The 72,089-nt window shown below is 38.4% G+C and overlaps 2 protein-coding genes and 2 long non-coding RNA genes across 8 annotated transcripts; 3 read left to right on the top strand and 1 right to left on the bottom strand.

The window, feature by feature from the left end:
* Positions 1 to 30,531: 30,531 nt before the first annotated feature.
* Positions 30,532 to 38,210, top strand: LOC107809677 (uncharacterized). 2 transcript variants are annotated; one of them, XR_012705563.1, is made up of 3 exons: positions 30,532 to 31,553; positions 31,642 to 35,958; positions 36,192 to 38,210. It is a non-coding gene; the product is annotated as an uncharacterized LOC107809677 (long non-coding RNA). The 2 variants fall into 2 exon arrangements; XR_012705564.1 differs by having other exon boundaries at positions 30,532 to 30,685; positions 31,410 to 35,958; positions 36,192 to 38,197.
* Positions 38,211 to 39,441: 1,231 nt separating this feature from the next.
* On the top strand, positions 39,442 to 44,255 carry LOC107764685 (YTH domain-containing protein ECT4-like). The gene is made up of 9 exons (XM_016583290.2): positions 39,442 to 39,739; positions 40,436 to 40,512; positions 40,603 to 40,744; positions 41,041 to 41,111; positions 41,275 to 41,865; positions 42,048 to 42,644; positions 42,740 to 42,952; positions 43,130 to 43,276; positions 43,451 to 44,255. Exons 1-9 carry the CDS (start codon positions 39,712 to 39,714, stop codon positions 43,712 to 43,714), a joined length of 2,130 nt encoding a protein of 709 aa, XP_016438776.2. The 5' UTR covers positions 39,442 to 39,711; the 3' UTR covers positions 43,715 to 44,255.
* A 765-nt stretch (positions 44,256 to 45,020) lies between these two features.
* Positions 45,021 to 45,986, top strand: LOC142175685 (uncharacterized). The gene is made up of 2 exons (XR_012704767.1): positions 45,021 to 45,148; positions 45,248 to 45,986. It is a non-coding gene; the product is annotated as an uncharacterized LOC142175685 (long non-coding RNA).
* A 6,342-nt stretch (positions 45,987 to 52,328) lies between these two features.
* LOC107764684 (YTH domain-containing protein ECT4) lies at positions 52,329 to 56,918 on the bottom strand. 4 transcript variants are annotated; one of them, XM_016583286.2, is made up of 9 exons: positions 56,684 to 56,918; positions 55,925 to 56,001; positions 55,707 to 55,836; positions 55,436 to 55,506; positions 54,720 to 55,304; positions 54,004 to 54,597; positions 53,651 to 53,863; positions 53,327 to 53,473; positions 52,329 to 53,137 (listed from the first exon to the last, which is right to left on the bottom strand). In XM_016583286.2, the coding sequence occupies exons 1-9, from the start codon at positions 56,709 to 56,711 to the stop codon at positions 52,877 to 52,879; spliced, it is 2,106 nt and encodes a 701-aa protein (XP_016438772.2). In that variant the 5' UTR covers positions 56,712 to 56,918; the 3' UTR covers positions 52,329 to 52,876. The 4 variants fall into 4 exon arrangements, with proteins under 4 accessions (XP_016438772.2, XP_016438773.2, XP_016438774.2 ...); XM_016583287.2 differs by having other exon boundaries at positions 52,329 to 53,131; positions 56,684 to 56,914; XM_016583288.2 differs by having other exon boundaries at positions 55,787 to 55,836; positions 56,684 to 56,876.
* Between the last annotated feature and the right edge of the window lie 15,171 nt (positions 56,919 to 72,089).

Here is a 72,089-nt window from a genome sequence, read left to right as displayed (position 1 = left end):
TAGAATTTCACAAGGAATCTATTGGAAGCATTAAAAATGACTTTTGAGATCGTTTAACATAAGAAACAGGGCAGAACAGTGTTAAAACGAGGATTTTGTTCATTTAACATATTTTGAGTTTGAGAGCTTGGAATTGGGAAATTTTTTAGGCAATTTTCACCATATAAATTGGGGTAAGTATTGTCTACTCAGTTTTGGTTATATTCCATGAATCTATCTTCGATTTTAGCTTTTTGTTGATGAATTTTAAAGAGGAAATTGGGGGTTTTGGCATAAAGTTTCATAATATGAATTTTTTAGTTTTGACCATCGATTTGGAGTTGGAATTGAGTGAAACTAGTATGGTTGGACTCGTAATTGAATTGGTTTTCGGATTTTGTGAGTTTTATCGGGTTCCGAGGCGTGGGCCTGGATGTGATTTTTGCCTGGATTTGGGATTTGATTTAGGATTCGATCTTTATCATTTAGAATTATTTTCTTGGGCTTTATTTGATGTATTTGAGTTACTTTTGGCTAGTTTTGAGCCGTTCGTAGGTCACTACGTGCGTGATAGCATTTTTGGAGCATCATTTGGCTTGCTCGGTATTATTATTGGCTTGTTCGAGGTCACTACGCGCATGATTAGTAATGCATGTGTTAATAATGCAAGCATTAGTTGTGCATATATTATTTCTTATCTACTGTTTGGTGTGGTGTATTAAAATTATAATGCATTGCATAATTTTTAAGAAAAATATTTGTTTACAAAAATACCCTCCATATTCTCTAGCTTTAAAGGACTTTAAAGACAATTTTGTCTTTAATCATACTAATGCATGCCTTAATAGCCTTGGTATTACTAATGCCATGGTTTTCTATGCATTACTAATGCATAGAATAATACCAAGTATGATGTATAACTAATACAAGTATTAGTTATACACATGTTGAAAAAATGTACCAAGCAAGGTATTAGTAATGCATAGAGCTAATGCTTGCATTATTTTTACTAATACCTCCTACCAAACGACCCCTTAGGGCTATTAATTGGCAGAAGCAAGATTTGTGTAAGGCTTAGCCGCTTCCTAAGGGATCGTTTGGTTTGAAGACAAGTTATATTGGGATTAGTTATACTGAAATTAGTTATTTTAATATTATTTTTTATTCATTATTTGGTATGTTGCATTAATCTAGGGATTGTCAATTTTATTGTTTTATCTTGGGATTACTATTTCACCATCTGTCATAATCTATATCAATACTATTTTTAATCTTGGAATAACTTATCTCAAAATTATTAACCAAACAAGAGATAAGACGATACTGAATTTTTATACCAAAATTATTTTTGCTTAACCATCTACCAAACGACCCTAAGAGTTCAATCTATCCCAAAATCTCCCAAACTAGCGCACGTGGAAAAATATTTCACTTTGACTAATCATGGTGGTTGCCCAGTAAAGTAATCTTTTCATCAATCACTAATAATTATGACTATTAAATCATTGTGATCACTAAAACAGACACGATCATATACTACTAGAAAAATATGACTAGCTTTACATTATCACACAAGATATATATCCAAACTGTCGTCCCAATTGTCATCAATATTACACCAAAAAGTTTAATTCTCCTCATTTGATGGTCCCAAGTGATATGAGATTATTCGTAACTAGTGTCGACTTACTGCTTACTAATTTTCACCCTTGGCGTAAGAGAGCAAATTACTCGGCGATATTTCCTTGCAGACGTTTCTTACCCGGAGTTAAAATTAAAAATTAAATTCAATAAATTACTTGCAAAGGTCTAATTGATCTCAACCCATCTGCAGGTGAGGATCAGCTTCAGTACAATTAGCTCCAGTATTTTTCAAAGGAGCTGTGGATAACTGTCATATGCCAAAAAGAACTTTTGTCACGATCCGAAATTCACACCTTCGGGATCGTAATGACGCCTAACATTTCACTTGCTAGACAAGCCAGCGTTAGAGAATCTTTAAGCTCATTTTCATTCAATTTTAATAAATAAAGTCAATTAAGCCAAAATGAACTAGAACTGAGTGAGGAATAACATAAATGCCCATAATATCTACTACAATACGGATTTGGAGTCACAACTCACAAGCTTCTAGAATTTTCTACAAACAAAGTCTGAAAGAAATATAACTGTTTTGAACAAAAGGAAATAGTAAAATAGGGGAAATGGAAGGGGACTTCAGGGTCTGCGGACGCCAGCAGATCTACCTCTGTTTTGAACCAATACGAGATGCATCACAATATACCGTGTAAGATCCTGAACCTGTGGGCAACACCAACACTGCTGCCGTAGTCAAAGCAGTCTTGAACTTCTGAAAGATCGCCTCAAACTCGTCTGACCATCTGAACGGGGCACCCTTCTGGGTCAACCTGGTCAACGGGGCTGCTATAGATGAAAACCCCTTCACAAATCGACAGTAATAATCCGCCAAACCCAGAAAACTCCAGATCTCTGTAGCTGAAGTGTGTCTAGGTGTGATGATCCAAAATATCATCTTTAAATTAAATGATTATCTCGGTATTTTAAGACCTTGAAAAGCGCTATTAATTATTTCTCGACTTGCGTGCGTAGTCCGTATAATTTTCTGGAAGGCTTTTATGTGAAAAAATGGATTAAAATGTGAATTAGAGCTTTAAAACTCAACTGAGTTGACTTCGGTTAACATTTTGAGCAAACGAACCCGGATTCGAGTTTTAACCATTCCGTTAGAACCGTATCGTGATTTAGTACTTGGTCATATGCCCGAAATCGAATTCGGAGGTCCCTAGATCAAATTATCGTCATTTAACGGAATCTAGAAATCTAAGGCTAAAGATTTTTTTAAATTTGACCGAAGATTTGACTTTTGAGCAAACGACTCTGGAATAGATTTTTGATAATTCCAATATCTCTATATGGTGATTTTAGGCTTAGAAGTGTGTCCGGATATTTATTTCGAGGTCCAGAGCTAAAATAGACTTGAAATGGCGAAAATAAGAAATTTAAGTTTGGAAGTTTGACCGGGGGTTGACTTTTTGATATCGGGGTCGAAATCCAGTTATGAAAATTTTCATAGCTTCGTTACGTCATTTATGACTTGAATGCAAAATTGGAAGTAATTCAAACTTGATTTGATAGGTTTTTGCATCGAATATAGAAGTTGGATGTTCTTAGATTCATTAGGCTTGAATTGGGGTGTGATGCACGGTTTTAGCATTTTACGATGTGATTTGAGGTTTCGACTAAGTTTGTATGATGTTTTAGGACTTGTTGGTATATTTTGTTGAGGTCCCGAGGGCCTCGAGTGGATTTCGGAAGGTTAACGGATCAATTCGGACTTGTATTCATCTGTTGAAATTTTCTGGGCAGTTTCTGCATTTTTCGCACGTGTGAACAGTGATTGCACCTATGTGAACAGTATCTGTAAACAGTATCCGTGAACAGTAGCATGCATGAACAGTACCGCAAAAAATTCTGGACAGTGCATAACGAGCAGTCCGAGTTTTCTTTCATTTTTGGACTCCCAAGCTCGGTTGGGGTAAGTGTTCTTTACTCCCTTATGATTATATTTCATGAATAAATCTTCAGTTTTGGTGTTAGATTATTGATATTTGAAGAGAAATTGAGGAATTTTCTAAAATTCCATAAAGATGAATTTTTAAGATTTGAAAGCCAATCCGATGTCGGATTTTGGTAAAATTTGTATGGTTGGACTCGTGGTTAGATGGGAGTTCATATTCCGTAACTTTTGTCATATTCCGAGATGCGGGCCCCACGGGCAATTTTTGGGTTAATTTCAGATTTTGTTGGAAAATTAGTATTTTCATATGGAATTAATTCCTATAATATGTATTGAATGAATCGAGTTAATTGTGACTAGATTCGGGATGGTTGGAGGCCGATTGGAGCGGCAAAGGCATTGCGGAGTAGGATTTGCTCGGATTGAGGTAAGTAACGGTTATAAATCTGGTCTTGAGGGTATGAAACCCCGAGCATTGTGTCGTATGACTATTTTGGAGGTAACGCACATGCTAGGTGACGACGCGTGTGGGCGTGCACCGTAGGAATTGTGACTTGGTCCATCCCGCGAGATTGTGGAATGAATTGGCCTAATGTTTAATACATGTTCCCTCTGTTTTCATAGAAATTGACTGTACTTCATGTTAGAAATCATGTTTAGGCCTTATGTGATCACTGTTGAGACCTGAGAGGTCGTGTACTTGCTGAATTAGCTGCTAAATTACTGTTTTTACTCAGTCATAGCTTTTCTTGCTTATTATGCATTTGTCTCTTACTGTTTATTGTTGATACATGATATTACTTTTGTTTGGGCTGTTTATATGATTTCTGAGAGTTCGAGAGACTGGAGAGATTGATGATTGAGTAAGGCTGAGGGGCTAGTTGTGAGATATTGATACTATAGCACGTGAGTTGTCCGTGCAGCACATGAGTTGCCCGTGCAGATCCAGATATTGATACTATAGCACGTGAGTTGTTCGTGCAGCACGTGAGTTGTTCGTGCAGCAAGTGAGTTGTCCATGTGGATTCAGATATTGATACTATAGCACGTGAGTTGTCCGTGCAGCACGTGAGTTGTCCGTGTGGATCCAGATATTGATACTATAGCACGTGAGTTGTCCGTGTCGCACGCGATGCTAAGGGTCTGATTGTGAGATATTATATTATAGCACGTGAGTTGTCCGTGCAGCACATGAGTTGTCCGTGCAGCACGTGAGTTGTCCGTGCAGATTATAGCGCTTGGGCTGAAGGAGCCCCTCCAGGAGTCTGCACACCCCCAGTGAGCGCAGGTATATGATAGCATGTGAGTTGTCCGTGCAGCACGAGAGTTGTCCATGTAGTTTATAGCGCTTGGGCTGAAGGAGCTCCTCCGGAGTCTGCACACCCCCAATGAGTCAGGTACCTATTGAGTATGATTATTGAGGGCTAAAAGCCGAGTGATTGAGTTGTTGAGATGAGCTGAGTGACTGTTGCCTTGAGAGGCCATATTTGTTTTCAGTTAATTGCTACACTTAGTTGCTATTTGTCCTTGTCGTACATATTTATGGAATATTTGATATTTGGTTTATTTGAGTACGCACTGATGAGACTTAAACTGTTAAATTGAAAGTATGACTACTCTTATTTGAAAGTTATTGAGATAACTGTATTTGCATAGCTCTTCACTACTTCTCAGTTCCTTATTTATTTATGTTACTTATTGAGTTGGTGTACTCACGTTACCCCATGTACCTCGTGTACAGATCTAGACACTTCTGGTCACGGCGGTTACTGATTGAGGAGTCAGACTCAGGAGACTATTGAGGTAGTTGCATGGTGTTCGCTGACCTTGACTCTCCTTTCCTTTCACGTTGTACTGTTCTATATTTCCAAACAGTGTTTTATCAGTCGGATGTTGTTATCATTTAGATGCTCATGCACTCAATGACACCGGGTTTTTGGGATGGATTGTTAGTACTTTTGGAGTTATATTCTGATCTAAAAGGTTTTACATAATATTAATTGCTTCCGCCTTTATTTAAAAGTTCTACTGTGTTGAGATGTTGAGTTGAGGCTTGCTTTGTACCACGATAGGCGCCATCACGACAGGTGAGATTTTGGATCGTGATAAGTTGGTATTAGAGCACTAGGTTACATAGGTCTCACGAGTCATGAACAAGTCTAGTAGAGTCTTGCGAATCGGTATGGAGACGTCTGTACTTATCTTCGAGAGGCTGCAGAACCTTTTGGAAAAAAAACTTCACATTCTTCAATTCTCATCGTGCGACATTGATTCATCTTGAAGCGCAACTCCTTGAATTTCACGCATTCGTGTGGGCACATGAGCGCTCGGTATCTGCTGTGCATCGACAGTTTGTGATTTCTTGGATGAGGTGCGAGATGTGATTTCTGTGTGTGATGTTGAGCCAGTTTGGAGAATTTGAGGTCGGGTTTTGTTTGTGGCTTGAGTACTGAGATTTCGATTGTGTGATCATGTGCATTTGGGACTTATATGTCCGTTTGTGTCCTTACTGGTGGGATTTGTGACTGGATGACTAGGGGTGAGTATGATTTGATTGAGAGATGTGTTCAACTTGTTCAAATGTGACGGGAAGAGTTTGTTGAGGATGTAGCAAGGATTATTGGATGTTTGACTTCTGTCTTGAGTTGGCATATGGCCTCGAGCTATGGGTGTATCGAAGGACCTCTCGTGTAGTTTAGTTGTGGAGCGGAGTAAATCTTCATGTTGTGTTATGAGTTCAGACTCAGATGGGGGTTAAATGATTGTGTAATAGTTATGATTATGGAAGAGTATAGAGAGATACCAGTTTGAGGCTAAGCAAGTGGATTATCTCCTGCGGGATATTCTGAAGTTTGTGTGACCCTTATGTTGTTGGTTGGCAATCCTCTTTTACCAGTGAAATATACGTGTTGCAATTTGAGTTTGGATCGCTTATGAGAGTGGGCTTGACTGTTACGAGGGTAAATGCAAGATTTGTAAATGGTTTGAGGAATTAGATGGGTTGTGTTGCATTAGCTTATGAAGGATTTGGCTTAATCTCATCTTGTTGGGGCAGCTCAACCAGTTATTGCGGCACGGGCCGATGATAGGCCTACCTTGTCTTTTGAGGCTTTGCTGAGATTGGATAAGTTTACCTAGCTATTTCCAGTCCATTTCAGTGGTACACCTTCTGAGGACCCACATGATTTTCTGAACCACTGCCATGAGTATTGCAGAATATGGGAATAGTTGAAAGCAATAGAGGTTGATTTTACTGTGTTTCAGATGACGGGTTCCGCCAAGAGGTGATGGAAAGATTAAGTATTTATTAGACCCGTTATAGTTCCATCTGAAGATGCGGACGTATAGAGAAGATCACCCAGTGAATCATGTAGGGGTGCAATGGACCTTGACGTCTGGTTGATTTATATGAGTTACAAATGTCAACATTGTGGATTATCGGACGTTGTGACCCATGACTTCGCGCTAAATGGGGATGTCTACTATCAATGAATGGATCAAATGGTTATGTGTTATATCAGTTTTGACATGAAATGTATATATATATATATATATATGGTACTAAAAGGCTCCCCAATAATTTATACATATTTAAGGCCTGGACATGCAGGGGATAAGGTTGGGACTTGCGGTATGTATGCCTCTTTAATTATCCAATACTTCAGTATCAAAGGAGTTAAAAAAACAACCTTAAATTTATTAAAGGTCTGCTTAGTGTAGAAGTCAAGGTTGCAGATTTTTGGGTATTTCAGAGGAAGTACAGTGGTTGACGATCTTCTGGACTATGTAGTTCGTGCCAAGATTTATCTTGATGGAGCTATACTTTTGTGATTATTGTGCATAATTAGGGGAAATAGTTACCCCAAAGAAGAATCTAAGAGTATATGAATAAATAGGTTAGCTCAGCAGTGTTGAGTCAACATAGCAAAAGAAGAAATTAGCCGCCGGTGTTTGTGGCAAGCCTATGAAGAGGGCAAACTAGCCAATGCAACACCACCTACATGGATTAGTTCTCAGAAATGTTTTTGAAGGTGTTTGTCTCCTAGATTCTTTGTAATATGTGGTATATGTGGTCTGAACGGTTGTTTCAGGTCACTATGACAGTGTCAGAATATGTCATCAGGTTCAATAAGTTAGCCATCATACTCCTACTTTGGTTCCTAAGCTAGAGAGCGAGTCCACAGACTCATTAAAGGATTCAATTATGATCTTGAAATTTAGTAAAACCCGAGAAGCTACAGGTTGATACTTCATTTCGGCTAGTGGTAGAAATGCCAAAATGTTAGAATGTGTTCTGGATGAGGAAAGGTGGAAGCTAAGAAGACCAAGAGGTTTCGAGGTTTCAAAGGATTCAGCGGATTCTACTCTACAACTACAAGTCATTATGACAGGGGCTCAGGCAGCCGGCCAGCCCAGTCAATATATCTGATTACTCGGGGTGCTCCAGTAAGTTTTTTTAATGCACTACTGAAACGAGTTTCATATAATGTTTATTCCAGTTATTTATCATAGACTCAATATGAGCAACCGAAACCTTAAAGGGATTGTTATGAATGTGATAGTACTAGGCACATCATGGGGAAATTGTCCTAGACTTGGGAGAAACATATTTATTAAAAGCACTCAGGCTACGTGCCCCATTGCAGTTACTACTCCACTTACATGACCAGTCAGAGGTAGGGGTCAAGATGTTAGAGGTGGAAGTGAGACTCCTAGAGGTGGAGACCCAGCCGTTGATATATTTTCTATGGTATGGATGAGGTCGCAACACCAAATGGTGCCGTTACAAGTACGGTCCTGAATTATTATAAAGTAACAATTTTCTTAACTTGATTCAGTTCTGAGTATCGAGGCAAGTCCTCCTATTGTGCTCCACTTATGAGTGGGCTTCTTAATTCTGAAATCTGCTTATGTGAATACTCTTGTTGGGAGATTCGATGGAGATAGTTATGTCTAGCATTATGTGTTGGGATTTTGTTAAACGGAAAATATTTTGAAAGAAGAAAATGAAATATTTTGATTGGCACGAGGTGCATAATACTTGTGATTCAGAACTGAGGACGAGATCCTCGCATTTTAATGTAATGAGAAATATTTAAATCGGGCTACAAGCTGCGGTAGATGTTATATAAGGACGAGGTCCTTGTGGTGAAAAATATTATGTGTTTAAATGCTCCCTTTATGAAATTAAAATTTGTACGATAGTACTTATAGGGAGTCATGCCTATTAGACTTATCTGGAAAAAAAATTCTTGTATGAATATCTTTGTGCATAATTTGCCAGATTTGTATTGTAATTATTGAGTTTTAGGCTACGAGGTGAGTGCCCGGGGGATGGAAATTGTTACTCGTTAATTCCGGTAAGTAATTATGAGATCTCCATGCCTTGTTGTTAGTAAACTGGAGGTTTGAAATGAGATTTTATTAACATGAGGTTAATTGGTGATGTTGTAATCTATTATGAACAACTATTAAGACCAAAGATGTGGTTATGGTCATACATATGATGAGTTTTATGTCAAGATATCATTGTGATAATGTCGTGCTTATAATGCGGAGATTAGTGTTATTGATATATACTCTATGGTGCTTTGTTGGGTTGTGGACATGTTATTAGGAGTTGTTTTAGTGTTACTCTGACAGGTGGATAGGCCCAATTATAGGGGAGATTCTGCCGAAATTTCTGAAAAATTTGGGAGTTAGAAAAAATTTGGGATATTGAGATGTGCAAAGAAAGATATAAGTTACATTATGTGTTTGAGGACGGACTCTACTTCTCATTTGAGGACGAATGACCCTAAGTGGGGGAGAATGTAATACCCCGTATTTGATGGGTGCATAGGCACGAGTTGCTATAGCCAATCGGGAGTAATATCGTGTGTTGACGTGAAAATCCGACCTTTCTGGAAATGATTGAAGTGTAAGAAATTTGGTCTTAAAGTTTACAAATATGGATAAAGGAAATGATCTCAATTGAAATGGTGTTGTCGGACTTATATCGAATGCGGTAATATGGGATCAACCACGAGTATATGTGTAAAAGTAAAATCATCAATTTGGAAACCTCAGAATAATTCTTAGTACGTTCGAGGACGAAAGTTTGTTTTAGAGGTGGAGAATGTGATGACCCAAAATGTCATCTTTAAATTAAATAATTATCTCGGTATTTTAAGACCTTGAAAAGCGCTATTAATTATTTCTCGACTTGCGTGCGCAGTCCGTATAATTTTTTGGAAGGCTTTTATGTGAAAAAAATGGATTAAAATGTGAATTAGGGCTTTAAAACTCAACTGAGTTGACTTCGGTAACATTTTGAGCAAACGAACTCGGATTCGAGTTTTGACCATTTTGGTAGCACCGTATCGTGATATAGGACTTGATCATATGCCCGAAATCGAATTCGGAGCTCCCTAGATCAAATTATCGTCATTTAACGGAATCTAAAAATCTAAGGCTAAAGATTTTTTAAGTTTGACCGAAGATTTGACCGGGGGTTGACTTTTTGATATAGGGGTCGGAATCCAGTTATGAAAATTTTCATAGCTTCGTTAGTCATTTATGACTTGTATGCAAAATTGAAAGTCATTCGGACTTGATTTGATAGGTTTTTGCATTGAATATAGAAGTTGGACGTTCTTAGATTCATTAGGCTTGAATTGGGGTGTGATGCACGGTTTTAGCATTTTATGATATGATTTGAGGTTTCGACTAAGTTCGTATGATATTTTAGGACTTGTTGGTGTATTTTGTTGAGGTCCCAAGGGCCTCGGGTGGATTTCGGAAGGTTAACGGATCAATTCGGACTTGTATTTATCTGCTAAAATTTTCTGGGCAGTTCCTGCATTTTTCGCACGTGTGAACAATGACTGCACCTGGAACAATATCCGTGAACAGTAACACGCATGAACAGTACCACAAAAAATTCTGGATAGTGCATAACGAGCAGTTCGAGTTTTCTTTCATTTTTGGACTCCCAAGCTCGGTTTGGGCAATTTTCAGAGGCAAATTTCACCACAAAACTTGGGGTAAGTTCTTTACTCCCTTGTGATTATATTTCATGAATAAATCTTCATTTTTGGCGTTAGATTATTGATATTTGAAGAGAAATTGAGGAATTTTCTAAAATTCCATAAAGATGAATTTTTAAGATTTGAAAGTCAATCCGATGTCAGATTTTGGTAAAATTTATATGGTTGGACTCGTGGTTAGATGGGGGTTCATATTTCGTAACTTTTGTCGTATTCCGAGATGCGGGCCCCATGGACGATTTTTGGGTTAATTTTGGATTTTATTGAAAAATTAGTATTTTCATATGGAATTAATTCCTATAATATGTATTGAATGAATCGAGTTAATTGTGACTAGATTCGGGACGGTTGGAGGCCTATTTGAGCGGCAAAGGCATTGCGGAGTAGGATTTTGCTCAGATTATGGTAAGTAACGGTTATAAATCTTGTCATGAGGGTATGAAACCCCGGACATTGTGTCGTATGACTATTTTGGAGGTGACTCACATGCTAGGTAACGGGTGTGTGGGCATGCACCGTAGGGATTGTGACTTGGTCCGTCCTGCGAGACTGTGGAATCAATTGGCCTACTGTTTAATACATGTTCCCTCTGTTTTCATAGAAATTAACTGTACTTCATGTTAGAAATCATGTTTAGGCCTTGTGATCACTGTTGAGACCTGAGAGGTCGTGTACTTGCTGAATTAGCTGCTAAAGTACTGTTTGTACTCAGTCATAGCTTTTCTTGCTTATTATGCCTTTGTCTCTTACTGTTTATTGTTGATACATGATATTACTTCTGTTTGGGTTGTTTATATGATTTCTGAGAGTCCGATAAACTGGAGAGATTGATGATTGAGTAAGGTCGAGGGCCTAGTTGTGAGATATTGATACTATAGCACGTGAGTTGTCTGTGCAGCACGTGAGTTGTCCGTGCTGATCCAAATATTGTTACTTTAGCACGTGAGTTGTCCGTGCAGCACATGAGTTGTCCGTGCGGATCCAGATATTGATACTATAGCACATGAGTTGTCCGTGCATCACGTGAGTCGTCCGTGCGGATCCAGATATTATATTATAGCACGTGAGTTGTCCGTGCAGTACGTGAGTTGTCCGTGCAGATTATAGCGCTTGGGCTGAAGGAGCCCCTCCAGGAGTCTACACACCCCCAGTGAGCGCAGGTATATGATAGCATATGAGTTCTCCATGCAACACGTGAGTTGTCCGTGCAGTTTATAGCGCTTGGACTGAAGGAGCTCCTCCGGAGTCTGCATACCCCCAGTGAGCGCAGGTACCTATTGAGTATAATTATTGAGGGTTGAGAGCCGAGTGATTGAGTTGTTGAGATGAGCTGAGTGATTGTTGCCTTGAGAGGCCATAATTGTTTTCAGTTAATTGCTACACTTAGTTGCTATTTGTCCTTGTCGTACATATTTCTGGAATATTTGATATCTGGTTTATTTGAGTACGCACTGATGAGACTTAAACTGTTAAATTGAAAGTATGACTACTTTTATTTGAAAGTTATTGAGATAATTGTATTTGCATAGCTCGTCACTACTTCTCAGTTCCTTATTTATTTCTGTTACTTACTGAGTTTGTGTACTCACGTTACCCCCTATACCTCATGTACAGATCTAGACGCTTCTGGTCACGGATGTTTCTGATTGAGGAGTTAGACTTAGGAGATTATTGAGGTAGCTGCATGGCATTCGCTGACCTTGACTCTCCTTTCCTTTCATGTTGTACTGTTCTATATTTCCAGATAGTGTTTTATCAGTCGAATGTTGTTATCATTTAGATGCTCATGCACTCAGTGACACCGGGTTTTGGGGATGGATTGTTTAGTACTTTTGGAGTTATATTCTGTTCTAAAAGGTTTTATTTAATATTAACTACTTCCGCCTTTATTTAAAAGTTCTACTATGTTGAGATGTTGAGTTGAGGCTTGCCTTATACCATGATAGATGCCATCACGACAGGTAAGATTTTGGGTCATGACAGTAGGCCAGTTTTGAACTGCCTCAATCTTCTTAGGATCCACCTGAATGCCCTCTTCTGATACAACGTGCCCCAAGAAAGCGACTGAGTCCAACAAAAACTCGCATTTTGAAAACTTAGCATATAAATGGCTGTCTCTCAAAGTCTGAAGTAGAATCCGAAGATGTTGCTCATGTTTCTCTCAGCTACAGGTGTAGATCAAGATATCATCAATAAACACAATCACAATGGAATCCAAATAGTGTTTGAACACCCGGTTGCCCTAATCCTCAACTGATGATAGCCAGACCTCAAATCAATCTTTGAGAACACCTTGGCACCCTGAAGTTGGTCAAATAAGTCATCAATCCTCGGCACGGATACTTGTTCTTGATAGTGACTTTGTTCCACTGCCGGTAATTTATGCACATCCTCATCGATCCATCTTTCTTCTTCACAAACAATATGGGTGCACCCCAAGGCGAGACACTAGGTCTATTGAAACCCTTATCAAGCAAATCTTTCAATTTCTCCTTCAATTCATTCAACTATGGCGGGGCCATACGGTATGCGGAATAGAAATGGGTTAAGTGCCCGGAGACAAATCAATACAGAAGTCAATATCCCTGTCGGGTGGCATCCCCGGCAGGTCTGTAAGAAATACTCTGGAAACCCATGAACAACTATTACTGAATCAATAGAAGGAACCTCCGCTCTAGAATCGCGAACATAAGCCAAATAAGCTAGACACCCCTTCTCAACCACATGTCGGGACTTCAAATAAGAGATAACCCTACTGGTATAATGGCTAAGAGTCCCTATCCACTCCAATCTAGGCACCCTCGTCAAGGCTAAGGTCACCATCTTGGCGTGACAATCCAATATAGTGTGATAAGGTGATAGTTAGTCCATACCCAAGATAACATCAAAGTCTACCATATCGAGAAGTAAAAGATATACGCTAGTCTCAAGACTCCCAATGGTAACCACACACGAATGATAAACACGATCTACAATAATAGCATCTCCCACAGGTGTGGACACATACACATGAGCACTCAAAGAATCACGAGGCACAATCAAATATGAAGCAAAATAGGATCACATATAGGAATAAGTAGAACCTGGATCAAATAGAACTGAAGCATCTCTACTATAAACTGAAACAGTACTTGTGATAATAACGTCATATGACTCAGCATCAGGCCTGGTTGGAAAAGCATAGCATCGGGGCTGGGCCCCACCACTTTGAACTACATATCTAGAACGATCCTTAGTTGGATGGCCTCCATCTCTAGCAGCCTGACCTCCATCTCAAATGGCCTGACCTCCACCTATAGCTGTCTGACCCCTACCTCTAGCTGGCTGGGCAAGCGGTGAAGCACCCCGTGCCGGGACCATGGCACGAGAACCCTGATGCTGTGAACTGCTCGATGCCCGAGGGCAGAATCTAGCAATGTGCCTCGGATCACCACAAGTATAACAAGACCTCGGCTGCTGTGACTGCTGACCATGTCGATCTGAGTAACCACCCTGAAAACTCTAGAGTGAATGTGCACTAATAGGAGTTGGTAGTGCACTGTAGGCTAGTTGGTCGGAATAAGGCATATGGGGGCCACGACCACCTAAAACACCGTAAGATGTCTGGAGTGCTGAATAAAACGGCATGGGAGGATGGCCTCTAAAAGTACCCCTGCATCCAGAAGAGGAACACTAAACCCATCGGAATCTTGCCAAACCCCTGACCTCCCCCCTATGCAAGATTCATCTCGACTCGCCTGGCGATATTAGCAGTTGTTTGAAAAGAAATCTTACTCCCGATCTCCTTGGCCATCTACAACTTGATAGGCTGAGCGAGTCCCTCAATAAACCTCCTCACCCTCTCTCTTTCGGTAGGAAGCAGAAGAATAGCATGACAGGCCACATCCACAAAATGGGTCTCATACTAAGTGACAAACATACTACCCTGCTGAAGATGCTCAAACTGCCTACGATAATTCTCTCTCAGTATGACAGGAAGGAACTTCTCAACAAATATCTGAAAGAACTGGTCCTAAGTAAGAGCAGGCGACCCAGCTGGTCTAGTCGATAAAAAGTCCTTCCACCATCTCTTTACGAAACCCGTCATCTGAAACACAGCAAAATCGACCCCATTGATCTCAACTATCCTCATGTTCCGCAGCGCCTCATGGCAGCGGTCAAGATAATCTTGTGGGTCCTCAGAAGATGCACCATTGAAGTGAACTAGAAAGAGCTTAGTGAACTTGTCTTATCACAATAACCCCTCAGAAGACATAGCTGGTCCATCACCGGCCTATGCCGCAACAACCAACTGAACTACCCCAACTGGCTGAGCTGCTGGAGTTTAATACTGGGGAGCCATCTGTTCCGGGGTATGAGTAGCGGGAGTCTGTGCTCCTCCCCCAGCCCGAGAGGTGGCTGGGGCCACCGGAAAGGTACCGGTTTGGGCCACACTCTCCATAAGGCCTACTAAATGGACTAGAGCGTCCTGAAGCATTGAGGTGGCGATGAACCCCTCCGAGATCTGAGTTAGTCCAACATGCACAGTCTGAGCTGGAACCTCCTCATCAAACTCCACCTGAGGCTTCACTGCTGGTGCTACTGCTCGAACTCTAGGTTGAGCTCTGCCCCTACCTCGGCCTCTAGCACGACCTCGGCCTCGACCTCTGCCCCTCGTAGGAGCTGCCACTGGGGGCTCTAGCTGCTGCTCAACTGAAGATGCAGTATGTGTTCTCATCATCTGCGAGAGAACAAGAGTACGAGAGTTCAATTAGCAATGAGAGAATAAAATCGCACGACAGAGAAAAATAGAAGTGAAATTTATTCCTAAACTTCATAGCCTCTGGAAGATAAGTACAGACGTCTCCGTACCGATCCTCCAGACTCTACTAAGCCGCTCGTGACTTGTGAGACCTAAGCAACCTGGATCTGACACCAACTTGTCATGACCCAGAATTTCTACCTTCGGGACCGTGATGGCGTCTAACATTTCACTTGCTAGGCAAGCCAACGTTAGAGAATCTTTAAGCCCGTTTTAATTCAATTTCAATAAATAAAGTCAATTAACCAAAAATAAACTGAAATAGTGCGGAATAACAATGCCTATAATATATACTACAATACGTATCTAGTCACAACTCACGAGCTTCTGGAATTTCTACAAATAGAGTAAAAGAAATACAATTGTTTTGAACGAAAGAAAATAGTAAAATAGGGGAATGGAAGGGGACTTCAAGGTTTGCGAACGCCAGCAGATCTACCTCGAGTGTCCAATGAGCAAATCTGAGCTACTATGTCTCACGAACAGCTGGGGCCAGTACCAAAGTCTGCACAAGAAGTGTAGACTGTAGTATGAATACAACCGACCACATGTACTCCGTAAGTGTCGAGTCTAACATCGACAAAGTAGTGACGAGGCTATGACAAGGCACCCACGTAATAAACCTATGCAGAATATAGTATACGTACAAGATAGCAACAAATAAAAGCTAAAAATGTACTATTGGGAGGGGGACATGCTAAATGTGGGTACAAGATACGAGTAATACAGCGGAAATGATAACCAGGACAGTCAATATGCCTTTAACCATTAAAAATAATTAAAAACAATGAAGAAAATTGTACGGCATCACCCTTCGTGCTTTTACTCTCAACCTCACAATGAAACAAGAAAACTGCACGGCATCACCCTTCGTGCATTAACACTCTCCCTTACCATATAAAAATGAATAAGTAACAACAAAGAGATAGAATAACAAGAACATGCCTTACGTCAACAATGGTTCCTCAATACCAATCTCAACTTTAGAAACAATACTCAATTATCACAAAAGCCCATAAACGCGGTAGAACGATCAATATAATAAGTAACTAATCTAAGCATGGATAACATGATCAAAGTAAACAATAAATTATAAGGAACAATCACATCTTCATGCTTTAACCCAATAACAACGCATAAGTACTCGTCATCCCACATATACGTTGTACCCAACATCTAAACATGTAGCAATTAGACAAACAAGTCCTAATCCCTCAAGTCAAGGTTAATCATGACACTTACCTCGCTCCAAGGATCAACTCAAAGCTCAACCATAGCTTTGCCTTTCAAACAAGCCTCCGAACAAATAGAATCTAGCAAATTACCAACCAAACGATTCAAATTAAGCATTAGGAACTACCCACAATTGCAAAGGATTCAATTTAGGTTATTATTGAAAAAGTCAACATAAGTCAACTCCCAAGCCCGCTTGGTCCAAACCCAAAATTCGGATCAAAACCCGATTACACATTCACCCCGAGCCCGGTTATGTGATTTTTTTTAAAATTCGACCTCAATTTGAGGTCTAAATCCCAATTTTACAAAAATCTCTAACTCTACCCAAACCCCCAATTTCTACCATTAAAACACTAGATGTTAGGTTAAAAACTTATGAAATGTAATGAAAGATTGAAATATAATAGGTTAGAATCACTTACCAATGGATTGGGAAAGAGGAGTTCTTTAAAAATCGCCTCTAGGGCTTTCTAGTTTTGAAACTTTGAAGAATAAACAAAAATCTCGTCTAACTCCTATTTGTTCAGTTGCAGATGTTACATTTGCGATCAAGGTTTTGCAACTGAGAACCCCCACAAATGCGAAGAACACTTCGCAAATGCAAAGTTTGCGCACCTCTGCTTACATCGCATTTGCAATGAAATGTTCGCAAATGGGAACTCTTTCCTCCCCGCAATTGCGACCTCCTAATCGCAAATGCGAACTCTTGCTGAACTCTTCGCAAATGCAAAGCATTTGCTCGCAAATGAAAGCCTGGAAGGATTTGGGATGTTCGCAAATGCAAACACTGATCTCGCAATTGCGAGATTAGAGACCACTACTAGAAATTACAAAACACCAGCAGAATTCTAAGTTTAAACCACTCCTTAGCATATCCAAAACTCACCCGAGCCCTCAGGGCTCTAAACTAAATACGCACACAAGTCTAAAAATATCATACGAACTTGCTCGCATGATCAAATCGCCAAAATAACACCTATAACTACGAATTGAGTATCAAATCAAAGGAAATTTTCAAGAAAATTCATGAACTTCTTTTTCACAACCGGACGTCCGAATCACGTCAAACCAACTCCGTTTCTCACCAAATTTGACGTACAAGTCATAAATATAGTAATGGACCTATATCGAATTCCGGAATCAAAATACGAACCCGATATTAATAAAGTCAAATATTGGTCAAACTTTCAAAGTCATTAAGCTTTTAAACTTTCAAATTTCAACAAAGTGCGATAAATCGGGATACGGACTTACGAATTCGGTCCTGGGCATACGTCCAAAGTCCCAAATTACGATACGGATCCATCGGGAACGTCAAAATACAAATTCGGGTTCGTTTGCTCAAAACGTTGACCAAAGTCAACTCAAATGGATTTTAAGGCAAAAATTTCATATTTTCTCTGTTTTTAACATAAAAGCTTTCTGAAAAAATATCCAGATTGTGCACGCAAATCGAGAAGGCTAAGATGAGGCATTTAAGGCTTCAAAGTACATAATTAGGTTCTAAAATATAAGATGACCTATCTGGTCATCACAACTTTAAAAGGTTAAGATCTTGCTTTATATTTTTCCAATATAAATATTTATTTAATGTTAACTGAATCGTAAAAAATATAAAAAAATATCTTGGCGTTTCCACAACGCCATTGAGAAATACTGGAGCTAATTGTACTGTAGCGGATCCTCAATCTTTATAGTTCTAAAATTCTAATAAAATCTCAAAATCAAGTGCATAAGGTTGCAACATAGTAATTGTAGTTATCTTGAATTTTAGAAGCTGTATTAATCTAGTGTTGGTATTATTTAAACTTGATAATGCAAATTCAAAGATCTCTTTGTGATCACTTTTTTATTTTTTACTTATTTATTTTTTGTGAAAGACAAAGTGTCTTTCATTGATTGTGGAAAGTCATTTCCTTCTCTTTATATTGAATTGCTCTTTGTTGGGCTTGTAAAAAGCTAGTAAAAGAGAGTAGTCTCGCGCACATGAAAAATTGGTCTTGAAGGCAAAACGGGTCGATTTGTCCCCCCCCCCCCACATGCGCGATATATACGTGAAGCCAATTCCAAATCTGGTTTTGCTAAAATTACTTCTCTATTTTTTGAGCTTACCAGAATATGTCCAAATTCACTCTCTTTGACTTGAATTTTGTAACGTTCCATTTATTTCTTTGTAACTGCCATGCTTTAATTTCTGTAACAATTGTGCTTATTTTTTGTAATAGTTGTGGTTAATTTTTGTAATAGCTCTATCTTTATTTTCTGTAATAGCTACAGATTAATTTCTTCATTTGTAACTGTCCAACAACTTTGCCTATAAAAGGCAGTCTTCTTTGTGAATTATCTAACATAAAAAATACCTTCGTCTCTCTTCTTTCTGGGCAACTGGTTTGTGTAAATTCTAAACTTTCAGCCACGAGTCCACGTATTTAGAGGTAATGTGGAACCTTGGTGAACAACCGGTCTTAACGATTTTCACCATTCGGGCCGAAATCGCTTTCAAGGCAGTGGCTTGCCACGACACAGTATTTTTGATAAGTTGTAGTTATTTCCTTCTTGTTTATAGTCAATATTATCTACTCATTTTTTTACATCTAGTTTCTTAGCATTACTGGCAGCATCATTTTCATTTTTGAAAAGATTATTAGTTCTAAATTCATCATCGAACTAGAAAGACAGGGCTGGAAACAATAGCCTCAACATAAGAGATATCATAGTACCATTTAAACCTAAAAAAAATTAAGAAGCCAAAATTGCCCTTGGTAAATTTTAGTATAAGAATACTTAATTATTAGGTCAGAGAAAAAAAATTTAAGCTGTTTTGAGATGATATATAATCATCCATATGTTAGAATAGGATTGCCATTATACTTTTACGCTGGTATTTATTTACGTTGTATTATAGAGTTGTACAAATATGCTTGTATTCTTGTGCAGAGGACAATTATAACTACAAAACCCTTACCCTGTGTCACGACCCGGATTTCCCACTCTCGGGAGTCATGATGGCGCCTACTAATAAGAGCTAATGAGGCAAGCCAACCCTTAACTATCTAATTCCCTACCAAATTACTTCCTTGTAACAATTACGAGCAATAACATAAAAACAGCAGAACTTAAATAATCAAGCGGAAGATAACCATAAAATATCTGAAGGCTACATCTATTACAACTTTTTAAACCTCAAATACCTCAAAACCTGGTGTCACAGACTGTCTAAGAGTCACTACACACAAAGTCTGAAGAAAATACATAGTACTGTTCCTGAGCAAGAGATAAAGGAAACAGGAAATAGAGATTGAGGGAGATACCAGGGTCCGCGGACGTCTGCAGGTCTACCTCAGGATCTTTATCTGGACTGAAGGCAGCCTCCCCAAGTGCTACTGTCCAAAAGCTGCTCCGGGATCTGCACATGGTGCAGAGTGTAGCATCAGCACAACCGACCCCATGTGCTGGTAAGTGCCTAGCCTAACCCCGACGAAGTAGTGACGAGGCTAGGACCAGACTCCAGATAAACCTGTGCAGTTATATAATATACGGCGGAAAAGTAAACAGATAATAAGCAATTAAAGCTGGGGAAGGGGAACATGCTTTGGGGGTAGCTGACTAAGCAAAATAACAAGGAAGCAAGCAATATAACTTCTAACACAGATAAAGAGAAGTAAAGACAGCTTTCACTTTCAGTTTTCCATCTTGTTACAGGCGTGCAACCCGATCCCATTTCTTATATCTTGTGGTAGGCGTACCACCCGCTCCCATTTCATCATATCTTGTGGTAGGCATACCACCCGCTCCCATTTCATAATATCTTGTGGTAGGCGTACCCCCCGCTCCCATTTCATAATGTCTTGTGGTAGGCGTACCACTCGCTCCCATTTCATTATCTTGTGGTAGGTGTACCACCCGCTCCCATTTCATTATCTTGTGGCAGGCGTACCACCTGCTCCCATTTATAATCTTGTGGTAGGCGTACCACCCGCTCTTATTTCATAATATCTTGTGGTAGGCGTACCACCCGTTCCCATTTACAGTTCATCACACAATCACAAGAAATCTCGGCAAGGGGACATAAGTGGTATAATAACTTCCCGGCAAGGGAACAAAAACAATATAAAAATTTCCCGGCAGGGAACAACGATATCAAAGTAGTCACCCCGACAAGGGAGAATCAACTATGACCAATCTCACTTAGCTGGTACTCAGTTCAATTAATGGAAATGCTCAATCATAGAAGATCTTTAATTAAAGCATACAAAGTGTCATTCAAGAACACAACAACTTTTAGTTTAAGACCCACGGTCATGCTTGACACCAACATATAGATACTCATCACCACGCCCATACGTCGTACTCAACAAGAAGCAAGTAGCAAGTATGACTCAACTCTTAATCTCTCAAGCTAGGGTTAGACCAAACACTTACCTCTATGCCTTAAACACCACTCAAGTCTCAATTATAGCTTTACCCCTCGATTCCACCACCAATCCGCTCGAATCTAGTCACAAGTTACTTAATTACTTCAATAAGTGCTAAATGAATCAACCCCAATGCATGAAAATGGGGTTTTCCCTAAGTTTAACCCAAAAAGTCAAAATCACCCCCGAGCCAACGTGGTCGAAACTCGAGGTTCGGACCAAAACCTGATTACCCATTCCCCCACGAACCCAAATATATTATTTATTTTGAAATCGGACCTCAAATTGAGGTCCAAATCCCCAATTTTAGAAAAACCTAGGTTCTACCCAAAACACCCAATTTCCCTCATGAAAATCTTTGATTTGAAGTTGAAATCATGTTAAAAGATATTAAGGAGTGAAAAAAATGAGTTAGAAATCACTTACCAACGTTTTGGAGAAGAAAGGTTATTTCAAAAATCGCCTCTTATGTTTTTTGGGGGGGTTTTGAAAAGTGAAAAATAACTGAAATTCCCGTTTATTTATATCCCTCTCAGACCCCCTGTGCGGACCGCACCAAATGGACCGCGGCCGCACAGGCCTCCCTGAAGACCTGCAGTTCAGCACTCTGTGCGGACCGCACAAAGGCGACTGCGGCCACAAAGCCTCCACCGCGGACCGCACAAAGGCGACTGCGGTCGCACTGGCCCCTCCGCGGTCGCACGCGTTTTCACGCGGACTGCACTAGAGGGTTCAGAGACTGCAACTTCCTGAACCTGCAACATCTGACTTTCTAAGCCTAAGGCATCCCGGGACCTACTCAAAACTCACCCGAGCTCTCGAAACTCCAACCCAAGTATACACACAACCTCAAAAATATCCTACGGACATATTTGTGTAATCAAATTACCAAAATAACATCACGAGCATTGAATTAAACCTAAGATCAATAAAATTTCTCAAAACTCTTTTAAACATCAAATTTCTCAATTAAGGTCTGGATTGCATCAAACGACATCCGTTTTTTAACCAAATTTCACAGGAATGACTCAAGTCATATATAAGACCTGTACCGGGCGCCAGAACCAAAATACGGGCCTGATACCATTGCTTTCTAATCAGTTTTCATTTCAAATTTCCTTAAATATTTCACTTAAAAAATTCATTTCTCGGGCTTGGGACCTCGGAATTCGATTCCGGGCATATTCCCAAGTCCCATATTTTCTTATGGACCCTCCGGGACCGTCGAATCACAGATCCGGGTCCGTTTACCCAAAATGTTGACCGAAGTCAGATTTTTTCAATTTAACATTGAAACTTGGCATTTTTCACAAAGTTTCATATTTAAGCTTTCTGGCTATGCACCCAAAATGCGCACGCAAATCGAGGCGACTCTAATGAGGTTTTCAAGGCCTCAGAGACACAGAAATCAACTGAAAGCAAGTGATGACCCTTTTTGGGTCGTCACTTCTCCACCTCTAAAACAACCGTTCATCCTCGAACGGACAGAAGAAGGAAGTACCTGGCTCGGGGAAAAGATGAGGATAATGGCTACGTATATCGGACTTGGACTCCCATGTCGATGCCTTAGGAGGCTGACCTCTCCACTGAACACGAACCAAAGGAAAACTCTTCGACCTCAATTGTCGAACCTGCTGGTCTAGAATAGCCACCGGCTCCTCCTCATAAGACAAGTCCTTGTCCAACTAGACAGTGCTGAAATCTAACACGTGGGATGGATTACCGTGATACTTCCGAAGCATGGACACATGAAATACTGGATGCACAATTGATAAGCTAGGCAGCAATATGAGTCTATAAGCCACCTCTCCCACTCGATCAAGAATCTTAAATGGACCAATGAACCTAGGGCTAAGCTTGCCCTTCTTCCCGAATCTCATAACGCCCTTCATAGGCGACACTTAGAGCAATACCCGCTCACCAATCATAAAAGCCACATCTCGAACCTTGCGGTCTGCATAACTCTTCTGCCTAGATTGAGCTGTACGAAGCCTATCCTGAATGATCCTGACCTTGTCCAAGGCCTCCTGAACCAGATCTGTACCCAACAACCAAGCCTCCCCCGGCTCAAACCATCTAACCAGAGATCGACATCGCCTACCATACAAAGCCTCATAAGGAGCCATCTGGATACTCGACTGGTAGCTGTTGTTGTAGGCAAACTCTGCTAAAGGTGATCCCACGAGCCTCCAAAGTCAATGACACATGCTCGAAGCATATCTTCCAAAATCTGAATAGTTCGCTCGAACTGCCCGTCCATCTGAGGATGAAATACTGTACTCAACTCAATCTGGGTGTCCAACTCTCGCTGAACTACTCTCCAGAAATGCAAGGTAAACTGCGTACCTCGGTCCGAAATGATAGATATAGGCACGCCATGAAGACGAACAATCTCTCGGATATAGATCTCAGTTAACCTCTCGGATGAATAGGAGACTGCCACATGAATGAAATGTGCTGACTTGGTCAGCCTATCAACAATGACCCAAACTACGTCGAACTTCTTCCGAGTCTACGGGAGTCCAACAACGAAGTCCGTAGTAATCCGCACCCACTTCCAATCGGGAAGCTCAATCCTCTGAAATAACCCACCAGGCCTCTGATGCTCGTACTTAACCCGCTGACAATTTAAACATCGAGCCACATATGCAACAATATCCTTCTTCATTCTACGCCACCAATAATGCTGCCGCAAATCCTGATATATCTTCGCGGCGCCCGGATGAACAGAGTACCAGGAACTATGGGCCTCCTCTAAAATCAACTCTCGAAGCCCATCCACATTAGGCACACAAACTCACCCCTACAATCTCAAAACTCCATCATCACCTAAGGTAACCTGCTTGGTACCTCCACGCTGCACCGTGTCTCTAAGGACACACAAATGGGGATTATCAAATTGTCGATCATGGATACGCTCCAATAATGAAGATCGAGCGACCGTGCAAGCTAATACTCGGCTAGGCTCAGAGATATCCAATCTCACAAATCGATTGGCCAAAACCTGAACATCCAACGCAAACGGCCTCTCACCGACCGAAATATAAGCAAGACTGCCCATGCTGGCTGACTTTCTACTCAGAGCATCGGCCACCACATTGGCCTTTCCCGAGTGATATAAGATAGTGATATCATAATCCTTCAACAACTCCAACCATCTCCTCTGCCTCATATTCAACTCCTTTTGCTTGAATAAATACTGAAGACTCTTGTGATCAGTGAACACCTCACATGCCACGCCATACAGATAATGCCTCTAAATCTTCAATGCGTGAACAATGACTGCCAACTCTAAATCATAGACCGAATAGTTCTTCTCATGAATCTTCAACTACCTTGAAGCATAGGCAGTGACCTTGCCATCCTGCATTAACATTGCACCAAGCCCAAGACGGGAAGCATCACAATAAACTGTATAAGGCCCTGAACCTGTGGGCAAAACTAACATTGGTGCCGTAGTTAGAGCTGTCTTGAGCTTCCGAAAGCTCGCCTCACACTCGTCCAACCATCTGAACTGGGCATCCTTCTAGGTCAACCTGGTTATCGGGGCTGCAATAGATAAAAAAACCCTCCACGAATCGACGGTAGTAGCCTGCCAATCTCAAGAAACTCCGAATCTCTGAAGTTGATGTTGGTCTAGGCCAATTCTTGACTACCTCAATCTTCTTCGGATCAACCTGAATGCCCTCTACTGATGCAACATGACTCAGGAATGCAACTGAACTCAACCAGAACTCACACTTCAAGAACTTAGCATATAACTGACTATCCTTCAAAGTCTAAAGTACCACTCTAAGATGTTGCTCGTGCTCCTCCTGGCTGCGGGAATATATCAAGATATCATCAATGAAGACTATCACGAATGAGTCCAAATAAGGCCTAAACACTCGATTCATCAAATACATAAAAGTTGTTGGGTTATTTGTTAACCCGAATGACATAACCAAGAACTCATAATGCCCATATCGAGTGCGGAAAGCTGTCTTAGGGACATCGGATGCCCTAATCCTCAACTAATGGTAGTCAGATCTCAAGCAATCTTTGAAAATACCTTGGCACCCTAAAGCTGATCGAACAAATCATCAATCCTCGACAGTGGATACTTATTCTTGATGGTGACCTTGTTCAACTGCCGGTAATCAATGCACATTCTCATCGAACCATCTTTTTTCTTAACAAACAAAACCGGCGCACCCCAAGGCGAAACGCTGGGTCTAATGAAACCTTTCTCAAGCAAGTCCTGCAACTGCTCCTTCAACTCTTTCAACTCTACCGGGACCATGCGATACAGCGGAATGGAAATGGACTAAGTGCCCGGAGCCAAATCAATGCAAAAGTCAATATCCCTGTCGGGCGGCATACCTAGCAGGTCTGAAGGGAATACCTTAAGAAACTCACGAACAACAGGCATAAAATCAATAGAGGAAACCTCCGCACTAGAATCACGAACATAAGCTAAATAGGCCAAGCACCCCTTCTCGACCATACACCGAGCCTTCACATAAGAAATAACGCTACGGGTAGAATGACCAAGAGTTCTTCTCCACTCTAAACGAGGCATACCTGGTAAAGCTAAGGTCACAATCTTGGCATGACAGTTCAAGATAGCATGGTAAGGTGATAACCAGTCCATCCCCAATATAGCATCGAAGTCGACCATGTCTAGAAACAACAAATCCACACGAGTCTCAAGACCCCCAATCACAACTACACAAGAGTGATGGACTCGATCTACCATAATAGAATCACCCACCGGTGTAGACACATAAACAGGAACACTCAATGAATCACTAGGCATGATCAGATACGGTGTAAAATAAGATGACACATACGAGTATGTAGACCCTGGATCAAATAACACTGAAGCATCTCTATCATAAACCAGAACCGTACCTGTGATCACTGCATCTGAAGACTCAGCCTCCGGCTTGGATAGAAGGGCATAACATCGGGGCTAGGCCCCACCACCCTGAACTACCTCTCTAGGACGGCCTACTGCTGGCTGGCCTCCACCTCTGGCAGCCTGAGCTCCACCTCTAGGACCTCTACCTCCACCTCTAGCACCTCTACCCCTACCTTTAGCTGGCTGGGCGGGCTGTGGAACATCTAGTGCCTAAATCATAGCACGGGAACCTTGATGCAGAGAACTGCCCGAAACTCGAGGGCAATACCTAGCAATATGCCTCAGGTCGCCATAAGTAAAACAAGTTCTCGCCTGCTGGGGCTGACGACCCTGAAAACTCTAAAGCGATGGTGCACTGATAGGTGCTAGTGGTGCGCTGAAGGACTGGTGGTTAGAATACTGCATCAGAGGACCACGGCTACCGGAAGCACCGTGAGAAACCTAGAGAGCTGACTGAAAGGGCCTAGGAGGATGTCCTCTACCATATGAATCTCTACCTCCAGACGAGGTACCACTGAATATGCCTGAATTACGGGGCCTCTTATCCGACCCATGACCACCTCCATGTGACAAAACCATCTCAACTCTACGGGCCACATTGACCGCTTCCTGAAAAGTGATCTCACTCCCGGGCTCCTTGGACATCTGAAGACGAATCGGCTAAATAAGATCGTCGATAAACTTCCCCACCCTCTCTCTCTAGGTAGGAAGTATGACAAGAGCATGGCGAGCTAAGTCAATGAACCTGGTCTCATACTGGGTGACCATCATAGAACCCTGCTGGAGGCGCTCAAACTGCCTCTAATAGGCCTCTTTCTGAGTCATGGGGAGGAACTTCTCCAGAAACAACACTGTAAATTGCTCCCAAGTCAAAGATGGCGACCCGGCTGTCCTAGCTAAGCAATAATCACTCCACCAAGTCTTGGCGGATCCAGACAAACGGAATGTAGTAAAATTGACCCCATTGGTCTCAACAATGCCCATGTTCCTGAGAACCTCGTGATAACTATATAGGAAATCCTGGGGATCCTCAGAAGAAGCACCGCTGAAAGTAGTAGTGAAGAGCTTGGTGAACTTATCCAACCTCCACAAAGCATCGCCGGACATAGCCGCTCCATCGCCGGTCTGAGCTATGGCACCCGGTTGAACTGCTCCAACTGGCTGAACTGCTGGAGTCTGAATTTGGGGAGCTACCTGCTCCGGAGTGCGTATAGCAGGAGTCTAAGCCCCTCTTCCAGCCTGAGAGATGGTTGGTGCTACAGGGAGCAAGCCTTCCCGGGTGACACTCTCCATGAGGCCCACTAATCGGACTAGAGCATCCTGAAGAACAGGGGTAGCAATAAACCCCTCTAGGACCTGAGCTGGGCTTACCAGAATTGCTAGGGCCGGAACCTCCTCCTCAAAATCAACCTGAGGCTCTGCCACTGGTGCTGCTGCTCGGGGATGAACCCTGCCTCTACCTCGTATGTTCGGAATCGAATTTTGAGGTCCCAAGCCCGAGAAATGAATTTTTTAAATGAAATTATTTTCAGAAATTGTTTAAGAAAATTTGAAATGAAAACTGATTAGAAAGCAATGGTATAGGGCCCGTATTTTGGTTCCGACACCCGGTACAGGTCTTATATATCACTTGAGTCATTCATGTGAAATTTGGTTAAAAGCGGATGTCGTTTGACACGATCCGGACCTTAATTGAGAAATTTGATATTTAAAAGAGTTTTGAGAAATTTTATTGATCTCGAGGTTTAATTTGATGCTCGTGATATTATTTTGGTAATTTGATTACACGAATATGTCCGTAGGATATTTTTGAGGTTGTGTGTATACTTAGGTTGGAGTTTCGAGGGCTCGGGTGAGTTTCGAGTAGGTCCCGGGATGCCTTAGGCTTAGAAAGTCAGATGTTGCAGGTTCAGGAAGTTGCAGTCTCTGAACCCTCTAGTGCAGTCCGCGAGAAAACGCATGCGACCGCGGTCGCCTTTGTGCGGTCCGCTATGGAGGCTGTGCAGCCGCAGTCGCCTTTGTGCGGTCCGCACAGGGTGCTGAACTGCAGGTCTTCAGGGAGGTCTGTGCGGCCGCGGTCCATTTGATGCGGTCCGCACAGGGGGTCTGAGAAGGATATAAATAAACGGGAATTTCAATTATTTTTTACTTTTCAAAACCCAAAAAAAAAACATAAGAGACAATTTTTCAAACAACCTTTCTTCTCCAAAACGTTGGTATGTGATTTCTAACTCTTTTTCTTCACTCCTTAACATCTTTTACCATGATTTCAACTTCAAATCAAAGATTTTCATGGGGAAAATTGGGTGTTTTGGGTAGAATCTAGGTTTTTCTAAAATTGGGGATTTGGACCTCAATTTGAGGTCTGATTTCAAAAAAAATAATATATTGGGTTCGTGGGGGAATGGGTAACCAGGTTTTGGTCCGAACCTCATGTTTCGACCACGTGGGCCCGTGGGTGATTTTGACTTTTTGGGTGACACTTTGGGAAAAACTCATTTTCATGCATTGGGGTTGATTTATTTAGCACTTATTGATGTAATTAAGTAACTTGTGACTAGATTCGAGCGGATTGGTGGTGGAATCGAGGGGTAAAGTTATAATTGAGACTTGAGTGGTGTTCAAGGCATCGAGGTAAGTGTTTGGTATAACCCTAGCTTGAGAGATTAGGAGTTGAGTCATATTTGTTACTTGCTTCTTGTTGAGTACAACGTATAGGCATGGTGACGAGTATCTAAACGTTGGTGTCAAGCATGACCGTGGGTCTTAAACTAAAAGTTGTTGTGTTCTTGAATGACACTTTGTATGCTTTAATTAATGATCGTCTATGATTGAGCATTTCCATTAATTGAACTCAGTACCAGCTAAGTGAGATTGGTCATAGCTGATTCTCCCTTGCCGGGGTGACTATTTTGATATCGTTGTTCCCTGCCGGGAAATTTTTATATTGTTTTTGTTCCCTTGTCGGGAAGTTATTATACCACTTATGTTCCCTTGCTGGAATTTCTTGTGATTGTATGATGAACTGTAAATGGGAGCGGGTGGTACGCCTACCACAAGATATTATGAAATGAGAGTGGGTGGTACGCCTACCACAAGATAATGAAATGGGAGCGGGTGGTACGCCTACCAAAAGATAATGAAATGGGAGCGGGTGGTACGCCTACCACAAGATAATGAAATGGGAGCGGGTGGTACGCCTACCACAAGATAATGAAATGGGAGCAGGTGGTACGCCTACCACAAGATATTATGAAATGGGAGCGGGTGGTACGCCTACCACAAGATATTATGAAATGGGAGCGGGTGGTACGCCTACCACAAGATATGATGAAATGGGAGCGGGTGGTACACCTACCACAATATATGAGAAATGGGATTGGGTTGCACGCCTGCAACAAGATGGAAAACTGAAAGTGAAAGCTGTCTTTACTTCTCTTTATCTGTGTTAGAAGTTATATTGTTAGCTTTCTTGTTATTTCTTGTTATTTTGCTTTGTCAGCTACCCCCGAAACATGTTCCCCTTCCCCAGTTTTAATTGCTTATTATCTGTTTACTTTTCCGCCATATATTGTATAACTACACAGGTTTATCTTGAGTCTGGTCCTAGCCTCGTTACTACTTCACCGGGGTTAGGCCATGCACTTACCAGCACATGGGGTCGGTTGTGCTGATACTATACTCTGCACTGTATGCAGATCCTGAAGAAGCTTTTGGACAGTAGTTGGAGGGCTTCCTTCAATCCATCCGGAGACCCAAGGTAGACCTGCAGACGTCTGCGGGCCCTGGCGTCTCCCTCAATCTCTATTTCCTGTTTCCTTTATCTCTTGCTTAGGAACAATACTATGTATTTTCTTCAGACTTTGTGTATAGTGACTCTTAGACAGTCTGTGACACTATGACACCAGGTTTTGGGGTATTTGAGGTTTTAAAAGTTGTAATAGACGTAGCCTTCAGATATTTCATGATTATCTTCCGCTTGATTATTTAGGTTTTGTTGTTTTTATGTTATTGCTCGTAATTGTTAAAAAGAAGTAATTTGGTAGGGAATTAGATAGTTAAAGGTTGGCTTGCCTAACTCTCATTAGTAGGCGCCATCCGACTCTTGATGGTGGGAAATCCGGGTCGTGACAAGTTAGTATCAGAGCACTAGGTTACATGGGTCTCACAGTTCACAGACAAACTTAGTAGAGTCTGGGGGATCGGTACGGAGACGTCTGTATTTATCCCCTAGAGGCTACAGAGTTAGGAAAACTTCACATTTATTCTTTCTTGTCGTGCAGTTCTGTTTCCCAATACTGATTGAATTTCTACTCCGTTCTTTCGCAGATGGCGAGAACATGTGCTTCCTCATCTACTACTCAGCAGCCAGAGCCCCCAACAGCAGCTTCCACTAGGGGTAGAGGGCGAGGGCGAGGCCGTGCTAGATATTTTCCTACGGACCCTCCGGGACCGTCGAATCACGGATCCGTGTCCGTTCACCCAAAATATTGACTGAAGTCAGATTTATTCATTTTAACATCGAAACTTAGCATTTTTCATAGAGTTCCATATTTAAGCTTTCCAGCTACGCGCCCGGACTACGCACATAAATTGAGGTGACTCTAATGAGGTTTTCAAGGCCTCGGAGACACAAAAATCAACTGAAAGCAAATGATGACCCTTTTTGGGTCGTCACACCCTGTTTAGGGTAAGCAGAGCATTTGTATCAATTCTATCATGGTATCAGATACAAGCGGCGATCCTGAGTATTAATCCCATCATCGTTCGGTGTTTCTCTCTCTGGTGATTTCGTCTTCCCATTACTCTGTTGTTGTTCTTCTTCTACGTTCTATGCTGCTACGGGCACTTCGTCGGCTTCAGTTGGCTTCGGTTATTAACAATTCCTTCTAATTGTTCATTATATTTGCTTATTCACGTTGACTTTAAAGTGGGATTTCCTCTATCTACATTTATTCTTTGTGTCTTCATTAACAATGGACAAACTCTATCGATTATATCAATTGAGTTTAGGTATTGCCGCTATTTTCTTGTTATTGATTAAGTGTTATTAGTTGGGTAATCTTTTTATTGAAATTATATTCAATTTGCTTTGGTGCTTTCATTACTTTGGTGCAACATAATTCTTCTTGGATTAGCATTATTCTGCTTTTACATGATGACATCTGCAATCCCTTTCTCTGTTTATATAAAGAAATTGGTCCCTGAAATATTGCACCAAACTAATTATTTGAAATGGACTCACTTACTTCAACCGGTGTTGAAGATGTATGATCTTTTTGCCCATATTGATGGTTCTAATATGTCACCTTCACAATTTCTACATGTTATTGAGGGTTCATCATATGTTAAGCAAATCAATCCTGAATATGCAAAGTGGTGTAAGGTTGACCGTCTTATTATTACTTGGATTCATGCTACTATACATTTTGATCTCATTCCTTTACTCTATGATTGCTCTACTGCTACTGATACTTGGTCTAGGCTTAAAATACATTTTCTTCATCAGTCTACTGCCCGTGAGATGTAGTACATACATAGTCTTCAGACACTTAAAAAAGGAAACCTATCTATTGATTCGTACATGGCAAAGATACGTGAATTTGATGATTGCCTTCATTATATCGGTCGTGGAATGGATGACCCTGAATTGGTACGTTGTGCTTTGAATAGCCTTCTTGTCTCTTATGAATCATTTATTGTTATGGCTTCGAATATGTGCCCTCATCCAACTTTTGCAGAGTTGTGGACTATGCTCATTACCCACGAGGTGCGCACTCTGCCTACAAATGATGTACCCTCTGCTCCTCTGCCTATAGCTTTGTTAGATGGTTCATCTTCTGATGTTACTTCATCTTCTCCTGTTGGTCCATCTTCTGCCCATGGTAACTTTGGTCATTCTAGAAACTATCATCGTGGGCAATCTGGTCGTGGTCGTGGCTCTAGTCAACGAGGTCGTGGTTCTCCTTTTCAACAGTCTTATGGAGATCATTATCAGCATAATTGATGTAAAATAAAAATCTATGTTAAATTTTATTAATTTTGGCCAAGATAATATTTTAGAGCTCAAGTCAAAATATATGGGCTTATTTTCAAGAAGCGCAAAAAGTCCAAGAAGCTCAAGATTGATTTCAAGAAGCCAAGATTCTTTCCTTCTTAAAATAGGATTTATTTTATTCCTTTTAGAATAAGGATTTTCCTTTTAGTAGGATTCTAATTTCTTTTCCTTAATATAATAGGAATTGTAGTCATCAAAGAAGAGGCTCTAGGCCTATATAAAGGATTATCTTGCCTTATAGAAGAAAAAATCACGTTTTTGAGGCTTGCCCTAGTTTTACAATAGAGTGTTTTTCTATATTTTGTCTTCTTTATCCTTGTTTTTGGTTCCAAGCAAGGTGGTGATAGTCTTTATCTTGTTTTCAATTGCGTGTGGTGTTTCTTTAACACGTTAATTGATTCCAAGTGGTGACTTTAGGAACTTGTTTAGTTCTTGATCTTTCAAGAACACGTTTCTTGATCTAAATTCGTTTTTTTATCATAGGATCATAACTTTCCTTGAATAGGTGCATCATCAATATTTACTTGTTTTAAACGAGTAAATAGTCTTTCTTATAGTTCAGATCGTCATCTTTCATCTTGTTTTTGAATCATCAGATTCCGAGTCCTAAAGCTTGAGATACGTGATTTCCAAAAATCGGCTCATAAACCACATTTTCGTTTCAAGAACTTCATCCTGGTCGGTTGGTTCTTTGTTAACTCGAAGAATTTAATTTTGGCCAAGATAGTGTTTTAGAGCTCAAGTCAAAACATATGGACTTATTTTCAAGAAGCGCAAGAAGTCCAAGAAACTCAAGATTGATTTCAAGAAGCCAAGATCCTTTCCTTCTTAAAATAGGATTTATTTTATTCCTTTTAAAATAAGGATTTTCCTTTTAGTGTGATTCTAATTTCTTTTCCTTATAGAATAAGAATTTTACTTTCCTTTTCTTTAGTTATTTTATTTTCTTATTAGAATAGGAATTGTAGTCATCAGAGAAGAGACTCTAAGCCTATATAAAGGGTTCTCTTGCCTTGTAGAAGAAAAAATCATATTTTTTAGGCTTGCCCTAGTTTTACAATATAGTATTTTTCTCTATTTTGTCTTCTTTATCCTTGTTTTTGGTTTCAAGCAAGGTGGTGATGGTCTTTATCTTGTTTTCAATTGCGTGTGGTGTTTCTTTATCACGTTAATTGATTCCAAGTGGTGACTTTAGGAACTTGTTTCGTTCTTGATCTTTCAAGAACACGTTTTTTTATCTAAATTCGTTCTTTTGATACCAGAGAATCATAACTTTCATTGAACTGGTGCAACATCAATATTTACGTGTTTTGAAGGAGTAAATAGTCTTTCTATAGGTAAGATTATAGGGTCTTTCACCTCGTTTTTAAATCATCAGATTCCAAATCCTAAAACTTGAGATCGTTATTTCTTGAAATCGACTCACAAACCACGTTTACGTTTTAAGATCTTGATCCTGGTCGGTTGGTTCTTTGTTAACTCAAAGAATCACATCAATTTGGTATCAGAGTTATAACCTATATGCCCAAAGGTTGAGAAATCACCATGTCTAAGATTCAACCAAGAGGAGGATTCTTGGTTCAAGAAGATGAAGAAACGAGACAACATGAATCTCTTTTCCACACTAGATGTACCTCTCTTGGAAAAGTTTGTTCGTTGATTATTGATCGTGGGAGTCACATAAATATTGTTTATGAGGAGTTGGTTATTAAACTTGGTTTGTCAACCAAATTTTATCCATATCCTTACAACATCGAAGTTGAAGATGATGTTATTTTAGAGGTAACTCGTCAATGCCTAGTATCTTTTTCTATTGGTAAGATCTATAAAGACCAGATTTGATGTGACTTAGTGAAAATAGATGCTTGTCACTTATTACTTGGAAGACCATGGGTGTTTGATAGGTGTGCTAAATATGATGAATACCTTAATACCTATTTTTTTACAAAGTATAAACGTAAGATTATTTTAGTACCATTTAATCTAGAAGAAATTGCTAAAAGTCTGAAGCTCAATGATGCTTCTTTTCTGACCAAATTACAAATAATTGGTCCAATCAATAAAGAAAAGCCTTTGAACGTTGGTCCAATCAAGGAGGAGGAATATGAAGTGGATCTGCAAGTTGAAGATTTACCTCCAAAGTTTGATGATGATCCATTGGCATCCCATATATGAGATTAACTTTTCACCTAATAGAGATGACCAACATCATATTGATTTGATTGTTGACTCTAACCTTCCAAGCGAGGCAACAAGTTACATTAATCCAGAAGTCCATGAATTTTTGCAAATACGTGAGGAAGGGTTACTTAAAAAGGAGTACATAATGGAGGGTTTGAGTTCATATTTTGTTCCAATTTTTTTTCTTGCCCCCAAAGGATGAATATTTTCAAGAATATGTTGGAACAAAAGATCTCAAAACAAATTCCATCAATATATATGATTTAGTTAAATATAAGACTGTTGTTGCTGATGAATTCTCAAGAAGATATACTTTGATTTTCAAGATAGATCCAAAGGTACTTGAATTTGATTCTTCTAAGGACTTTCGTGGTACTAAATCGACTTTTTTTTGCCATACCCCATAAGCACCACATTGACATGGAGAAGTTCAAGATTCCTGAAGATAAAAACAAAACAACTTACGATTATGGATTAGTGTTTGAAAATCTATTTAGGAGGATTTATTGCAGAAATATTGGTACAGAGTTACTATTGAGAACGTGAGATTTAGTTCGGCCACATGCTAAGCCTTGTTACAATAAGATAAAGCTCTTTGACAAGTTAGAAAAATATAACTTAGAGCCTGGTAAATATGAGTTCAACTAAATCATGAAAATTGTCAATATTGTGCTATTTGTGGAGCCTTTAGACTCGAGGACGAGTCTTTCTCAACCAGGGGAGAATGATGTAAAAGAAAAATCTATGTTAAATTTTATTAATTTGGCCAAGATAATGTTTTAGAGCTCAAGTCAAAACATATGGACTTATTTTCAAGAAGCGCAAGAAGTCCAAAAAGCTCAAGATTGATTTCAAGAAGCCAAGATCCTTTCCTTCTTAAAATGAGATTTATTTTATTCCTTTTAAAATAAGGATTTTTCTTTTAGTGGGATTCTAGTTTCTTTTCCTTGTAGAATATGGATTTTACTTTCCTTTTCTTTAGTTATTTTATTTTCTTATTAGAATAGGAATTGTAGCTATGGGCCTATATAAAGGGTTCTCTTGCCTTGTAGAAGAAACAATCACATTTTTGAGGCTTGCCCTAGTTTTACAATAGAGTGTTTTTCTCTATTTTGTCTTCTTTATCCTTGATTTTGGTTCCAAGCAAGGTGGTGATAGTCTTTATCTTATTTTTAATTGCGTGTGGTGTTTCGTTATCACGTTAATTGATTCCAAGTGGTGACTTTAGGAACTTGTTTAGTTCTTGATCTTTCAAGAACACATTTTTTGATCTAAATTCGTTCTTTTGATATCATAGAATCATAACTTTCATTGAACTGGTGCAATATCAGTATTTACTTGTTTGAACGAGTAAATAGTCTTTCTTATAGCTCAGATCGTCATCTTTCACCTCATTTTTGAATCATCAGATTCCGAGTCCTAAAACTTGAGATACGTTATTTCTTGAAATAGACCCACATACCACGTTTTCGTTTTAATATCTTGATCCTGGTCGGTTGGTTCTTTGTTAACTTGGAGAATCACATCAATAATGTTCGGCAACAGTCCATAGTTCCTCATGGATATGATAAGGGTGTTCTTGGTGCTTCCCCTATTCAACTACCTCCATTTGCCATGCCTAACCCGACTATTCCTATGGTTACTTGTCATATTTGTAGTATGACTAGCCATACAACTATCTCTTGCCCGCAGCGTCATAATTATTCATTTGCTCCCACCACAACTCAAGCACACTTGGCAGTTTTGTCTCTCCATTCCGCGACTGACAGGAATTGGTACTTGGATTCGGGAGCGACCTCACACATGTATTTTGAGCAAGGTAATATTTCTTCTCCAACTCCTACTTTCAATAATTCTATACTTGTTGGCAATGGTGTATCAGTTCATATTCATTCTATTGGTTCTTACTCCTTGTCCACTTTGTCGCATACTTTTTCCTTGCCCTTTGTCTTATGTGTACCACTTTTTCGTAAAAAGTTACTTTCTGTTTGTCAATATACCAAAGATAATATTTGCTCAATTGAATTTTTTCCTCGGGGTTTTGTTGTGAAGGATTTGCAGACGGGAAAAATCCTCCACAAATGCCAGAGTGACGGGCCTCTCTATCCATTTTTTCGACTTGTTTCCTGCTCGTCCTCCTCTTCATCAAAAGCCCTTGTTGTCTCCTTGGTTCCTGCATCAGTTTGGCATGCTTGTCTTGGTCATCCAGGATCTATAGTCCTTGCGTCACTTAGGTATAAGAATTCTATTTCTTTTAATAATACAGGCCTTGGGTCGTTCTTTTGTAATTATTGTTTGTCTTTTAAGCATTTTACTTTACCATTTTCTATTAGTACTTCTTTTTCAACTCATGTGTTAAAGTTGATTCACTCTGAGTATGGATGTTACCCATTCCCTCGGTTACTAGATTTCGATATTATATTATTTATTGATGACTTTTCCAAGTATTTGTGGTTTTATCAATTGCGGAATAAAAGTGAATTTTTTCATTGCTTTTGTGCATTTAAAGCTCTGGTGGAAAAGCAATTTTCTGCTTCTATCAAATGTTTTTGTTCTGATGGTGGGGCAAATTCACTAGTGTGCAATTCTTGACATTTCTTTCTAGTAATGGTATTATTTTTCAGCAGTCTTGTCCTCACATACCACAACGTACAAAATGGTGTAGCTGAGTGCAAGCATCGCCATCTTGCTGATATGGCTCGTACTCTTCTTTATCATGCCAAAGCTTCGCTAAATCTTTGGGTTGAGGCTTTTCAAACAGCCACATACTTGATAAATCCGCTCTCGACTCCCTTACTCAATTATTCCTCTCCCTTTCGTCTTCTTTTTGGAATTGATCCCGACTACTCTATTTTACGTCTATTTGGCTGCCTCTGTTACCCCAATTTGTGCCCTTATCGAATTCACAACCTAGATAATCCCTCATCTCCTTATATCTTTATTGGCTATAGTTCCAATCACAAAGGATATCGATGTCTCGGTCTTGATATTCAACGTGTTTATACAAGTCGATTTGTTCGCTTTGTCGAACATTACTTTCCCTATGCCACTCCACATCTTCTTCCTTCTTTACTTAATTTTTCTTCCTCTACTTGTCATACCACATTGCCTTAGCCCTCCCGCATTGTATCACCTACTGCAGTACAATCTAGTTCTCCCTCTTATGATGTTCTTGCTCCTCCTTCTATATCTCAGGTTTTGCTTGACCATTCTTCTATTGCTCCTCAGAGTTCTTACCCAATGCTTTCGTCTAGTTCTACACCATCTATACCTATATCTCCTGATCATTCTACATCAATTCCCTCCATGCCTCCTACTTCACCATTGCCACCTCCTTCTCATCATATGGTTACCAGGTCAAAAGTTGGTGTTATCAAACCTAACCAGAAGTATGCTTTACTTGCTCAGTATCCGAATTACCTGTTGAGCCATCTTGTTATAGTTCTGTGGTTAAGGATTCTCGTTGGCGTGATGTTATGGCTGATGAGTTTAATGCTTTTCTAGCTAATCGTACATGGTCTCTTGTTCCTCGCCCTCCAAATATCAATGTAGTTGGTTGTAAATGGGTATATCGGGTTAAGCAAAAATCTGATGGATCTCTTGATCGTTGTAAGGCACGTTTAGTAGCTAAGGGATATACACAGTTTTATGGTATGGACTATGGTGAGGCATTCAGTCCGGTGGTTCGTCCTGCTACTATTAGACTGGTTACAAATATGCTTGTATTCTTGTACAGAGGATAACTTATAAATACAAAACCCTTACCCTATTTAGGGTAAGCACAGCATTTGTACCAATTCTATCACCATATGAAGAAGATATAAAGAAACAATGTTGTCTCGCTATAATTGTTTTTGCTGTAAACATCATTAGCTAATCTAATCAATTCATGTGGTCTTGGCTTTTTAATTGCTATATAAATTACCAAATACTTCCATAGGTGCTTTAATCATCATTCAAGACCAGATGCTTTGGAATATGAACACGGGTTGTTCCTCTACTACGATATTACAGTCTATAGCAGCAATGACTATGTCACAATAATATTTGTTGCAGTACCTGCAAATAACATTGCAAACTGAGGCTGTCAAGATTTTAGCCACATTTACAGCATGACCAACCTTTCTTTCAAAAAGCTAGAAATTCCCCTGCACGCACTCCCAGTCCCCCCCCCCCCCCTCCTTTTCTGAAGCTGAAAATGGCTTGATCATATAGCTTATATCCAGGGAAAATATAACATCAAACTCTAATCTCATAAGTGGGGTCTGGAGGATAGTGTGTCCACAGACCCAGACTAAGATCCAAGATTTAAATTTTATAGGTTCAACCTTTAAGGTTTTTAACATTGAATCCATCATATTTTTAAAACTATAGGTTCAATATACTATTTGTCGCAATTTTAGTGAATTTTTACACATTACTTTAGTTATTAGGTCAAAGAAAAAAAAGTCAGATACTTTAATCTAACGGGTAATGTGTTAACTCATATTCATGTGATGTAGAAATTAAGAGTGTGTTTGGTAGGACGAAAATATTTTCTAATTTTTTCATGCTGAACCTACTTAAATGTTTTAAAAAATATTTTTCTTATAAACTCATTTTCCTTAAATTGGAGAAAAATAATTTCCCTATTAAAAGAGGAAATTATTTTCCAAAACTCTTTTTCAACCTTCTTCACCCTATTTCCCACCCTCCTCCCCCATCACCACCCTTAAACTCGCACCCCACCCTCCACCCAATCTCGCACCCCAACCCTCCCCTCCATCCCCATCCCATGTATTTACCTAAATTATATATTTTGTTGAAAAATATTTTCTACTCACTAACCAAATACTAAAAAAATATTTTTTGAAAATTCTTTTTCAGTCTAAATATAAAAAAATAAGTGATAAAATTACTTATTTTTTTAGGAAAACATGAAAAACATTTTCCTCCCCACCAAACACACCATAAATAAAACAAGACGAGGAAAGTAATTCAGGAACCAAAAATATTTTCCTTTTCTTTTCTTGTTGTTGGTTCCTTAGGGGAGCGGTTAATGCAATTGCAAGGAAATTGCAGAGTTCACCGAGTAAAACCCAAAAGGAATCCCAAAAGCGACTTTTTCGTCCTATTACAAAAGACTCTAAAAGCTAAACATTCTATTAAGCACCCAAACTATCTCACAAACCACTGAAACACTGCCACGTACGTTTCTATGAGCTGGCAGCATCACCCGCAGGTGAAGTAAAACAATAGAGGTCAGATCTGGAAATACGAGAAAAATTAAGGGGCCTTTAAGAGCAAAACCCGTGGTGCTATTTGAATCACATCCCATTTATGGTTCAAAAAATCCCCTCCTTTTTATAGTTTCTATCACCCAATCCCTCATTTTCTCTCTCTATATTTAGTCTCGCTTTGTTGGCGGCTGAAACACTCTCTCTCTCTCTCTAAAACCCGTTGTCTCCGCTCTCTCTTCTAGGGTTTCTTTCTCTCTCCTCCCATAAACCCTTTTCAAAAATCTTCAGGGTTTCACTACTACTCCTCCTCCTCCTCCTCCTCCTCCTCCTTTTGAGAGATCAATATTTTTCTTATGGCTGCTGGTGCTCCTCCTGTTGATCGTATCCTTAGCTTCTATATTTGCATATGGCGATTCAATATTTTTTCTGTTAAAATCGACCCAAGTTTTGATTTTTACTTGTTTGTGAACGTATGAGTAGATTTATGTATGCATTAAATTATGTTCTATAGGGTAGACTTCTTATCTAGACCTTTATAGATCTGGATATCTGTTGCTGGTTTTAAGTGTAGGCTGTTTAGTTTTTTTTTTAAATAATAAAGGATGTGTTTTTCAGCTGTTTTTTGGATTTCGTATGCTTGGTTAATTCAGCTTATATATGTTGTGGAATTGGGTAGCTGATTTGGCGATTTATACGTTGATGTTTTCTTTTAAACAACAGCAGATATTTAGTTCGGTTTAAAATTCTATGTTAATTTTAGTACAAATACAACAATAGCTATGCCTCAGTCTCAGCTATATGAATCCTCACCTACTATGTTATTCCCTATAAACTCGTCTCACGGCAATATTACAAAATAAAATTAATTATGAAAAAAATAAAATATCTACGTGTTTAGTAAATTTATTGTTTACATAATTTTAGTAAATTTTGTTGTTTACATAATTTAAAATGACATATTTGTTGATTCCAAATTTGATAAGTATTATTGGAAGGTTGTCTTGGCTTTAGTTGTTAATGAACTCGTTTGATAAATTCTGTGGAGAAGTGGTATTCCTTTACGATTTACTGCTATAGAAGCTGCAGGCTTGCTGCAGAATTTGTCATTGGAGTCTCAGAATAAGAATCTTGAAATTGCAGAGCCAAAAAAGAAGGTGATTTTCCTATAGTTTTATTTTTTCCAAATGCTTTGTTTCAGTCAATTGGTCTACTGTTCTTAATCTGAAATTTTGTTCCCTTTTCAGCCTTCTGTTGACTCAAAAAACGTGGGAAATGGACAGAACCAGTCTATGAATCGATCCGTGACCCCTCTGTTGCCGGAATTCATAGATCCGAATTTTTGTTATCTTCCTAATGGTTATCCCTCTACTGCAGCATACTATTATGGTACTCCCTCTTATCCAATTTATGTGACCTATTTCTTTTTTAGTTCGTTTAGAAAAAAAACTACCTTCTAAATACGGAAACAATTTAACTTGATGTTTAAACAATGTTATGGCATATTTAGGATTTACAAGGTTCAAAAGTGCTATAACCTCCACACAAACATTATGGCATGTTTAAGACCACATGTTTCGAAAGTCTTTGTTTCTTTCTTTAACTTTGTAACCATGCAAATGGTATGGCATCTTATAACCACACGTAGCGTGTTTCATGGTAACATTTTTTTTGTTCTGCTCTAGGATATGATGCTTCTGGTAATGAGTGGGAGGACTATTCAAGATATTTGAATCTGGATGGAGTTGAGATGCCCGTAAGTTATTGTGCTTGAATTCTTGCTACAACATTTAATGTGTTAATCTGTTTGCTGTATTAATTTTTGTGTCACGGAAATTCTTTGTTGCTGTCTATAGTTGCTTTTTAGCTTGCGCAAAAATTGGTCTATGTTTGTGGATTTGAAATGAGTTAAAATGCAGGGAGTTTATGGGGACAACGGGTCGCTTATCTATCATCATGGCTATGGTTATGCACCCTACAGTCCATATTCACCTGCTACTTCCCCTGCCCCAACTTTGGGGCATGATGGCCAGCTCTATGGATCACAGCAATACCACTATCCGTATTTCCAGCCCCTCCCTCCAACCAGTAATTCATACACTACTCCAGTTGCCCTGCCAAAAGGTGAGATCGCCACCTCTGCTGCCGCTGCTGCTGCTGACCAAGCATCATTGTCTGTTGATTCTGCTAATGGAATTTCTAATGGCATTGCCAATGGTGGTGTAAAGGGAAATGCTGGGCCTACGCTTGTGAGGCCTGCGTTCCAGAACCCATCCGTAAATGCTAATGGTTCTTATGGGCGGGGTGCCTTGCCTGGAGGAGCTGCTTCAGGTTATCAGGACCCTAGATTAGGTTTTGATGGTGTGCGATCTCCCATTCCATGGATAGACGGATCAATGTTCACTGACGGGCAAGCTAGGCCAGTGTCGAGCAATTCTTTTACACCATCTTTTTCAAATGGCAGTGCTGTTCCATCATCAAAAAATCAGAATGTTCATCCGCATCTAATGGTAAGTTGTTTGAGAACGTGAATCTGTTTTTTGTCTTCCACATTTACTGTCTCTTTATTAGAGAGACTTTAGAGTAGCTACTCCAGTAATCGGAGCCAAGCAGCTGTGTGTAAGGGTTCTCTGCATATATTTTCTGGTTTCATTTTTTTGTTGACACTGACTCTCTAATGTTTCATTCTCAGGGCTTCCACCACCCAAGGCCCTCTTCTGGCATGAACACAACAAATGGGTATATGAATAGGTTGTACCCCAATAAGCTGTATGGGGGGCGTTATGGTAACACATTCGGTACTGGCATGGGCTTTGGATCCAATGGATATGATACTCGCACTACAGGTCGTGGGTGGATGACGGTTGACAACAGGTTCAAACCCAGGGGTAGAGGAAATAGTTTTTATGGTTACAGTAATGAGAACATGGATGGTTTAAATGAGCTCAACAGGGGACCTAGAGGTAAAGGTTCCAAGAATCAAAAGGGTTTTACACCAGTCGCGCTGGCAGTCAAGGGCCAGAACATTCCGCTCACTGTAACCAATGATTCCGAGAAAGATAAACCGAGCCTGATTCCTGACAGAGAACAATACAACTGTCCGGATTTTCCAGTGGCATATACTGATGCCAAGTTTTTTATAATCAAGTCTTACAGTGAGGATGATGTGCACAAAAGCATTAAATATAATGTTTGGGCTAGCACACCAAATGGTAACAAGAAGCTTGATTCTGCTTACCAGGAGGCTCAACAAAAGTCTGGAGGTTGCCCAGTTTTTCTTTTCTTCTCGGTGAGCGTTCTTAAGATACATTATTCTCTAGTCTTTTTTGTTTTTGAGTCACATTCTCCTTGTTTTGATTGCTTAATTTTGGTCTTTTTGTCCAGGTAAATACAAGTGGTCAGTTTGTTGGTGTTGCAGAGATGGTAGGACCAGTTGATTTCAACAAGAGTGTGGAGTATTGGCAGCAAGACAAATGGATCGGTTGTTTTCCTGTCAAGTGGCACATCGTGAAGGATGTACCAAACAGCTTGTTGAAACACATCACGCTGGAGAACAACGAGAACAAGCCTGTTACCAACAGTAGAGATACTCAGGAGGTACGCCACATGCTCTAATATTATGAGCTAGATATAAGGGTAGTAATTGTCGGGTGATCGAGTGTAGTATGTCCTAGCTCATTTGACCTTTGGGTAATTGGAATTATGTTTTTACCTACTGTTTCACTTATTCCAAAAGAACATGGTTTTTACCAACAGTTTCATTGTTTTGTACAGGTTAAAATGGAGCAGGGCCTGCAGGTGATAAAGATATTTAAAGATCATATTAGCAAACAGTGCATCCTTGATGATTTTGAGTTCTATGAGGATCGTCAGAAGAGAATTCAGGAAAAGAAGGCCAAGCAGCAGCTATTCCAGAAGCAGGTAGCTTATAATGTAGTACTAAATTTCTGCCTATTAAATGATTTTTTTTTTAAAAAAAAAAGAGAGGAACAAGATGAGGTTCTTTCACTACTGTATTTAGCAGTAGTTGATGTCTTCACCATAATAATCTTCGATTTGGTAGTTAATTATGGTTGTTTTCTTTGGTGGTCTCAGTCGCAAGCATGGGAAGGCAAAGCTACTGAAGAGAAGAAGAAAGAACATACGAAGTTGGAACCAAAGTCCCAGAAACCTTCAGAAGTTCCTGCTGGTTTGAACAAGGAAAGTTTACCCACTGCTCCGACTAACGGGGTGGTCAAGCTTACGGAAAATGCATCAGTTACAAAGGGAGATGATACGAATGGTGCTAAACCAGTCACTGTAGCAGAAAAGAAACCTGTAGCTAAAGGGATAGCAAATGGAGTTGCTAATGGATGCTAGCTTCACCTAATGAAGGGGGAGGTCTGTGGTTAAAGAGGCCCTAAATTGGAGCTTGTTGACTACATGATATGCACGCGAGTGCTTGGTTAGATCTCATAACCATTGGACTGCCCCTTTGTCCTAGCTGCAGTTGGAGTTGGTTCTTGCATTAATCCCCGGAGATAAATCAATAGTGGCAAGGCTAATTCAATCTGTTTCTAAGAGTTCAGGAAGTATGGAAGCTCCATTTTTCCTCAGATTTTAGCTTCTGACAGGTTTCATACCACAGGGGTATGGGTTTTTAGGATAATTTTTTTTTAATTTTGTTTTCGTCTTGTGGCTTATTTTGGTCAATTTTCCCTTTTTTTAAAAGTTATTTGGGTTTTAAAGGGGTGGGGTTCTTGTTATTATTAGTTTGGCTCCCAATCCTATCTTGTAAATCTAGATCAATCTGTTGCGGCAGTTCAGCATTGCTTTTTTGTACTAATGAAAGCTAGAAGCGAGGTGGGAATGCATTGCAATATAGTTAATTCAAGAAGCATTTGGCAGCGATTTTTCCCAATTTTTTTTTTTTTTTTACGACAATTTGGTATTTCATGTTTAGTGTAATTCAGAGCAACTCAATCGTTGCTGTTGCTCTCATTTAAATTCGCATTGTCCAATTATCAGCCGTGGATGGTTGTCTGTCTTTCTTAAAATTGAAGTAATATCTGGACATAAGAAATAAATGAAAAGGATTAGCAAAAAAAAAATAAAAGGTCCAAATTTTATTTGTACTACCGTGATTGCAACTCCTTTCCTCCTTGTAAATTTAATTCATACTCTTGCATTAGATTTTGTATTTGTACTTGTTTTGTTTCAATAGGAAAAAGGTGAACTTTACGAGTCAAATTTATATATATATAAATGTGGAAAAAAGAAAGCTGACATGACACTCCTCTTAATCTAGGATTTCTATTTATCTTTTCTCTTATTTATTTGATATTTTTTTCTCATATTTTCCCTTAGTTATTAATTTCTTTTTCTCTAAAAGATGTGACCTTACTTATTCTTTAGGTTACAACTTTATTCATGCGTTTTGGAACAGAGTCATCACCAAAAGCTGCTCTTCAACTATTCGAAACGTCCCTTTTCCCTTCCTGTATTTAACAAGGTCATTAACACTAGATTTCAAAAGTCAATCAGTTTTGATATCTAACCATTCTTTGTTCCTATTTAAACGCACCTAACATTCAATGGAACTGTATTGCTTTCTTCTCCCAATAGAAGGCGTTTCTTTGAAACTTTTGCAACTTCAAGGTCTGCTTTCTTTTTTATATATATTCAACTTTGTACTAATTTTTTAATTTTAATTAGAATAGTGAAAATTGACTACTCCGGTTAGTTTTGTGGGATGCAGAGGAAGTACAAAATGAATAAAGGCAAAGCTCTTATTGGCAGTTTCTAAACTTCAAGGTTTTCATACTTTTTTTCTTTTCCATATGTTCTGCTTACTTTAAGTTTCTAATTAAAAATAGTGAAAGTTGACTATTATTTATTTATTTATTTATGCAGATGAAGCACAAGATAAAAAAGATGCATCGCAATAAGAACGATTGATAGTAATGAGGCAAGTCATGAAGGGATAAACTTAGGGAGAAATTCAAAAATAGCTAGATTTACAACTGGTCGTTCAAAAATAGTCCAGTTTCAAAAGTAATCGAAATTTAGCCACTTTTCATATAAAGATAAATCTAAGCGAAAACACTGTTCAAAACCCAGAAAATACGCCAGTATATTATGCTGGAGTTTCAACATAAGTATACTTGAACTCCAGCATATTATACTGGATTTCCAGGATAAGTATGTTGGAACTCCAGCATAATATGATGGAGTTCCAGCATAATTACACTAGAACTCCAGCATAATATACTGGAGTTCCAGCAAGTTTACCGGTCCAACATAATATATTGGAGTTTGGAGCACCGGTGCTCCAGTCTCCAGTATATTATACTGGAGCCAACAAAGTATACCGGTCCAGCATATTACAGGTGCACCGAACTCCAGTATATTATGCTGGACCAGTCTCTGTTACAGCAAAATAGTGGCTATTTTTCATTAACTTGATAAACGCTGGCTATTTTTGAATGACCAGTCCGAAAACTGGCTATAACATACTATTTTTACATAAACTTAACACAAGACTCTCGATGTATTTGCTTTTCCTTTTCCCTTTTTGTGGTTGGTCATCTCATATTTGTTTAAATTGATCGTTTTTTTTATGTAATAAAAAGAAGAAACTGTATTTTCTGGATTTGACATGGTGCAGAGAGCAGTAGTACAATAAACTCATTTGTAATGTTTCTTGGATTTTAAAAATTCCATGAATGAGTTATTTTTCCTCTACTGATAAGTAAATAGAGACTCTATTCAAATGCTATTAAATCATTCAAACTTAGGTTAAGTTCTTTATATGTACGTGATGAATAAAACATACGGATAAAAGACATACACATAAGTTTACATTAAAAAGAAGAAGAAAGTTGATGAAAAATCGGTAGCATGAAGTATCTCCAAAAAGCATCACCATTTAAATACTCTTTTTCCGAGTATATGAATAACTTTTTGCATTTTGTTGTTGTGATGTTGGGACTATCTCTTTTCATTTTAATCCTTTAATTTGTGTATAACAAAAAATATAGGTGCAATTTTCAGTGATTTTTGGTTTGAAAATATCTATACTTGAAGTTATAGGTATGTATGAGTATATTATTTCTACATAAGAAACTTGTATATATTTATGTAGTTTTTTCATATGCGTACTTTTCAATGTTTGTTGATAGCAAAATGTTATATATATATATATATATATATATATATATATATATATATATATATATATATTCCTTTTACTGAAAATTGTTATTTATTTTATCTGATAACCTTGCAACAAAAGGGTTGTTTCATCAAGATAAGCTTCAATTGTGTTCTAGATTTACGTCCAGGTCCTTCTATTGAAAATTGTTATTTGTTTTATCTGATAACCTTGCAACAAAAGGGTTGTTTCGTCAAGATAAGCTTCAATTGTGTTCTAGATTTACGTCTAGGTTATATCATAAGTATTAGTTTGAAATAATTAAATTCATACAATCTACTTTTAGATATTTATAAAATTTTAACTTTATTTATTTTAAATACAAGGTATGTAGAATGTACTCTCCAAAAACAAGGAAGGTATTAAAACATTGACAAGGTAAGAGGCAACGGTTCTGCTAATATAAAAGTTTGTATTTCATTTATATATTTTCATCTTTTAATATACGAATAATTATAATTTAAATATTTTTACTTTCATAATTAGCAGTCTTAAGATGAAATTTATCTAAATTTACTAAATTTAATTTTAGTTTGAGCCTTTTAAATTCTTATTAATATTTCGTTAAGTTTCTTAATTAGCTAAAACTTAAATTTATTGGTATTATATCCGACCACGCATCGCGAGTGTATATTTACTAGTTTCAAAATAAAATTATTTTCAAGTTGGAGCTTTATTAGGAGTCGAAGATAAAAAGTCGAGCTTGATTAGTTTCAGCACCTAGGGACTAGGGCACTAGACTCTAGACGATTTTTCAGGTCCCATTTTATCATGTTACTACTACTTGAAACTAAGGATGGCAAATGGTCCGAGCCTGGTCCTAAACGGGCCTCGCGGGCCGGGCTTAAACGGTCCCGGACTTCGTGGGCTTTTGGGTGTAACCAGATCGGAACTGGGACCACGAACTAATGATCCCGGGCTATGTGAGTCGGGCCCGGGCCTAAACGGGTCTAAGTGGGCCTTGACTATTTTAATTTTTTTTTAACTAAGTCAATTTCTTGTAAATTATATAGCTTATATATAATATGTATATATATATATATATATATATATATATATATATATATATATATGTATGTGTGTGTGTGTGGCCTTGACTTTTTTTTTAAATTTTTTTTTATCTAAGGCAATTTCTTGTAAATTATATATATATATATATCTATATATATATATATATATATATATATATATATATATATATATATATATATATATAGTGTGTGTACTCTATATAATTTAGATAATTTACAAGAAATTGCCTTATATAGTATATTGCCTTATATAAGATTGTATATATAGTAGTATAGTATTATAGATATACTAAGTGTATAGTATATAAGCTATATTCGAATTTCGATATAACATTAGCTATATATATATATACATATATATTAAGATTAACTATTTATCAAAGTTGTAAATTAAAGTTTACATTTAATACTTCAAATTAAAGTTCAATGCCTTCAACATAATACTTCAAATTAATCTAACAAACTAAAACATTAAGCATAATACGTCTAATATTGAGCTTAGTCCATCTTGAACCAACTCATCTCAATCTATTTAAAATTGTATAGATTTTGGAGGGATTTACATCTATACCCGTTTTTTGGGTCACGTTCTAAATTATATCCACTTTGCAAAAAAAATTGCAAGTGTACCCACTTTGCGCGTAAACTTCAGGCATACGGGCCTGAAGTAGCAAAAGCAATCACACAAACTTTAGCTTTCTAGTAGACGGCCCTGAAGTTGTTTGTAATTGTTGAACTTAAGCATTCTACCAGCTGAAGTTTTGTTCTCTATTTGCTGAACTTGAGCATGTTTTAGCTGAAGTTTTGTCCTGGATTCAATAGTTTTGTCATAAAGCTTTTTCAAAAACTTCAGCAGAAGATGTTGAAGTTATTTAGTTTATTTGTAAAAATTTCAGCACTAAATAAGCTGAAGTTTTGTCCTGGATTCATTAGTTTTGTCATAAAGCTTTTTCAAAAACTTCAGCAGAAGATGCTGAAGTTATTTAGTTCATTTGTAAAACTTCAGCACTACGTACTAGTTGAAATTTTGTTCTCTATTTGCTGAACTTCAACATGTTTTAGCTGAAGTTTTTCGCGTAAACTTAGTGTTGGCTGAAGTTTTTGTTTGTAATTACTGAAAATAAGCATCTTACTAGTTGAAGTTTTATTCTCTATTTGCTGAACTTCAACATGTTTTAGCTGAAGTTTTGTTCTATATTTCTGAACTCCATCTCATTTATGGACTATATTTAAAGTCACAAACTCGTTATAGATCTACTGCCTCAAAGAAGCTTTCCCTAAACCTAATGTTATCTTATTAAGTTTGTAGCAGTAGCTTGGAAAATTTCATAAATTGCACCATTTATGTTCATCAAGTAACACTGCAGTTTATATTACTATGTAAACTCAGGCCAGCAATATTCGAGTCATGGGATGGGATCCATTGGCTTTAGGCACATTGTGCTGAAAATTGCAATCACAACATCAAATTCAGGAGGTCAAATGTTATATCATTCGTATACAGTAGACGATGAAGATCTCTTCCTTCACATATCTGTTTTGCCCTCATCGTACAGAAAGAAAAGCAAGATTTCCTTTTTTTCCTTTATGTATATGTTTCGTTATGCATAATTCCACGCTATAGTTTTCCAATGAAAAGAAAGGAGGAAGAAAGGAACGCACAGGTAGAAGGAAGGAGGGGCCTGAAGTTGTAAAAATTAGGGTATGGATTAAATAATTTTAAAAATATGGGTATAGGTTAAATGGGGGCGACCAAATAGGCCGCCCCGTGCAATTTTTACCATATTTTGCCCAAATTGATCTATGAGTAACTTTCCCAAAATTTCTTAGAATTTTTTTTTTTGATATGTTATATATAACCATAACAAAAGAAAAAAAATGTCATATTTAGTAATTATACAATTTATAAGAAAACAACACATTATGTAAAGCTTGATAAGAATTTTGTGGGTTGGGCTATTACCCAAATTTTATCGGAATTTTTACCTCCTATAACAAAGGTTAACACCTTATTTATTTTAAATAAATACCATTTAAAAAAATTATATTCTATAGATACCTTTTAATGTTTATAGAAAATATCTAATTTTGGTTACCTCCTACTCCTAAGCCACTAAATACGCTATTCAGTTACACTATTTTCTTTCTCTCTCTACTTTGATACATGTCATTCTCTTCCCCCATTCCCTGAAAACACGATGCTCAATCTCAAAATTCCTCTCACCCACATCACCTAACATTAGTCACAAACGGTGATTTCAAGTTCACGATGTCTCATCACGGTGGTAAAAGGAACGCTGAGAAACTCCACGTTTCGTGTCTCTCATCCTCGTTTTCAATTCACAGGAAGTCATGTTGCAAAATAAAGCACTACTAAAGAGAAGAAAACATAAACAGTATAGCCGATTTACTGGTCTTCTTTTGGCAAAACTTCATGGTCTACTGCTCAAAGCTCTTGTCACCGAACTGCTCTCAAAAGTTGTTGTCTATGTAGATCCGAATTTCAGCTCAGTGAGATTCAGGGTTTTTGCTCGACGGTGGATTCACCAGAAATTAGGGTTTGTTCTTGAACAAAGACGACGGAGTTTGAGGCAGAGCAACTTAATTTTCTGTTAATATATTTCAGTGTATTTTCAACGTATCACGCTGTATTTTCATGTATTCATTGTATTTCGTTTTATTGTAATTCAATGTATCTCGCTGAATTCCATGTATTTCATTGTATTCACTATCTTTTTTCATTGTATTTCAATGTATCACGTTATATTTCATTGTATTCACTATCTCATTATATGTCATGAATGTATTCATATGTTTTCTTTAATTAATATAATTTATATATTCAGATGTACTATATAATTTCTCTAAAGATTGCTATGTGTTTGGGGTATTTTTCGGTTGGGAATCTTTTTTATAACTAGAAATACAAATTTTGTGTGTTATAATTGAGTTTGTTGAGTTATATTAGGAGTCTATTATGTTAATTGATTTACTTTCCGTTTAAAAACAGTGTAATCCCTTGTTTCACGCCGTGAATACAATAATCTGTCCAACTGTAATCCCATGTTTCACGCCATGAATACAGTCGAATACACTCGAATACAACAACTGATTAGCTGGATTTCCCTGATTCACGCCTATTTTTGCTACTGCATTCATGAATACAGTAGCTTAAATACATCTAATACATCTTATAACAACAGAAAACGTATTTACAATCCGTAATATAGCAAATGGTATCTATAGATAGCTAATTACCACTAAAAGATAGTGCTTTATGAAAATTTCTTAATTTTATTTCATCTGGACTCAGTCCATCTTGCCCAAGTAACTTTTGACCCCCCAATTATTGACTCACCCAAAATTGACACAACCCACCCATTTGATACCCCTAGTTCTTTTTCTTTGGAGGCAACTTCCACCATACATCCTTAAACGGATAATTAGGCAACGTGAATATGATCGAGAGCAAGAAAACAATATCCAAATTGCGCTGCTCTTAAATATAGTAAACAATGTAAAACTTAGGGGTGTGCTTAGTTTGGGCAAACTCGAAATTCAAATTTTTGGATTTTGGTTTGGATTTTTTTATTGTGGATTGGATTGCGGATTTAATTTTTAATTTTTTTGGATTTGGTACTTTAGATTTGTGGATATTCGAAAATCCGTAATTTTTATACTTTATGTTTCGTCCATTATCCATATATCAATAGTAATAAATTCAATACCATATCCATTAAACATTATTTCATATATCCAATACTAATTGGAGTACTAAATTATTGTTAAAATACTTTATATTTTAACATAGTTTTACTATTGCTACTTCTTATAGGCCTTATTAATGTCTTTGTTTTATTTTCTTGATAATGATTTCATTAGTTGAATACTTTAATTGGATGATTACAGTGAGAATGAGAAACTTATTAGGTAATTAAACATGAATACTTTATTTGAATTTTATTTTTGTAAGAAAGAAAGAACAACAACAATCCAGTAAAATTCCACAAGTTGGGTTTGAAAAGAGTAGTGTGTACGCAAACCTTACCCCTACCCCGATGGGGCAGAGAGGTTGTTTCCGATAGACCAGTGGGATCTGAAGAAAGTAGTGTGTACGCAAACCTTACCCCTACCCCGATGGGGCAGAAAGGTTGTTTCCGATAGACCCTCGGCTCAGGAAGTAAAAGAAAAATACCTTTACTGATAGGAAAAAGTAGATGCATGTCTGCCTCGAACATATTCAGAAAATATACTTTGATATTCTTTTTAACAAGTCAGAAAAAATTTGCTTAGACATTCATGGTCAGAATTCAGTAACTGGAGTTTAAAAATACCTTTAGAAAATGGAATCCATCTCAAACCTCCCTCTTTCACGTACATATACATGATAGACAATTTCAGTCCTTCTGGTACATTTGCAGGGGCGCTTCATAAATTTTGGACGATTAATCAGAAATCGAACTTGAATTGTCATTTATTTAATCCAAAAACTAAATATCCAAACTAAAATTTTCATATTCAATCCGGACTACCCAAACACCCGCCCCTAGTGAAACTACCGCAAAAAGAAAACAAGCTCTCGAAAGCATCTTGAATTAGTACTGCAACATTCGCATAATATTAAGTGAGAACACCTACTAACTTCAATATAAAACGACATACAAGTTCTTTTCCAGGTTAGGTGTGATTTGACTAAATTAACATGAATACAAAACCGTCGACAAAAAAAAAAAAAAAAAAGATGAAACACTACAATCAAAAGCTTTTGAGCCAACTATATTGCATTCCCACCTTGCTTCTAGCTCTTTTTGACTAGTACAAAAGGCACTGATGTCATGCCGCAACAGAAGGATCTAGATGTACAAGATAGGATTGGGAGCCAAACTAACTAATAATAACATGAACCCCAACTGTAAAACCCAACTGAAAAAAAATGGACCAAAAAGACACAAGTCGAAAGAAACCAAAAAAAAACAAAATGATAATTTATCCTAAAACCCAAATCCCTAAGGTATAAACCAGTCAGAAACTAAAGCCAAGTAAAGAAACTTGCCTATGAGGATATATGGGGCTTCCATACTTCCTGAAATCCTAGAAGCAGATGAATTAGCCTTTGCCACTATTGACTTCTCTCTTGAGATTTCTTAATGCAAGAACCAACTACAAATGCAGCTAGGACAAAAAGGGCAGCCCAATGGTTATGAGATCTAACCAAGCAATTGCATGCAAATCATGTAGTTAAAGCTCCATTGTAGGACCTGTTAACCACTGACCACCCTTTATGAGCTGAAGCTAGCATCAATTAACAACCCCATTTGCAATCCCCTTAGCTACAGGTTTCTTGTCGGATACAGTGACTGGTTTAGCAACCTTCACATCGTCTCCTAATTTTGTAACTGATCCATTTTCCGCAAGCTTGACCTCTCCATTAGCCTGAGCAGCTGGTAAACTTCCCTTGTTCAAAACAGCAGAAACTTCTGAAAGTTTCTGGGATTTAAGTTCGCCGTTGGAGTTGTCTTTATTCTTCTCTTCAGTGGCTTTGCCTTCCCACACCTGCGACTAAGACAACCAAAAAGAAGAGCATTATTTACTACCAAGAGGAAGATAACTACTACGAAGATATCAATTCCTGCTAAATGCACTAGTGAAAGCACCTGATCATAATCTTTTCTTCTTTTTTAATTCATTTCATAGCCAGAAATTTAGTGTGTGCGCGCGCGTGTGTGTGTATATATTCATATATTCTACCTGCTTCTGGAAAAGCTGCTGCTTGGCCTTCTTTTCCTGAATTCTCTTTTGACGATCCTCATAGAACTCAAAATCATCAAGGATGCACTGTTTGCTAACATGATCTTTAAATATCTTTATCACCTGCAGGCCCTGCTCCATTTTAACCTGTACAAAACAATGAAACTGTTGGTAAAAACCATGTTCTTTTGGAATAAGTGAAACAGTTGGTAAAAACATAATTCCAATTACCCAAAGGTCAAATGAGCTAGGACATACTACACTCGATCACCCGACAATTACTACCCTTATATCTAGCTCATAATATTAGAGCATGTGGCGTACCTCCTGAGTATCTCTACTGTTGGTAACAGGCTTGTTCTCGTTGTTCTCCAGCGTGATGTGTTTCAACAAGCTGTTTGGTACATCCTTCACAATGTGCCACTTTACAGGAAAGCAGCCGATCCACTTGTCTTGCTGCCAATACTCCACACTCTTGTTGAAATCAACTGGTCCTACCATCTCTGCAACACCAACAAATTGACCACTTGTATTTACCTGGATAAAAAGACCAAAAATAAGCAATCAAAATTAATGAGGATGTGAACCCAAAACAATTCTAAATTACATGTAAATCCATGTATACCTGGATTAAACCAAAAACGACTTGGAGAAACAATTTAAATATGAAAGCTCACCGAGAAGAAAAGAAAGACAGGACAGCCTCCAGATTTTTGTTGAGCCTCCTGATATGCAGCATCAAGCTTCTTGTTACCATTTGGTGTGCTAGCCCACACATTATATTTGATGCTTTTGTGCACATCATCTTCACTGTAAGACTTGATGATAAAAAACTTGGCATCAGTATATGTCACAGGAAAATCTGGACGGTTGTACTGTTCTTTGTCAGGAATCAGGCTTGGTTTATCTTTCTCGGCATCATTGGTTACGGTTAGGGGGATGTTCTGCCCCTTGACTGCCAAAGCAACTGGTGTAAAACCCTTCTGATTCTTGGAACCTTTACCTCTTGGTCCCCTGTTGAGCTCATTTAAACCATCCATGTTCTCGTTACCATAGCCATAGAAACTATTTCCTCTACCCCTGGGTTTAAACCTGTTGTCAACCGGCGTCCACCCACGACCTGTAGCGCGAGAGTCATACCTGTTAGATCCAAAGCCCATGCCAGAACTGAATGTGTTCCCATACCGCCCATAAAATTTATTGGGATACAACGTATTCATATACCCATTAGCTGTATTCATGCCAGACGAGGGCCTAGGGTGGTGCAAGCCCTGACAATGAAACAATAGTGTCAGACTGACCATACAGTACAAAACACGGAGTTTCTAAGTCTCACGAATGAGACTGTAATGAGAAGTGCAATAACAGATCAATATTGTAGAATACAACATACCATTAGATGTGGATGAACGTTCTGATTTTTTGATGATGGAACAGCACCGCCATTTGAAAATGAAGGTGTAATAGGATTGCTCGCCACTGGCCTAGCTTGCCCATCAGTAAACATTGACCCATCTAACCATGGAATGGGAGACCTTACACCATCAAAACCAAATCTAGGATCCTGATAGCCCGAAGCAACTCCTCCAGGCAAGGCACCACTTCGTCCAAAAGAGCCATTAGCATTTAAGGATGAATGCTGGAATGCAGGTCTCACAGGCGTAGGCGCAGTATTTCCCTTTACACCACCATTTGCAATGCCATTAGAATTTCCATTAGCGGAATCCACAGACAATGGTGCTTGGTCAGCAGCAGCAGAGGTGGCGATCTCACCTTTGGCCGGAGCAACTGGAGTAGTGTATGGAGTACTGGTTGGAGGGAGGGGCTGGAAATATGGATAGTGGTAGTGTTGTGCTCCATAAAGCTGGCCGTCATGCCCCACAGTCGGGACAGGTGAAGTAGCAGGTGAATATGGACTATAGGGTGCATAACCATAGCCATGCTGATACATAAATGACCCGTTGTCCCCATAAGCTCCCTGCATTTTCATCATATCAAAACCAAAATACATAAATAATAAACAAAAGCAATGTGACATCAAAGATTGAATCCAGCAAATAGATTAAGACATCAAGTGCTGTAGCTAGCGTCGCAAGCAGAATAACTTACAGTCATCTCAACTCCCTCTGGGTTCACATATCTTGTATAGTCCTCCCATTCATTACCAGAACCATCATACCCTATAGAAGAATAGAAAAGAATGTCAATGTTAAAAAGAATGTCGATATGAACCAAGAGATGTGCTAAATTGTGAAGAAATAAACATCATTATCCTAACAGATGTATATTTTGTTTTAATAAAATCCTAACAGAGGTACATATGGGCTGTTCTGACACAAAGTGAAGCCATAAATTTAATTCAGATGATATTTAACAATACCATAATAGTAAGAGGGATAGCCATTAGGAACATAGCACAAAGTTGGATCCATGAAGTCAGGCAATAGAGGGGTAACTGACCGATCCAGTGACTGGATCTGACCATTTCCCACGTCTTTGGAGTCCACAGGCTGAAAAAGGATCAGAATTTCAAATTAAGAACTTTAGACCAATTGACCAAAAATAAAAGAATTTTGAAAAAAACAACTAAAAGGGTACCTTCTTTTTTGGCTCTGCAATTTCAAGTGTCTTATTTTGAGAATCCAATGACAACTTCTGCAGCAAATCTGCAGCTTCTGTAGCAGTAAATGTAAAGGAATAGCACTTCTTCACACAAATTAGCCCAAAAACACAGTAACAAACTAGGGCAAGAACAATTCCAACATATCAATCAATTTGTACTGAGCAACACACATCTTTTGGAATTATGTAAATTTACTAAAAATTAGCTCATAAAACTCTTCAAATCCGCAATTTCAAATAATTAAAGAATTTAGCAAAGAAATTTTAAACCAAAACCAAATCTAATTTCTACTGTTGTTAATAGAAAACACCAAGTTAAATATCACCAAATCAGCTACAAAATTTTCCAACATATACCAGCTGCAAAACATTTTTATTTAAAAAAAAATCAAACAGCCTATCTACACGATAAACACACGTACAAACCAATTTTAAAAAATAGAAAAACACAGATTATTTTTCAAAGACAAAGCAAAAACAGAATAACACACATAAATCACTCACCAAACAAAACCAAAACCAATAAAAAAATCAAGCAGATAACAGCAACGCATATCACAATAGCCCAGATCTAAAGAATCCCAATAGACTCACATAAAAATTCTACCCATAAAACATAGAGATACCTATATCTAATGTATATCTTCATAAAACAGGTAAAAATCAAAACTTGGGGGTCGATTTGAACAAGAAAAAAACAAAAAATATCCATATAAGTAAAATCTATAAGGATACGATCAGCAGGAGGAGCAACAGCTGCCATAACACAAGATAGATCTTCAAAAATGGAGGAGAGATTTGTAAAACCCTAGAGGGAGACAACGGGTGTGTGGAGTGAGAGTTTCAGCCGCCACCCAAAAGCGAGGCCAAATATTAGAGAGAGAAAGAGGGGTTTGGATTTCGAGAGAGAGAAACTATAAAAAGCGAGGGTTTTGATCCATAAATTTGGTGTGATTCAAATGCAACGCGGATTTGTTTTGCTCCTAGGCCCCTTATATTTCTCTTATTACCAGATCTGACCCAATTTCTTATCTCACCTGCGGGTGATCAGTCCAGATAGATCGTGGCGTTATTTTATTGGTTTGTGAAATAGTTTAGACGCTCGTACAGGTAGGCTTTGTGAAGGACAACAGTGTGCCTCCAAAATGGGTGGACTTTGGGTCTACTAGGTGGAGTCTCTGCAATTTCGAAACAATTGCAATAACCCCTTCTCTAAGGAACAAAAAAGAAAATATCTAGATATTTAAATAAAAGACTAAGAAAAAAGGAGGTCAAAAAAATTGGATATATGTCAAAAGAAGAAAACAGAAAAGGATAAACACGACGAATTTAGAAATAGGGTTGTTTTGGAAATTAAGGACAAAGGATTCTATGATAGATTCCAATCGCTATTTCTTGCTTTCTCTAAATTACTTTTAAATATTTCTTATTTGGTGATTTATTTGTATATAAAGTTTTAGGAAAGACTTGCAATTAGATGAGGAAAGTATTTAAGGACATTGAAATTAATTCATTTGATCTACAATGGAACATAACAAGTTGGAGGAAGTTTAAAAATTAATCCCTAACATAACATTCCCCATATGATGTTTGGTTAATAGTACTAAATAATATCCAAATTGAATTTATGGGAAAATCTAGAATGTGGAATAAGAATACATGTATTAACAATAAAACTTAACTATTTAATAATAATTGTATGTCAAACCTATGTTGCGCAATAATACTAGTTAAATGTACAAAAAATGGGGTTAAATGTACAAAAACTATTTGATTCAATGGCATTTTAACGAATGTTTGATTCGTGACGCTTCAAATACAACTTTATTCAATTTTTTTCTTCAAATCCTTTTTATTTGGAGCTGTAAGAAAGCATCAGCATGTTATAATTCCTAAGATATTTCTTTTCATATTTTTTTTAGGAAGAGAAACTTTCTCTGTATTTGGTTAAGAATTCGTCATTTGTGGTTTGCTTATTGGTCTTTTACTTAGTTTCTCTATCTCTATGACTCCACGCCCATTTGTCAAACATATATAGGAAGAAATATTTCTTTATTTTCTTGTGGAACATAATAATATAGTATTTACTTATATAGGCGTTTTCTTCATATCAAGTATCACATTTCAATCTTCTTATTTTTGCGGTGTTTCCTTCAAACTTTCTAACGGAGTCAAAAGTAGATTCTTTTTATGGAAGTGTGGAAACAAAAATGACTCATAAAACGTTGGCTGGGAATAAAGTAGTTAATATATATATATATATATGGGAATAAAGTAATTAATCTCTATTCCTCTAAGTAAATAACTCAGCATTCAACGTAATCAAATGCATCATTCAACATTTTTGAAGTATGGGAGCTAGCAGATAATATTAGATCAATTCTAAAAATTATATACATAAAAGACCTAGTTTAACGCAAGGAACACGAGTTCACGTGCACCATATTTCTTCATCAGAGTACTCTTCCGTTCGGTAGTAAGTGCTTCAAAATTCTAAGAGATGGGCGCCAATCAACTTTTTAAAATCCCTAAAGTCTTCTCTTAAAATCCATACTTGTCTATTCTTAGTTATATAAACTCTAGGATAGGCTTAAGTGATATATTCGGGGATGAGAGTTTTTATCATGGGCTTGTTTTCAGAGACGAAATGAGTACAGCAAATAAAATTAGTAAGGAGGTTAAAAAAAAGGGACCCCAACGCTTTTTTTAAGAGAAGTTTTCATAAAACACTATCTTTTAGTAGTAATTAGCCATCTATAGATATTATTTGCTATATTACGGATTATAGATACATTTTCTGTGGTTATATGATATATTTAAGTTATTGTAGTCATGAATACAGTAGCAAAAATAGGCGTGAATCAGGGAAGTCCAGCTAATCAGTTGTTGTATTCGAGTGTATTCGCATGTATTCATGGCGTGAAACATGGGATTACAGCTGGACAGATTACCGTATTCGGCTGTATTCGACTGTATTCACGACGTGAAACAGGGGATTACACTATTTTTAAATGGAAAGTGTATCAATTAACATAATAGACTACTAATATAACTCAACAAACTTAATTATAACACACAAAATTTGTATTTTCAGTTATAAAAAAGATTCTCAACTGGAAAAAACCCCAAAAATATAGCTCTCTTCAGAGAAATTATATAATACATCTGAATACATAAATTATATTAATTGAAAAAAAAATATGAATACATAGAATACAGCGGGATACATTGAAATACAATGGAAAAAAAGATAGTGAATACAATGAAATACACAGAATACAGCGAGATACATTGAATTACGATAAAAAAAAAGACAATGAATACAATGAAATACATGAAAATACACGTGATACGTTGAAAATACATTGAAATATATTAACAGAAAATCAAGTTGTTCAACCCCAAACTCCGTCGTCTTTGCTCAACAACAAACCCTAATTTCCGCCTTGTAGCCAAATAGTCCTTCCATCTTCAAAGATCTTACACGCTCAAACCTGGAGGAAGTGACTGTTTCAAATCTATGAACCTCCACAAGTCTTAGAGATAAAGTCCTAAATCAGGCAACCATAAAATACGTGATCTTTGGCTCCGATCTTCTTCATCCCTTCTATCATGGTGGAGGCGAGCCCATTTGTCCCGGTCCTTGTTATCTTTTTTTGCAGATTCAATTTGTAATTACCATCCTTTCCTTTTAGCTCTGACCTGTGCTGCTCGATATCTCTCTTATAATAATCTCTAAATACTTAGCGAAAAAGAATGACGGTTTGCGCTTGTTTTGTGTGGGTTAGGGTTTGTTGTCGTTGTGTGTTAGAAGGAGGAGGAGAGCAAAAATTTTAATGGGATGGGGGAAGAGAATGGGATGTATCAAAGTAGAGAGAAAAAAAATAGTGTAACTGATTAGCGTATTTAGTGGCTTAGGGTTAGGAGGTAACCAAAATTAAATATTTTGCTATAAACCTTAAAAGGTATCCATAGAATATAATTTTTTTAAATGATATTTATTTAAAATAAATAAGGTGTTAACATTTGTTATAAGAGGTAAAAATTCTTTTTTTAACTAACATATTAGCCACACTATTTAATACATAGCAAATATATGTTTTTTTGTCATTTGATTTATTTTTCTTGTTGTATGGAGAGTGTATAGATTTTTTTTAACAACAAAAATGGTAATCAAATTATACACTCTACTCTTTTTGGCCATAATAACATTCCTTGTCTTTAAGAAATAAACATTGCCCAATTCAGAGGGAGACAAAAAAGTGCAAGCTAAACATCTAACATCAACCACTTGCCAAGGTTTTTGCATATAAAACAACAGTAACTAACTTAGGGGCGACCATCCTTCTTGGAAAAATTACATTTTGTATATGTGTAAAATATTAGGTTTTAAAGGTATATAACATCAATTTAACATTCTTTGTCGGAGAATTTTTTTCACTTCTTTCAAGTTTGATCTTGGGGAAACTTTTTGTTTCGCCACATCCAAACCAATAAACTTCACAAAGGCGACTCAAATTCATGTGGGCTTGAGGAGAGTTATGTTGTGATGAGTAATGACACGGTTGTTGGCACACAAGCTAGTTGCGGGACGGTTGGAGCAACATTATGTAATAGGTCAGTCACAGTTTCCTACGGGACTCCAGAAGTTGAACCATCTGGCGAGGGCTGGTGGAGAAAATTGCAGAGAGCTCTGAACACCATCAAACAGTTGATGTTTATAGTGGTTTAACATACTTATGTCCAAAGGCGGATCTAGGATTTCTAGAACATGGGTGTACCACTAAAGAAAGGAGAAAAAAAGTATAAAATGAGAATCAATCCCTATTCCTTTGGGTAAATAACTCAGTATTCAACCAAGTGCACTATTCAATTTTTTTTTTAAAAAGGTGTGTTTACCCTTAAAAATGGATAACAACTGAATTTATATGCGGTTTTAAGGATATCTGGATTAATCCAATACAATTGATCAATAAAGTTAAACGAATTAAAGGTAAAACAAACAATCAAACCAGTTGTAATGTTAAATCCAAGCTCGAGTATGAGCTAGTGATTGTTCTGGCCTCGGTTCGGAGCCAAATATCTATGAAGAGCTATGAACAAGAACAAGAGCTTTGAACAACTTTGAAGCAAGAGAAAACAAGTGTATATTGCCTTGGAATGCATGTTACATTCTTGCTATTGAATAATAAACTCCCACTTTATATAGTAGGGGAGTTTACCCTAAGTACAATTCTAAGAAAGGTAAAAATATTCATTTTTGCTAATCACTGATCTGCTGCCGATACGGGCCGAAATCCACGCCATGATATCCGGTTGAGCGCGGATATCACGGCCTTCGTTAATCGTGTGCAACCGTCCGGTAATGCTTTCTGAGGTCTCGGAGCCCGAACCGAATTAGAGGAGAGTTGTCTTGATGGCCCCGATAGTAGGTGCTTCATTCGGGCCTTAGTACGAGAGGTTCCTAGCTTCGATCCTGATTCCCTATAGTTATGTCCTTGCTTTGTATCCCCCATCGAGAAATCGAGGTAATCACTAGCCCCTATTTTACCTGTATACAAGGTGTCAGTAGATAATATTATACCAATACTAAAAATATATACATAAAATACCTAATTTGACCTTGAAACTATAGGTTCACGTACCCATAATCCAAGTTATGGATCCGCCCTTGCAGTTATGTCAACTAATCAAGAGGAATTTTATCAAATCCCTCATCTACAAACTCCACAGGAGTAGCCTCATAGCCTGTTTGGCCAAAAATTGAGGTGTTTGGCCAAGCTGTTGGAAGGAAGAAAAGTGATTTTGAGGAGAAGCAGAAGCAATTTTGGAGAAGCAGAAAAAAGTAGCTTCTCTCCAAAAGCACTTTTTTGAGAAGTACTTTTGAGAAAAATACACTTAGAAACAGTTTTTTAAAGCTTGTACAAACACTAATTGCTGCTCAGAAGTGCTTTTCAAACTAATTAGCCAAACACAAACTGCTTCTCACCAAAAGTACTTTTGAGAAAAGCACTTTTGAAAAAAACACTTCTCAAAATAAGCTTATTTTTGCAGCTTGGCCAAACGGACTATCAATCAGTCTTATAAACTAGCTAATATCATTTCCATGTACCATCGGTGTAGGTTGAACGTGAAAGACAAACGAAAGCCATGTGACACTCTTCTTAAGCTTTGAGAGATAAAACTTATCTCCATTTTGATTGAAAAGATTATTTACAGACCATCCAATGATTTTTTCAGCGTGTTCATTAAATGCGGTTAGTATCGCTATAATCAGACCAAGCGTCATATTAATATCAACAATATTGTGTTGCATAGGACACTAGTAGCTTTCCTACCCTTCTACTAGGGCAACTAACAAGTGTCTAGCGGATTTAAAATTTAACTTGTACTCAGTCAAATAATGTATAGAAAGATGTAAATCTCATAGAGATTTCGTTATTTACTCCACGGTCAGGTCAACAAATATAATCGTGCTTGGCGCAGTTGTCGATAAGAATGTGTATGTTATGCAAGGGGAAGTCGTCTTTGGGACTGGCCCGATTAAGATCCCGGTAGTCAACACAAACTCTAACTTTCCTATCCTTTTTTGGAACTGGCACGATGTTGGCTAACCATGTCGGATACTCTATTACCCTGAGAACCTTGGCTTTGACTTGCTTGGTAACCTCTTCTTTGATTTTCAAACTCATGTCGGGTTTGAATTTCCTGAGCTTCTACTTTACCGGCGGGCATGTTGGATCTGTTGGCAGTTTGTGAGCTACAATGGATGTGTTGGGACCAGTCATATCATCATATGACCAGGCGAATATGTCTTCATATTCCTTTAGGAACTCCATGTACTCTTTTTTTCTGATGGTGACAGGTGAACACTGATGCGCGTTTCTTTGACATTCTCTACATCTCCCAGATTAACGACCTCAGTTTTATCCAAGTTAGACTTAGGCCTATTTTCAAAATTCTCAACTCCTCTAACGACCTCTTCTGGTATATCATCCTCTTCTGAGTCCGTATCCGTTTGTTGTGTTGTCTCGTTGCAAGTCACAATCGTTGGTTCATCGTCAAGTCAAGTAATAGTAATGCTGTGAGCGAGATATATAATAAACTGAAATGCTTCGATTAAATTCGCAATTGTTTTGAGTATTAAAGCTCTTTTCAGAATTAAAGACAATGCGGAAATAAAATCAGCTAGTAAAAAAGTAATATGTGATGCATGGTGCTTTTGTTTAGCGTTGCTACCCTGAAGCTTTCCGGGTCCTGGTGGTTCTGATTGACTAATTGCTGAGGCGCTCTCCTCGGTTCACAACTTGTATAGAAGGGCCTTCCTCCCCTTCCTCCTCGAAAATAACACAGCAGTCCATATCATCATCCTCTAGGAACAGATTCTTCACGGCTGCCAATGCTTCATCTTCCTCCGACCCATATACAGTATTTGCCGGCTGGAAAGTCTGCTCCAGGTGAGGTATCGGATGCTCCAGTGGGTAGTAGAGACTGCGCCATGGTGGCGACCAGTGATTGAACTCCTCCCAAGTGTACTCATACCCCAAACCAAATGTAGTGCCATGTTTCTTCAAGTTGATGGGTTTGGCGATTCCCTGGAGATTTTTGCCGAGTCCCTTTCCAGGTTCGTATCCACACCAATTCAGGATACTTTTAATCGTGTTATCCCACCATTTATCTTTGTCTACAACGTTGACTCTTTCAATATGGTGGTATGTTTCTCCGCCTATTCTCCTTCTGCCTCCAATCATCGGGATGGTCTGGCGACTATATATGGGGTTGCTACCATCTCCATGAACAATCACCTCTTGGTGATTCCATTCGAACTTCACTGCCTGATGTAGGGTCGATGCCACAGCTCCAGCAGTGTGGATCCATGGTCGTCCCAACAGCAAATTGTAGGATGCTGGAACATCTATCACTTGAAAGTCAACGTCGAACTAGGTTGGCCCCATTTGCAAACATAGGCTGATCTCTCCGATAGTAGACCTTTGGGACCCATCGAAGGCTTTGACATTGATGGCCCCATCTTTGATCTCGTGCAGGCTCTTTCCCAATGTTCTGAGAGTTATCAACGGACAGATGTTGAGGCTGGAGCCTCCATCGATCAAGACTCTAGTGACGAAGTAATCCTCGCATTGCACGGTGATGTGTAGGGGTCTAGGTCAAACGACTAATCAAGATGGAACAAGGAGGAAAAAAAATCAATTTACTAAGGCTTGATTAAGGTAAGGAAACCATATAGTGCACAAATAAGGTCACGTACATAGTTGGTAATTAAGAAAAGATGGAATAGTGGTGTCCTTTATAAAGTAAAAATAAGGTATCAGTTTGAAAATTAGTCAAAAGGATCCCGGATCCAATTGTAATCATAAAGAACCTCAGGTAAATAAGGAAAGAATAATTCAAACGTTGGTACAGAATCACAGAAGAGATACACAAGACCAAGTATTTAAGGAAATCATCATAAGCCTAGGATTTTACACACAAAAGGATCAAAATAAACAGCTAGTAGGGTAAAAGGGATTTAATAGAAAGAAATCAGGGATGAATCACTAGCATGATTAAAGGGATTTCAAAATCAATTCTGTGTGAAATCTTTGAAAGGGAAGTTTTTTTCCTCATATATAAAGTATACAATCCAAACAAAAGAAAAGCTTAACAATGAAAATTTCAGAATCACATGCAAGTAGGATTCCGAATTTAGTTCCAGGCTCACTGCGAGTCTGAAACCTAGGGTTCTAAAGTGAAACCCTAGTGCCATATACTCGAAGGGAAACCCCAAAATTTTAGGGTTTCAAATAGAAACAGAGGTGAGAAATCGTTCAAAGTCATTGAGAGAGGCAGACATACACAAACAGAAGCAAGAGAAACTACGAGTTTTAAGACAAAAGGTAGGCAAGAACATGCTGAGCAGGAATATCAACGAAACTTAGTAAAGTGAAACAAAATCAAAGCATGAACTTTAACATACATAGCAAAGAGTGAGAAGCAATGACCAAAGTTAGCACGTGAACAAAGAACAGAAAAGAACCTTGCAAAATCAGTAAGGAAATAAGAGAACAATCTTGAACATAATAAGAAATAAACAGGCGAGCATAAACACACATAAGGAGAGAGCAAAAGAGTTAGAAAACCTTTAAAGAAGTTTTTCCAGAAACCCTAAAATTGGATTCGAACAAATTTTTGAAAAGAAAAATTTGGGGAAAAGCCCTAAAACATCTATTAAAGACCCAACACGTCACAGATCTGAGAGTGATAAACGAGTACAAAACCTTAGAAGGCTTAAAAATGGCAGAGAAGACCCTAGGATGAGAAGGTCTTGAGGAAAGTCGGATCTTTAGTCGGAGAGACTCATATTGCTTTGAACATGCCGGAAAATAGCCGGAGAGGCCATGGATCTTGTAGATCTGAGACAGATCTAAAGGAGACCATAGAAGCCAGGCCTCCAATCTTCGAATAGCTTAAGTTATTGGTGAGAGAGAGTGAGCACAGGCCACCTATGGCATGGGCTGCCATGGATTTCAGTGGAAATGAGACGGAGATCGATGGAATAGGGTTAGGGTTTCGGAGGGCCAGAGAGGTTTGGGGAGACGAAGAGAGTTTGGAGGCGACTGTCTTTGGGTAAATGAACTAGGGTTAGGGGGTTAGGGATTAAAAAAGGAAATGATACGTTATGGCTGTTGATCAAAAATGATCAACGACCAGGATTTAAAAGAGAAACCGGACGGGTTTAGCAATTGGGTCAAGGGGTCGGGTAAAAAAATGAAATTGGGTCGTTTAATTGGGTGGTATTGGGGTTTAATTTTGGGCTAAAATTGAAACGACAATGGCTATGTGTTAAATAACCAATTTCTTCCCTTTTATTTTATATAAAATAATTAAAAAGATTTTTAAAATAGATAAAGCATTGAACTAATTAATAAGGTATAAATATTAATTTAAAAATACTGGAAATAATTTAATTATAATGAAATGTTGTTAATTGTAAAATAGGCTATAATTGCAATTACATGCAATTAAGCTTTTAAATATCAAATAAATTTGTAAAAATATGAAAAAAAATCACCTTAATTATATTTTGGTGTAAATATGAGAAATAAATAAATTATTCACCAAAATGATAATTTTGGGAATAATTATACAATTTTGCACTGCTAAAATAGACAATAAATTGGTTTTGAAAGTCTTTAGAAATTTGGGAAAAAATACCAAAACACTTGGGCATGCTTATGTATGCACATATATGTTATCTTGAAAGTATTTTGAGTGTAAAAAATACTTAGGGAAAAATTGGGTATCAACAGGCTGTAGCAATCCTCTTGATGAAGACAGTGTTAGAACACGCACAACACTCTTTTATTCGAATAGTGAAAGGAAGAACAGAGAACAGAGCTCATAGTTACTAGTAAACACATGTTTCAAATGCATTGCATCAATTAATATCAACTCATGAAATCTAGCAATTCCAATTATGTAACTCAAATGTTAATGTAGAGATTTGGTGTGTACCTAGTATTCAAAAGCCAACTTGAGAAGCCACATAAAGGCTAAGAGAAACAACCATGAATTTGATGTCACAGTTGATAAAGCAACCACAACAGTAATTTTTGCTTCTGAAGAAACTTTCGATTAACGAAAAAGTACAGCAACTACAACAAATGGAAAGCGCAGCTATGAGTGAAACTCGAATAACGATCGAACTCGAACGACAACAGTAAAGAACTAGATCCATGTTTTCATTCCCAAAATCCCAGTAAAAGAGATCGAACCCAAACCAAAATAGAGAATCGGAACTAAATTTAACGAATGGAAAGTCTGATGAACTCGACGGCAATCAGACCCAACTTCAGCGACTCGAACCACAACCAAATAGCTGCTCGTACTTGAACGGTTTGAGAGCTATTTACGAGGTATGGCCGCTGCTGTATGCATTTGAGCAGAAATGAAAAAGGGGGTCAGTATCCACTGGCTTCTGTCCGGTGGTCGTTTTTGGCATTCGATTTTCTGAAGAAGAAGGGGTAACGGTTATGGGGGCTGGTTTTTGGAGTTGCCGCTGGTTGGGGTGTGGTGGCGATGGACTGGTTATTGAAGAAATGGGGGGTGAGATAAAGAAGAAGATGTCCAGGGGGGTTCTCGATGGGTGTCCCTTAATGCTGAATAAGATGAAGAACGGGGGATGGGGGGTCTCTTATGTGTTAAACGACGGATGTTCAGGGTCTTAGGTTGAAGATGGATCGTTTGGGGTGGAGTGAAGAAGATGAATTTCAGGCTGGGGGGGGGGGGGTCCTTTGTTCTCTGCTGCTTCTTCAGATTTTTTTTGTATAGGTTAGTCCAAATCAGAAAAAGAACGACGGATCTTTTTTTTTTCTCTCTAGGGATTTCTAGGATGTCTATTAAAGGAAGAAGGGTTTTTAGGGTATTAGGTTTAATGGTTATTGGGTATTGGGCTTAATTTAGGAGATTGGGGTAGGTCCATGTCTTGTTGGGTCTTAAAATTGGGCTTTAAGACTCCAAAATTATTGTTCAAAACCACAGCTAAATTCCTTTAATATAAGATAACTATACTACATAATGCAAAACTAATTCTAATTATTAAACTAAACTATATTAAAATGTGAAACTATTTTTTTTTTGTATTTTCAAGATTATATAAAGATAAAAATAAGGTACTATTTTTTGTATTTTTTTAATTTTATGAAATGTACATAAAATAAAATATTTTATGTAATTTTTATTTTGTGACAAAATAAAGTAAAAGAGTCAAAATTAGTTGAACTAACCATATTAGACCTAAAATAAGTATTTAAATGCTAAAATATGTAAAGTCTTGGGGAGGGTCAAAAATTACATGTCTACAGCTGTCCCTCTTTGACTGAAAACGCGAAGTATTTTCAGACAAAGAACGACTAGACAAGTTTTTTGACCCGACCCTTATTTAGAGAGACCAAAAGCTAAAAAAAAGGAGAATGTGACTAAGCCCTGATATCTGAGCTGCCTATATATCCTTAGCTATAAAGGAATCAGGCCACATGTAGTTCAGAAGTAGGAACAGTGATGGAGTATACTAAGGTGGAGAGCCGGTTGAGGTGCTGTTCCGTCGAGGTTCCGGTCTGCAGTCATGTTATTACATCAAAATCAAAATTGAAAAAGACTAACTACGCCTGTCAACTATGAGTTACAAGATTCCTATCTATAAGTCTTCTGAAGCTTGATCTTGAGTCTTGAATGGTTCTTCATGCAGACTTTAGATTTGAACCTTGACGCTTGCTAGTTGCAGGTGCTAGTTCATTCTTCTTCAGCTTTTCGGATCAAAATCGGACACACCATGCCTGTGACTTCAGTCATGTCTTGAGCATTCCACCTCTTGTCCCAGCTTCTGAATTTTGTATTCACTTTCCTTTTCTTTTTTCTTTTTCTTTTTTATTCTGGATTGAGATTACTTCTGTTGATCATCTCGGACTGTTGACTCGCATTCTTGCCGTGAGCTTCTACTACTTCTAATTTGAATTGAATTCTGAAATGACTTCCCTTGTTCTACAGTTGGGCGCCTGATGCTGAATATTATGAAATGGATTTCCTTATTTTCCAAGTGGCCACCTGATTGCCAAAACGTGAACTGTATTCCCTTGTTCTCTAGGTGGGCGCCTCATGCAAAAACTTGAACATTATTCCCTTGTTCTCCAGGTGGGCACCTGATTGCCAAAACTTGAACTGTATTCCCTTTTCTCCAAGTGGGCGCCTGATTGCCAAAACTTGAACTATATTTCCTTGTTCTACAAGAGGACGTCTGATTGCCAAAACTTGAACTGTATTCCCTTGTTCTCCAAGTGGGAGCCTGATTGCCAAAACTTGAGTTGTATTCCCTTGTTCTCCAGGTTGGTGCCTGATTGCCAAAACTTGAACTGTATTCCCTTGTTCTCCAGGTGGGTGCCTGATTGCCAAAAACTTGAACTGTATTCCCTTGTTCTCCAGGTGGGCGCCTGATTGCCAAAACTTGAACTGTATCCCCTTGTTCTCCAGGTGGGTGCCTGATTGCCAAAACATGAACTGTATTCCCCTGTTCTCCAGGTGGGCGCTTGATTGACAAAACTTGACTGTATTCCCTTGTTTTCCAGGTGGGCGCTTGATTGCCAAAACTTGAACTGTATTCCCTTGTTCTCCAGGTGGGCGCCTGATTGCCAAAACTTGAACTGTATTCCCTTGTTCTCCAAGTGGGCGGTGGGCACCTGATTGCCAAAAACTTGAACTGTATTCCCTTGTTCTCCAGGTGGGCGCCTGATTGCCAAAACTTGAACTGTATTGCCTTGTTCTCCAAGTGGGTGGCTGAATGCCAACACTTGAACTGTATTCCCTTGTTCTCCAGGTGAGCGCCTGATTGCCAAAAACATGAACTGTATTCCGTTGTTCTCCAGGTGGGCACTTGATTGCCAAAACTTGAACTGTATTTCCTTGTTCTCCAGTTGGGCGCCTGATTGCCAAAACTTGAACTGTATTCCCTTGTTCTCCATGTGGGCGGCTGATTACCAAAACTTGAACTGTATTCCCTTGTTCTCCAGGTGGGCACTTGATTGCCAAAAACTTGAACTATATTCCCTTGTTCTCCAGGTGGGCGCCTGATTGCCAAAACTTGAATTGTATTCCCTTGTTTTCCAGGTGGGTGCCTGATTGCCAAAATGTGAACTGTATTCCCTTGTTCTCCAAGCGGGCGCCTGATTGCCAAAAACTTGAACTGTATTCCCTTGTTCTCCAGGTGGGCGCCTAATTGCCAAAACGTAAACTGTATTTCCTTGTTCTTTAGGTGGGCGCCTGATTACCAAAACTTGAATTGTATTCCCTTGTTCTCCAAGTGGGCGCCGGATTGCCAAAAACTTGAACTATATTCCTTTATTTACTAGGTGGGTGCCTGATTTCCAAAACTTTAAATGTATTCCCTTGTTTTCCGAGTGGTTGCCTAATTGCTAAAATTTGAATTGTATTCCCTTGTTATCCAGGTGGGCGCCTGCCATTACAACAAAACAAATAAAATAAAAGAAACTTTTCTGCTCGAGTTTGGTACTGGGAACTTCTATGAGTGTTAATCGAATCTTGTTATCAAAAGAGCTATAAGAACTCAAAAGCTAAATCCCATTATCCAGGAGGACCCTGAAAATTAAAATTAAATCTCATCTTAAGAGTGAAAACTTTAGAGCTAAATTCAACTTCCTAAAGGTGAAACTTATGCTAAATCTCATTATCTAATGAAGGTCTTAAAACTAAGTCCCATTATCCGGGAGGGTCCTGAGATGCCGAGAATGAACTTACCTGATCCATGCTCTCTTCCTGGAGTGTGACGACCCAGCCAGTCATCTCATGAGTTACCGCTTTGTTTTCCCCATTTCTGCTTCTTATTGCTTTGTTTATCGGTTCTATATGTGATCGGATTGATCGACTCGGATTCGGAAAGGTTTTAAGAAGGTTTGAGACACTTAGTCTCTTTTGAGGAAGCTTAAGTTGGAAAAGTCAACCGGATTTTGACTTATGTGTTAGAGGGCTCGGACATGAGTTCCGATGGTTTGGATAGCTTCGGGAGGTGATTTGGGACTTAGGAGCATGATCAGAATGTGTTCTGGAGGTCCAGAGTAGATTTAGGCTTGAATTGACGAAATTGGAATTTTGGCTTTTTCTGGTTGGTAGATGAGATTTTGATATAGGGTTGGAATAGAATTTCGGGAGTTGTAGTAGTTCTGTTGTGTCATTTGGGATGTGCGTGCAAAATTTTAGGTCATTCGAATGTGGTTTGGTAGACTTTCTAATCAAAAGCATAATTTAGAAGATTTTGGAATTCTTAGGCTTGAATCTGATGCGAATATGGTGTTTTGATGTTGTTTTGAGCGTTTCAAAGATTGGAACAAGTTTGAATGATGTTATGAGATATATTGGCATGTTTGGTTGAGGTCTCGGGGGCCTCAGGTGAGTTTTGGATGGTCAATCAGACCATATCATGTTTTGGAAAGTTGCAGATATTTGGCCTTCGCGTTCACGAGTAGGCCCTCACGTTCGCAGAGGGTTAGTAGGTGAGGCTGAGGATTTAGCCTTTGCGTTCGCGAGGGAGGTTCAGTGTTCACAAAGGGCTGGGATCTTGTGCATCGTGTTCGCGGGGTATCAGATGCGTTCGCGTAGAGGAAAGTTAGGCAGCTGGGTTCAGTGGAATTGTTCTTCGCGTTCGTGGAAGGGGAGTCACGTTCGCGGTGAGTAAGGGAGCTAGGTCTTCATGTTCAGGAGCTGGGAGTCGCAATCGCGATGAAAGAAATTTGGTCAAAGTCAGTTTGTGCTTCGCGAACGCGAGGCTTTGACCGCGTTCGCGAAGAAGGATTGGATGCTTGGACAGAATGTTTAAATAGCCATTTGGTCTGCGATTTTGGGGCTAACTTCCACCATTTTTGAGCGATTTTGGAGTTTTTTGAAGAGGATTAAAGAGGGATTCAAGGGGAAACACTTGGAGGTAAGATTCATGGACTTAATACTCGATTCTAATGTGAATTCTACCTAATTAATCATGGAATTTAAGCCTAATATTGAAGAACTAGGGCTTGTAATTGGAGACTTAGAATTTGGGATTTGAGGAGTCGTTTGTGGTTGGATTTTGATGCTTTTGGTATGAATGAACTTGGGGAGAGATAATGAGTCTATTGATGTAATTTTTATCGAAATTCGAGACGTGGGTCCTGGGGTCGGGTTTGGCCAATTTCGGGATTTGTGTTGTAATTTGATTTCTTTTGAGTGGGCTTTGTTCCCTTAGCATATTTTGATGGTTTTGCATTGATTTTAGTAAGATTTGGAGCATTCGGAGGCCGATTCGAGGGGCAAAGGCATCGCGAGCTAGAGATTTGGACCGGATAGAGGTGAGTAATGATTGTAAATGTTGTCCTGAGGGTATGAAACCCCAGATTTCACATTGTTGTGCTATATTGAGGTGACACACATGCTAGATGACGAGTGTGGGGTCATGCACCGTTGGGGATTGTGACTTAGTCCATCCCGTATGACTGTTTTACCGCGTATTTGATTGAAAACTATTTTCTATCATCATGTTTTGGGCCTCGTGCCAACTATTTGAACTCTTAGGAGACTTTTCCTGATATTTCCTCATTGTTTTGAC

The sequence above is a fragment of the Nicotiana tabacum genome, chromosome 22 (assembly GCF_000715075.1).
Source record: "Nicotiana tabacum cultivar K326 chromosome 22, ASM71507v2, whole genome shotgun sequence".
Taxonomy (NCBI): domain Eukaryota; kingdom Viridiplantae; phylum Streptophyta; class Magnoliopsida; order Solanales; family Solanaceae; genus Nicotiana; species Nicotiana tabacum.
The sequence above is the reverse complement of the archived record's forward strand: the minus strand, read 5'-3'. Positions and strand labels throughout refer to the sequence as shown.

What these genes read in the sequence shown, in the direction of transcription:
- LOC107764685 (XM_016583290.2), top strand. Translation starts at nt 39,712, where the DNA reads ATGGCTGCTGGTGCTCCTCCTGTTGATC. An exon ending in TGGATGGAGTTGAGATGCCC is followed by an intron (nt 41,112 to 41,274) that starts GTAAGTTATTGT and finishes GTTAAAATGCAG; the next exon opens with GGAGTTTATGGGGACAACGG. An exon ending in CAGTTTTTCTTTTCTTCTCG is followed by an intron (nt 42,645 to 42,739) that starts GTGAGCGTTCTT and finishes CTTTTTGTCCAG; the next exon opens with GTAAATACAAGTGGTCAGTT.
- LOC107764684 (XM_016583286.2), bottom strand. Translation starts at nt 56,711, where the DNA reads ATGGCAGCTGTTGCTCCTCCTGCTGATC. An exon ending in ACAGTAGAGATACTCAGGAG is followed by an intron (nt 53,474 to 53,650) that starts GTACGCCACATG and finishes TGTTTTGTACAG; the next exon opens with GTTAAAATGGAGCAGGGCCT. An exon ending in AGCAGCTTTTCCAGAAGCAG is followed by an intron (nt 53,138 to 53,326) that starts GTAGAATATATG and finishes TGGTTGTCTTAG; the next exon opens with TCGCAGGTGTGGGAAGGCAA.